At 37.0% G+C, this 72089-nt stretch overlaps 2 protein-coding genes and 1 non-coding gene across 5 annotated transcripts in view; 1 reads left to right on the plus strand and 2 right to left on the minus strand.

Moving 5' to 3' along the window:
• Positions 1–905: 905 nt before the first annotated feature.
• On the minus strand, positions 906–1011 carry LOC123232729. Its single transcript, XR_006505250.1, has one exon. It is a non-coding gene; the product is annotated as a U6 spliceosomal RNA (small nuclear RNA).
• A 6233-nt stretch (positions 1012–7244) lies between these two features.
• CHMP4C (charged multivesicular body protein 4C) lies at positions 7245–46330 on the minus strand. 2 transcript variants are annotated; one of them, XM_044657925.1, is made up of 5 exons: positions 46141–46330; positions 14581–14758; positions 12539–12653; positions 7843–7958; positions 7245–7603 (listed from the first exon to the last, which is right to left on the minus strand). In XM_044657925.1, exons 1-5 carry the CDS (start codon positions 46328–46330, stop codon positions 7552–7554), a joined length of 651 nt encoding a protein of 216 aa, XP_044513860.1. In that variant the 3' UTR covers positions 7245–7551. The 2 variants fall into 2 exon arrangements, with proteins under 2 accessions (XP_044513860.1, XP_044513859.1); XM_044657924.1 differs by having other exon boundaries at positions 7245–7613; positions 7805–7958.
• Positions 46331–63483: 17153 nt separating this feature from the next.
• Positions 63484–72089, plus strand: part of ZFAND1 (zinc finger AN1-type containing 1) — a 14521-nt gene continuing 5915 nt past the window's right edge. For both annotated transcript variants that reach the window (XM_044657926.1, XM_044657927.1), the window contains exons 1-3: positions 63484–63538; positions 70095–70137; positions 71658–71697. In XM_044657926.1, coding sequence (XP_044513861.1) covers positions 63484–63538; positions 70095–70137; positions 71658–71697 — 138 coding nt within the window. The remainder of the gene's footprint in view (positions 63539–70094; positions 70138–71657; positions 71698–72089) is intronic.

A 72089-nucleotide genomic window follows, 5' to 3' on the forward strand; every position in this document is an offset into this window, starting at 1 on the left:
TTTTTTCTTCAGTTTTCATCCTTAAAACTCCCTCAAGATGTTTTGGATTAGTTCAGTATGTGATCACGCTTTCTAAAGATTGGCTTTAACCCTCCCTTGCCTATTTATTATGCAACAATGCTCATATTCTTCCATCAGATAAATTTCTACATAAAATATTACAAATAAGTTTACATAATTCATAACTACTGGCCTTATTCTTCCAACTCACACTAAACTAGAAAGTCGGATCGCCAGAGTACAGTTATTCTTCTGCCTCAGACTTCTAGGGACAACATAGAGAAGTAAAGGGGTTTTTTCTAAAACACTTTCTATAAACCCTCATCCAATGTGTTACCCTAATATCAATTGCCAATTACTATTTCCCCAATATTATTGATTTCCAATTAATGTAAATTCCCTTTTACAAAGCAATATTGTCTTTAAAGGTATAGCAAGTGGGGCAGCTAGCCCAATGGATAGAGAGCAAGGCCTGAACACAAGAGGTCTTGGGTTCAAATCTAGCCTTAGGCACTTTCTAGCTGTGTGGCACTGAGCAAATCACTTAACCCCAATTCCCTACCTTTTACCACTATACTGCCTTAGAACCAATACTTAGTATCGACTCTAAGACAGACAATAAGGGTTTAAAAAAAAGTATAGCCAGAACTAAAGTATAACAGCCTCCCAAACTGGAAGCTGTGTCTTCATTCCATTAAATCTGGGCAAAAAAAAATTGTAATCAGCAAACATTTAATTTGCAGGTGGTATTAATAACTTAACTATATAAGGGCTTACATTTTAGAAGCATACCAAATGTTGAATTAACATATAGTTAAATCATATTTGCCATAGGGGTTTATTCTTTTCTTTCTTTCTTTCTTTTTTCTTTCTTTCTTTCTTTCTCTCTCTCCTTCTTTCTTTCTTTTTTAATGGAATGATTCACGAATTTGCATGTCATCCTTGCACAGTGGCCATGCTAATTTTCTCTGAATCATTCCAATCTTAGTAGTATATGTACTGCCAAAGCAAGAGGATTTATTCTTTTTTCAGTTGCAAAAAGGATAGATTTTTCTTCCTGAAGATCTATTCTTCTTGTGAATAATATATAACAGTGATAATAATAACAATAATAACAGCTAACATTTATATAGTGCTTACCTTGTGCTAGGCACTTTTATAAATATTATCTCACTTGAACCTCAAAGCAACTCTAGGAGGTAGGTGCAATTATTGTTCCCATTCTAAAGATAAGGGAACTGAGAAAGCAGTTAAATGGCTTGCCCAAGGTCATACAACTAGCAAGTGTCAGTGTAAATTTGAATCCAGGTCTTCCTGACTCCTTGTCCAGAGTTCTATCCACTATAACACCTAGCTGTTTCATATATATAATTTCAATATATATTTATATACATTTACATATATATGTATGTATATATTTGTGTGCATGTATTGTGTATGTATGTAGATTTGAATATGCATACACAAATAGCAGAAAGATTAATTGTTGATTTCAGAGGAGAATAGAATTTGAGCAACAGATAGGAAAATGGCCCTCAAGATCCACAGTCATTCCAAAAAAAAACGTTATTCAGTGCTCCAGTTTACTGTGAAACTGTGAATACCTTTGGCTTCTGTTTTATGCCTCATCTGCTATTTAAGATCAGAAGGGTGCCAAATAAGATTCTCTCTGTGGTTAAGTCTTTGAAGGAATCTTAAATTATTTTGATGTATGGATAGGAGTCACCATGTGGCAATACTGCATTTTCTCTATCAAATAAAATACGTTCCAGGTTAATCAATAAAAAATGAGTAGAGTGGGATCATGTATTCTCTGCATCAATGGTATCTACCTACTGTTTTCTGGGCCTAGTTTCATTCATGAATCCTTATAGTCATGGGGGGATGTGATTTTTTTTAATGACAGTAAAGTTTTTTTTATTTCATGAGAAATAATAATAATAACTAGTATTTATACAAAATTTTAAGTTTTGCAAAATGCTTTACAAACATTTCATTTTACCTCCAGAGCATCTATGGGAGGCAGGTATTATTAACCCAGTTTTATAGATGAGGAAATAGATAGAGAGTATCTTGTGATGGAGGAAACCTAGGTTACAAATATACAGGTAATGCATGCAGAACAAATGACTGAGGCTCAATGAGGTTCAAGTCCTGTGGATGGGAAGTAGCCTATCCTGCTGGATGGAATATTTACACTGGTAATATTACAGAAGAGGAAGGAAGGGAGGAAGGAAGGAAGGAAGGAAGGAAGGAAGGAAGGAAGGAAGGAAGGAAGGAAGGAAGGAAGGAAAAGGAAGGAAGACATAAGAAAAGAAGAAAGAAAAGAAAAGAAAGGAAAACTGTGCCCAAGCCAGAGTCAAAATATAGACAAGTGAGAATGAATTTGGAGACACCATTTTCTTAAGTATTGCTGTATAGAACAAAGTTGCTCTTTGAGCTAAATAAAGGGAGGAAGGGTGGTGTCAGGAGAGGAAATACTGACACTTCATCAGACACTGAATCAATTTCTTCCCCAGGGCTATGATGTACTAGAATGATGGAAGCCTGATTAGACACAGCTTTCTATGGGCTATTTTTTAAATGGCAGCCTTCTTGCAAGGACGGCTAACTCTAACACATTCATCCAATTTGTTTTAATGGAGCACATACCCTTGTCCAGTCTAAAACATTTGCCACTTTAATTTCCTATAATTAAGAGCCAAACTGTCTGAGCTCCAGCTCTTATCAGGATTACAGAACTTGTGTTTGAATGTCACCCTGACTGTCACTGGCAAGCATTTCACATTGCAAAGCACCTATTCTAAAACAAACTGACCGACAAACCACAGACTTCTTTTGTCTAGCATCATCTAGGAAGGAGCTTTTCCGCCTATGAGATGTAACTCTAAGGTAATTACATTCATATTGTTTTCTTTGAAACAAACATATTGGGATCTAGAACTAAAAATGAGCTTTTTTTTTCTCCTTCAAAGTAAATACATTTATTCCAATGATGCTTTTGCACAAAGGATTTTTAAAATTCTTTGTGAAGGCTATCATGCTGACTCTCAGGGAAATAGGATCCTAGATTTAGAGCTATAAGAGACCTTAAAGGTCATCAAGTCCAAACCCCTCATTTTACAAATGAGGAAACTGAGGCTTAGAAGTTAAGTGACTTGCCCAGCCATACAGTCGGTACTTTGCTGGATTGGCTCAGTGGACCAGTTTCTCTTTAGGACCAGCCTAGGAACTTTGCCTTTATTTCCAGGACTTTCACCTTTCATTAATTTCAAAACTTCCTTTACACTAAACTTTACTCAAGACTTCAAGCCTCTTAACATTAAGGGTCTTCAAGACCTCTGAGCCTTTGGGGCTCAGAGATCACACCTTCTCTGTTCCTAATTTCCTTCCCCATGAGCATGCCACTGTTGCTGTTCTCAAAACTGGATGACCAGTACTTTCTGCTCTCTTTTTTCCTACCTATCATCTTCTACACTTTATTCAGACCACAAGAATTTTTTTTGTCAGTCAATCAATAAATATGTATTAAGCACCAGCAATGTGCTCAGCACTGGGGATACAAATATGAAAAAGGCAAAACAGTTCCTGCCTGAAAGAAACCTGCAGTCTAATGAGGAAAGGGAAGACAGCACACGAAGGAGAAGGTTGAACCATCTCTATGACCCTAGGGAACTTTCTAGAATTGGGGAGAGGGACAAATGTGTTTTAATGAGGGCAGACAGCACAGATTTAGATGTGAGTGTAAGAAAATCTGAAAAATTTTCAGAGCTGCTCCCAGTCAATGCTCAAGGACTTTAGCTCTTTAGGAAAGATTAAACAATCCCCTTATTGGCCACTGAGCTGACTCAATGGATCTTCTCCCCCAGCCTCTTTCTAGTTTTTTATTGAAGCTTCCACATACCAGTGCCTGCTTCAGCAGCACATCTACTAAAAAAAAGTCTCCAGAGCAGAGTGTTTTGTTGTAATACATAAAGAAAAAGTTTCACTACACAGTGCCTAGTCAACAGATTTTTTTTTACTTGCAGTGCAAAGGAGCTGCTCCCAGAGATGATGTCTCTAAGTACAAACTCCACTTGATTTTCCTAGAAGACTTTAATGCAGAAAAGCAACAAAATCAAAAGTTATTCTCACTGTATTCTGATTGGCTACACTAACAAGGTATGAAAATATATAAAAACAAATTCGCAGTTCAGAAACATCTATTTTAAAAGAAATAGGTGATATACAGTACTCACAATGTGAACAGAATGCTCGATTATACATAGTATAGGGCGGTGATGGCAAACCTGTGACACACGTGTCAGCACTGACACGTGTAGCCATTTTCGAGAATACATACAGAGAAGGATGGGGCCGCATGCGGAGGATGAAACATTGGCTGTAGTGTAGTGTAGACACTGTGTGCACTATAGATGACAATTCTACCTATATCAATTTACCTATTTTGGTTTTATTAAATAGTTATATATTACAATTATACATTTTTGTTATTTAAACTATAAATATGAAATTATGTTTTTTTTTTCTAGAAGTGACATATCGCCTGAGTTATGCTCAGTTTTTTGGCTAATTTTGACACACCAAGCTCCAAAGGTTGTCCATCACTGGTATAGGGAATTGACTATAAAGGAAAACATTTGTTCTGTAACCAGGGTACATTTGCATAAGACTCTCCTCATTGGTGGAGACAATACTCCCTCCATGCTACATCAGGGCAGGACAGAGACGGTAAGAACTTGGCTTCAAAGAGAGGTCTTTTTGCTTCCAGCTTTAAGAGAGAACTTACTTGGTTCCAGGTTCTCTTCAGAGAGAATCCCCAGCTGGGAAAGCAAGGCTTTGAGAGAAAGTCGACATGTAGAGAATCCGGTGCCTCAATATGTCCCTGGTTTCCAGCTTGCCTCCCTAGACACTCTGGGGGATTTCCCATTGGATGAGATGAGGAACTCTCTCAGTCTGAGCTGCTATCCTGCTCCAAAAGGAGACCTCTTTTGCTCTGTGTATTATCTGATATCTTCTAATCCATAGAGAGTCTCTGGTTTCTGTTTGCTATGGCTGTGGATTAATGGGCTTATTCTCTATTAACAACTTGTGAAGGTCTTGGAAGAAATGGCATTTGGAGAAAAAGGAGAGGGAGCCTTCAATGCTTCCCCAGTAAGCAACAGTAACCAAGGGAGTAACGAAACTAAAAATCTTTTCTCCTAGACTAGCGATATTTCACAAAGCAGTTATATATAATTCTAGCCTCCTATCCCCTTTTTAAGGAGCAGCATTATGGCCCCAAATTCCTGCTACCCTCTAGGCAGAAATCAGTCTTCCTTAGAATTATGATGTAAGAGAACCTCTAGAAATATCTCTTCATGCATCCCTTGTAAACCACATTTAGACAACCTATGTGACCATATACATAATGTATCTAAGCAAGACACATGTAAAGTTCATAAAGTATTCATGATATAAGGATGTTTTTTGGTTTGGGGTTCTTAAGACCCTATTATACCATTGTTATTCATTTTTTCTTTCTTATCAAATTCCAGGAGTCTTGTGATTTCTTAAAACCAAGACAGAATTACTTAGATTAAAAGATAAGTAAACTTTCAGTTTCTAGAGATTATGTGTGATGGAAATGAGAATATACAAATTTAGAAACAATATTCCAAGGTAAGATAATTAGGAGTGTAAATAAAAGAAAAACCATTCATGTCCAGACTTGATTGTACTTATCTTCTCACCTATTCTATCCAGTTACCATTTTCTGGGCCTACCTTTGCCCATGTTCCCCTCCAGCCATGGTGGAGTGTGATTTTCTTATGGCCTCAAAATATAGCCTCATCTTCTACCTCAAAATGAATACACCTTTAACATTAGGTTTTCCTGCCTCATTTAGTCATTCCACAAAGCCAGACTCAGTCATTCTCCACCAAAAAGGAATGCCCTTGGTTGCATAGCCTCTAGATGGTATTGCTCAGATAACTAGAAATGTCTTTGCCCTCCACCTCAAAGAAGAGGAGCCAGAGCTATTGATGGCATATCTTTAGTTCTCATTCCCTCAAAAATAGAATGTGCCGTCACTCTGAAAGTGCACAAGGATGAGCCTGTCAGGCTATTAGAATTTCTATCGGTGCCCATGACGGTCTCCGAATAGCCTCACTGATAGCAAACTTTATTCTTCAAGGTAAGATTTTATTATTGTTGAGATTTTCTTCTGTCACCTTCCTGGTTCTGAGCGGCCACTTTTTGGCACCATATATGTACTCACTTGGATCAATGGCCTTTCCTTTATCAGTTTCTAACTACTCAGTGATTGCAAAGTCCTACATTATAGGACTTGTTAGAATTGTGTATCAAATAAGAGTAAGTAAGTGATGAATAAATACCAAAGGGATTCTTCTACATCTAAGTTTATGGGCCTCAAAAGGGCTATTTCATCAACTAGGAAGTCTTTATTTTTAAGTGGTTATATTCCAGTTGATTGAGGATTAAAGATATGCATGCATACATATGCACACATATGTATTTATGTGTGTGTAACAATGGTGTTAAAGAAACATGAGGAATTAGACAAATTCTATCAATTAAATAACTACATCTAGAATGACAGTTAGCATTTAGTATGTAATCTAGAACACTGACAGTTTTTACAAATGAAAAATTAAAAGTCTAATACATTCTTTTCATAAGTCATTTTTTATTTTTATCAGCCTTCCTTTTCATATATTTACAAGAACTATTCTGTAAACCTGAAACAAATTTACAAAAAAGAACCAAATAAGAATGAAAATCACTAACCTGAGTACAAGAACATGAATAGCGCCAAAAAGGACTACAAACATTAATGCAGCTGCCCAAGTACCTAAATCATGTCCATGAGAACCTGGCCCAGTAATATTCGTTATTAATTATCTTGGCCATTGTAAATTTATCTGTTGCCTAATTTCAAACCTAAATGGCATATTAAAAGTCAATGTAAAGAATCTTTTAAGTTTCTAAACTGAAAAACTCAAACATCACTAGGGTTTGTACGGACAATATTGGAATTACATCTAGAATGTACACATTAATGCATTTAATGATTAGCATGCTTCAAGCCTCTTTAGCAGATACTTCAAATACACACATATGTGTGTGTTGACAGTTGCACACATATATGCCCATGTACATACAAAAACAGAACAGTCGAAAATACAATAATTTACCTGGTAGCCCTTACCACATTATTATTTTTTTTTAGCCCTTACCTTCTGTCTTAGAATCAATACTAAGAATCAATTATAAGGCAGAAGAGTTAAGTGACTCACCCAGGGTCACACAGCTCAGAAGCTTAGCATATTTCTCTTAAGTCACTTGCAAACTGTGAAATGACATAACTTTTCCATTCCTAAACTGAAGTGTGTGCTGCATGTCAGAGATTCAAGAATAGAATTCTAATTAAGTATGGCCTAAAACAATGAAAGGCAAGCTTCAGTAAGATTTTCACATTAATGAACTTCAGTCAAAACACTTTACAAGTGTCCCATTGTTTTAGGTCTATAACAATTGTAATTTGGCCTTTTAAGAAGCCCAAGCTGCCAGCTGTTTTATGTCATCTTCATCTTCTTTCCTCCTGGAAGATGCTGTAGAAAAAAATATATAAATCAGTGATTGGTGAGCTGATTAAAAATCCCATATGTTCCATAAAAGTTTATTAGTCATTTAGGTAATCTCCAAGTCCTTTAGAACAGGATGTTTAATATGGAAAGGAGAGGGGGAAATTGGGATTTCTTGGAAAACCAATGAATTCCCAAGAGCTCAGCTGGAAGCTTACCTGCTCGGGATGGCCGTGAAGAAGATGGTAAACTTGGCTGCCTACCAGGATGGGCTGGCAGTGAGGTAGAGGGCACATTTGGAAGTCGGATATTTGTCATGTTCTTATTTAATTCTTCCTGCTCCAATTCTTCGAGTTCTGCCATCAACTCATCCTGAGCACAAGTGAAACAAAGAATGTGGCAGATTTAATGTCTCAAGAAGTAGGTTGGCTCCTACACAATAACAGGAACATCTGCTTTCTAAATTGATATGTGAAAATTCAATAAGATGGAATTTGTATTTTAAAACTAAACTCTTCTTACAACACTGAGCAATAATTAAAAATGAATATTTTGGGGTTTTGCAAATTTGATGCGGTTAATCTTATGATACTTCAGTAAACAGCCATTCAAATCATTCATGCTAGGGGAACACATAACCTCACTGGTTTCTGGAGAGTTTGCACCTGTCAGTTAATTCGTTCAACGGACCGTTTCTATCCTCCTGTTTAGAAACAATTCCAACAAGAGTAGTCTTGGAGGCCTGCTGTGGTGGAGGAGAAAAGTCAATCAAGTCCCTAAGGATTTATCAAGTGCCTACGATGTGCCAGGAGCTGTGCTAAGTACTAGGGATACAAAGGAAGGGAAAAAAGACAGTTTTCTGCTCTCAAGGAGCAAGCACACAACTTAAAATCATACAACTTAGGTTCAAATTCAGTCTCTCATATAGGAACACAATCAGGTTACCTCCTCTCTAAGCCTCAGTTTCTTCACCTGAAAATGGAGCTAAGGATGCCTTTCCTGCCCATCTCTGAAGGTTGCTGAAGGATTAAAGGAGATAATGTCTGAGTTCTATAAATGTTAGTTGTTATTGTCTGAAATTAATAATAGCTCTATCTGTATCACACTTCTTATTTTCCTCCTCCTTTTCTTCTTGTTTTTCTTCTCCTCCTCCTTCCTCTTCTTCCTCCTCTTCCTTGTCTTCTTCTTCCTCTTCCTTTTTCTCCTTCTATTCTTCCTCCTCCTTCTCCTTCCCATTTTCTTCTTCTTTCAGAGTTTATTTCTTCTAGTACTGGTTAGCATGATCAAAAGTTGTACCAAGACACTCTGGAGAAGCTAAGTGGTGCAATGGATAGAATACTGGTTCTGGAGTCAGGAGGATTCATCTGCCTGAGATCAAGTCTGACCTCAGACACTTCCTAGCTATATGACCCTAGGCAAGTCACTTCACTCCAACCATTTAGCCTTTATTGCTCTTCTGCCTTGGGATCAATACTTTGTATTGACTTGAAGACAAAAGATAAGGGTTTTAAAAAATAAAGTAAAATAAAATAAAATAGTAGCTACAGTTGAAAAATTCTCTCCCTTCACATCTCTACTTCCTGGCTTTTCTTGCTTCCATCAAGTCTCAGCTAAAGTCTTGCCTTCAGCAAGCAGCATTTCCCAGTCTTCCTTAATCTTAGTGCCTTCTCTCTGAGGTTACCTTCAATTTATCCTGGTCTTCTGGAACATAGATATAGATACAGATATGCATATATGCACAAATAAATAAAAAATTAGAATATATGTATATAAATAAATACATATATGCTATATAAATAAGATGAATACACATGTATGTGTATATAGACAGATATTAAACATATACCTGTGCATGTATCTTACTTGTACATAGTTGTTTATATATTGTATCACCCATTAGATTGTGAGTTCTTTGAGAGAAGAGTTTTTTTTTTCCTTTCTTTGAATTCCCAGCACTTAACAAGTGCTTAAAGCAGAATAGGCACTTAAGTGCTTCTTCACTTGACTTGACCAACCTGCTGCCAATTTGGCAATAAGCTTCTCAATGAAAGAATCACAGATTTATAAATCTGAATCATCAAAAGGAACTTCCTAGGCCATCTAATCCATCCATACCCATCCAGCCTCTATCTAAAGAACTCCAAGGAAGAGAAACTCCACATTTCTTAAAGGAATTAATTCTACTTTTAAACCTTTGGAATTGCTAGGAAGTTTCTCCTAGGAAATTTTCTCCTCTGGAGAAAAATGGAATAAGCCCAATCCTTCTTCCACATGAGGGTCCTTTAATTTTTTTTAATTTTATTTTTACATGGTAAAATGATTCTTGTTATCTCCTTCCTCTCTTCCCTCCTCCCTCCCATAGCTGACAAGCAACTCCACTGGGTTATATATATGTTATCACTCAAATCCTATTTCCATTTTATTCTTTTTGTAAGAGTAATCTTTTAAAACAAAACCCGAAATTCTATACCCATATAAACAACAGATAATTTATATGTTTTCTTCTGGATTTCTACTCCCACAGTTCTTTCTGCAGCTGTGGATATTCTTTCTCACAAGTCCCGCAGAATTGTCCTGGATCATTGCATTGCTTTTAGTAGCCAAGTCAATTACATTTGATCACCCCACAATGTTTCAGTTACTGTGTACAATGTTCTCCTGGTTCTGCTCATTTCACCTTGCAACAGTTCAATTTATAATTCCATCAGCAGTGTATTAGTGCCCTACTTTTGCCACATCCCCTCCAACATTTATTATTTTGCTTTACCGTCACATTAGCTAATTGTTAGGTGTGAAAGGTGGTACCTCAGAGTTATTTTGATTTGCATTTCTCTAATCAAGAGGGATTTAGAACATTTTTTCATATGATTATTGATAGTTTTTATTTCTTCATTTGAAAACTGCCTATTCATATCCCTTGAACATTTGTAAATTGAGGAATGATTTGATTTCTTATAAATGTGACTTAATTCTTTTCCATTAATGTTTTTAAGACAATTTTCTTGTCCTCCTGGATCTTTTTTTCCCCAATAATAAATATGCCTGGTTCTTTCAAATGGGAATTTGTAAGATAAAACTATTAGGAATAAATAAAGCAACAAGAGAACATATCATGGTCCCAAGTTGTACACGTCCCCATAGTTGGGAATGATGCTTGATTATTTATCATAGAAAATAAAAGAAATTACTATCACACTATTAATGAATGTTACTATTGAAATCTCTTCTGGTATCTTATCATGTCACAGTGACAATGGGCTCTAAAAACTATGCTAGAAAAACCCAAGATGTGGACCTAGTGATGGATATCTATATTTGTTGTCTGAAGACCAACCAAGACAGATGAAGAAGGTCGGACCTGAGATGACAAATATAGGGGTTGTGTGGAGGTTCATCAACTTACAAAGCTTGTCTCCTAAAATGTAGAGGATGTACTATATGTGTGTGTATTTATTTATATACATATAAATATATTTTATATATAATGTACATATATATCAGTGGAAGGAAGGAATAACCAGATTAATAAAATCACAGATCTCTGAACTATTAAAAATAAGAATTAAGACACACAATAGAAAAAAAATCCATAGTATCTATTAGTCTAGTGCTTTGCAAACCAACTATTAGATTACAGAATTTTTGAGTTAAAAGAAAAAACTGAAATCATGTAGTTCAACATTTCATTTTATAGATAAGGAATCAGAGACCCAGAGAGGTTAAGTCATTTGTTTGCAGTCACATAGCTAACTAGTAGCAGAACTGAAACTTGAACCCAGACATCCTGGCTCCCATTTCATTTTTCTCTACATCCAGCCACGATGACAGCGATGACAACAATAAGATGCACATTAGTCTACATAATCTATAAAAATCAATAATGTCCAAGTCTTACTCTCTAAGATTCAAAGGATATTATTTCTTGGAAATTGGATTGTACTTTTTGAATCTGACATATTATTCTCACTAATAATCATCTGAATATCATGTGGTTACAGAAGGCAAGCTGATTTTTTATGGTGGTTACACAATCAGGTTTTTTTTTAAATCTTGCACATATACTGTGATATACATGTGTACTTGGAACAGAATAACTGAAATTTCACACAGTATATATACTAGCACTTATAATTCTAGTCTACATTATTGGACTGATTAGTTTTAATGGGACATGTTTGTTAGTAATGCCATTCCACATTTATTTTGTTTCATAGTCTAAGAAATAAACACAGTCAGCTTAACCCTCTAATTTGCTATGCTCTTTAGCTCTTAAGTCTCTTCCTTGCAGAGTGACACAGTCTGCATTATGTTTTGCCCAGATGTGAAAGTACTCTTTTCCTCTTAATGGAGCTATTTAGGTTTCAATCACTAAAAGTCCTTAACTTATTTACATAATCACATCCTGATTTGTCCTTATTTTAAGAGCCAAAAGCTTAATTGGAAGGCTGTTTGCCAAAATGTATTTTTCTTTCCTTTAAGTAAAGGACTCCCTGGATTGTTTTCCTCTAACTTGAAAAAATAAATCTATAACAAATATGTTGATCGAAAGTAGTATGGACAAAGATTTCACCTCAGCATCACTAAAAGCTGGGTTCAGCGTTAACCTCTGACATATACTGACTGTGTAAGCAAACCATGTCACTTAATGTCACTGGCCATGGGCAAGCAAGTCACTTAATCTCATAGTGCACTGGGAAACTCTCAAAGATTATAACTTGCAAAGTAAAAATTCATCTGCATTGGTAAAAGGAGTTTGCTCACTGGGAATGCTTTATGTCAATGAAATTCCAGATCTAGTCCAAAAAAGAAAAAAATGTATAATGAATTGATAAATACTTTACATAAATCATTTGCAAACTCTGCATGATGAGAAAGTTTCAGATGATGGAACTTCTGAAGGCAATGACATTTACAATAGAGAGCCCTAATTTCCATTTTGTTGTGTTACTAACCTCATCAAAGTCATCACCAAATCCAACTCGCTGAGAAAATGCTTCTGAGATTTCCTGGGCGATATCTTGCTGTTCTGTGATCTCTTGCATCAGATCATCTATTTTGTTAATGTCCCTAGGGAAATAATTTTTCATTGAAATATTTTGAGTTTTCAGCTTAAAATTATGAATTTAATCATAACCCCTGAGAAAAACAAACCCATTTACTGTAAAGTCTTTGATTTTTTCACCAATCCCTTGCAATCAGAGAAAAGCTTATAAATCGTTCTGATTTTTAAAAATCAACTTCATAAATATTTGCATTAGAAAAGAAAAACCTTGTCTGCACAGGGATAAATACAGCTCAAATGGCCTTTGCATTTGGGAATAATGTTAGAAAAGGATTTAAGAAGGAAAAAAAGAAGTTTCTTATGATAACAATCAATTTATTTTGTAGTTAACACAAGGCAAAACAGCCTTTCTACAGTTCGGTTGGGAAGACAAAGGTGGGGTATGAGCCATTTATGGCAAGACATCATTTTGGTAACTCTCGATAGAATCCAGCTTTTGGTTGTATGGTTGCTATAGGCTACCAGGTACCATTCCACTTAGGTGACATCCTACGTGGTAATTCTTGGGAGTCACTACCAGAAGTGGACACTAATAGAAGCATATGGGACAATGCAAGAATGTCCTTTTTCTGATGGCTCTGGGACTTTGGCTAACTCCGTAGGTCCCTCAGAAGTCACTAATGCCACGGGCAAGTTAATTCTGGATGCCAAGGAGATCAGCTTTAGATCTGCAGCCCCAAAATCTGATATCCTCTTAGCAATTATAATAGAAGCATTCAAACACCCACAGAGCTGGGATGCAGAGTGGATCAGAACATATAAAAGGCAGTAAGGGCTTTCCGGTCCCTAGGCACTTACGTGACACTTAGCAACCTCAAGCCCAACAATTATCTGAATGCTATGGACACCAAATTAATTCTATATTATCCTTGAGGTGAATCATGCTCTTGGCAAACCTGAGCAGACCTAAGGATTTTTTTTTAAACTGACTAGTTATACATAGAAGGTAAATGATTATTTTCATACAATAGTTCTTAGTAGGCACATCATATAAATATTCTTGCACTGGGACACTACCCTGAATTCCTCATATAACAAATCAATTGCAATAGCCTCAGTTTCTGGGCATGTTATAAAAGTTTGAGAATAACTATGGGAAAGAATACGGGAAGAGGAGACAGGAAGGAGATAATGTCTGGTTCAGGAGATGAATTAAAATAGAGAGGGCAATCTGGGGCAATACTAAGTTTAGATGTCAGGGAAGGAGTGGAAGTTAGTTGTAGTCTGTAATTGCGATATTTAGCTTCTAATTACAGGATCTATTTTAGAACACAGGATGCACCAGTGTCATTAGGGGATTCTGACTTTGATAAATAAGTAGAATGTTCTCTCCATGGTTGTCAAAATGGCAAGTCAAACTGATTGTTAAGGGAGTTATGTGTGGCAGATGCCAGTCTTCCCTTTTCTCTGCCCTTCCCTGACTCTGTGGTACCAGAAATATTTTCTCTCAGGTAGCCTTGCTCTGGACTCTATCTCTAGCCTTCCTCTCCTTCAAAACATGCTCTTTAAAAATTCAGTAAATCACTTAATTACTAGTACAAATTTAAAGGAAGGTGCTACTTCTTTCAACATTTGGATTTTAAAGCTTATCTGTAATTAGGAAATGGGTATCCCCCTCATCCTCACTGGTCAAAGTAATTTCTTTCAACAAAAATGTAAAGGGGAGGCAGAGAGGAGAATATTCCTGTCCTTTGAAATCATATCATACAATAAGAGGCAACTTCTTCATCCACCTGGGCATAATGGGAGCCCTAAAAGTTGTTATTCTCCCCCCCCCATAGAGGATATATTGCTTTGAATTTATTGGAGAATATGCCAACTCTCCTCAGCACAGATAAACCCACTCTGCTTCAAGTCAGCCACTTGTTCCTTCCTAAGAATACTTTCCAGAGAAGAAATTGCTGTCTGGGAAAGAAAACCAAAACCACTCACATATTTTCATGAACTGCTTTCATAGCTTTGGCAGCATAGCCCATGTTCTTTAACACTTCTGTGTTGGTATGGGAATTTTCCAGGGCTTCTCTCTGGAACTCAATGGTGGAAAGTGTGCCATCAATCTGAGTTAACTGTTTCTCAAACCTCTTCTTTCTTTTTAGTGCCTGTAATGCCGCTAGGTAAATAAGAAGTAAAGTTTAGAAAGCCAGAGGTCGATTCATCCATTTGACAACTATTAATTGAGTGCTTACGCAGTGCTTAGCAGGGTGGATTAATCTGAACCACAATGGAAACATTTTAAAATAAAACTTATCTTTTCTACCATATCTCACATTTCAGTGGGATAGGGACTTTGGTTTTATTGGTAGAAGGGATTCTCAGATAAAGAAATTCATTCTACCAATGCGCACAGGACATTTCACGTAAAGAGTTACCTAGAACACTGAGAAGTGACATGCTCACCCAGTATCACATAGCCACCATGTCAAATGCACAATTTGAGTCATGTCTTTCTGCTTCTAAGATTGGCTCTCTATCTGCTATACCTCTCCCAGAATTTCTCCATTCATGGGATGGTAGATCTAGAGTTAGAAAAGACCTAGTCTAACTCAATAACATTACAGATGAGGAAATTGAGACACTGAGAAGTTAAATGACTTGCCCCAGATCATGCACATAGTAAGTGATATTGCTGAGATTCAAAACTGTGTCCTATGACTTCAAATCCAAGATTTTTTGCACTACACCATGATTCCCCCTTCTCCCATGTCCTCATTCATACTATTCTTTTTCTTAAGCCCTTATCTTCCTTCTTAGTATCATTTTAAAGACAGAGGGACAAGGACTAAGTATCCAGTGTTAATTGACTTCACCAAGGTCACAAAAGCTAGGAAACCCCGATCCTCCTCACTCCAAGTCTTGCCCTCTATCCACTGTGCTACCTAGCTGTCCCTCTTCCATACTATTCTTTGGGAAAAAAACTAGCAGATAAAAAAGATGAGGAAGCAGCTCTCCTTTTCCATAAAAGACATAATGGAAAGGGCAATGCAGAGCTCATAGATTTCAATATTTTAAAGATGTGTGGTCCCATCAATGTGGATTCTTCCTCCACTAATAGATATCACAGCCTTCTTTGCCTTGGAAGACCATCTTTCTTGAGTTGGCTATAATCAAAAAATGTTATGCATTCTGATTCTCTGAAATAGGCTAGGCTAGTTAGACAACAGACCTATTCATGGATTTGGAATCTATCACCAGGCCCATGGATAACAGCTTTTGGCCGGGGTAAGGGAGGGTGGGGCAGGAGCTGCCAGAACTTGTATTCTGTGGGCATAGCTTCTGAGAACCCAGGATTACTTCTACGTTATAAAGAAGCATCTTGGGAAAATTTCATGAAAGCTGATTTTATACTGAAACATTCCTTATTGTTGTCATTTCGTATAATAGTTAGAGCTAGTCAAAGGGTCTGATTTGTGGAGGAATATAAATGTGAAAACAACTAGAAACAGAATGCCAAAGATTGCTGTGAACCCTGTAAAGGATCTGAAGATGTTAAAGTGTGAAGTTTCACTGCCAACCCTGTAAGATGATTCCAATGGGGAGTTTTTGATTGACCGCTGGAGAGGAATGAATGAATGAGAATTTTTGTGACAAAAATGGATAGAGTATAGATTATGTGTGCATGCCTCTGTGTGTGTGTGTGTGCACACATGTGCATGTATGCTGGGTGAGAAAAAGAATCATCTCTGTACTATCTCCAATTAAATGATTTTTTTAAAATCCTTACTCAGATACTTCCTAGCTATGTTATCCTGGATAAGTCACTTAACCCCAATTGCCATGCCTAGCCCTTGTTCTTCTGTCTTAGAATTGATACTAAGGCAGGTGAGGGTTTAAAAGAAAACATCCCTTTAGACCTTCTCAGGTCCAAATATATGATTCACAGCCAAGGTCCTGAGAAGAATTTGGAGAAAATGTGGCCAGAACTAGAAATATAATGGTACATGTGTTGGAGAGGGAGGGAACAAAATAAAAAAGAACACAAGATTATTTCCAGATCAGTCAACAAACATTTATTAAATACTTACTTTGTATAAGCTACTAGAGATAAAAAGACAAGTCAAAATATAGATCTGACCTCAAGGAGCTTCTATTCTAAAGAGAGACCATGCAAACAACTATGTACATACAAGATATACACAACGTAAAATGAGAGGTAATTTCATAGGTATGACTGTAGGTGAAGGAGTAGGGAAGAAGGGATAGTCCTCTTGCTGAAGATAGGAAGATTTCAGGTGAGTCTTAAAGGAAGTCAGAGAAAGATATTTTCTATAATTAATCAAGAAATAGGAAGAAAGATGGCTATTGCAATCCATCTAATATTTAATAAGACTTCACAAAAGAATTAGTCTTGTCATTCTATGACGAAACTGAGTTGTTCTGACTCTGAGGTCTGTCCCTATTGACTATACTTTTAGACTTTCTGGAAATGTGTCAAATAGGTCTTTTGCTTTCATCATAGAGTGTCTCTGACACATAATAGCTATGTGATCCTGCCTCTCAAGGGCCCCAGGCAACTAGATGAAAAGTTACTGAACAGTTATCTTTGTTGAGAGGAGTTTCCTCACTAGGGCTTCCCTGAACCAAGGAAATTGATTTTTTTTAAGGAAGGTTATGTGGCTTAACTGGCTATGTCTAAGGCTCAGAACATGGAGAAGGATCAAAGGATCATAGATTTAGAGCTGGCAGGAACTTACATGGGCATGAAGTCCAGCTTCTTCAATATACACATGAGGAAACTGAGGGACAACAAGACTAAGCGTCTGTGTCTTAGGTGGAATTTGAAATTAGGCATTTTAGATTTCTGGTACAATGCTCTGTCAACTACCTCATGTGATAATAATGATAGTATATAAGGGATAACAACTGGGTGGCTCAATGGATTAAGAGTCAGGCCTAGAGATGGGAGGTCCTAGGTTTGAATCTGGCCTCAGACACTTCCTAGTTGTATGATCCTGGGCAAGTCACTTAACCCCTATTGACTAACCCTTACCATTCTGCCTTGGAACCAATACACAGTGTTGACTCTAAGATGGAAGGTAAGGGTTTTAAAAAATAAAAATAAAATGATAGCATATAATATGTATCAATAGAAGCATATAATATAACTTAATAATGGCACTTATATAACACTTTAAGGTTTACAAAATGCTTTACAAATATTGATTCATTTTATCTTCATAACAACCTAGGGAGCAAGAGGCTATTATTATTACCATTTAATAGATGAAAAAACTGGGGAAGAAAGAAGTTAGGTGACTTGTCCAGAGCCATATAGTTAGTAATGATCTGAGGCTAACTTTGAATTCAGGACTTCCTGACTCCAAATCTGGCACTCTATCCACTGTACCACCAACTGCTATCACGAGAAGGACAATAGAGAAGCACCTGACTCCCAAACTGGAACAGCAAAGAGATACAACTATAGATGATAAATTGTCCTGCAAGAGATGACGTTTATGCATCACTGCACCAAGCTCTTGCCATCCCTCCCAAATTACTATTCCATACAACAGAGCAAAGAAGGAATGCTGAGAAAGCCCAAGGGTTTTATAGAAATGTGAGGGGTCTCAGTCAGGTGACTCATCTTCTGCCCCTGATATTAGGCTCAAGGTGCCAATCAAATGAGACTGATTAAAAAATGAAAGTTGCCAACATCAAAGGTTCCAGACAAAGAAGTTTCCAACAAATTGAAAGGGTATCAGGAAGGAGAAAGGAGCATGCCTAGAGCAGAGATAGTTTGTTGCAAGAAAAATCAGGCTATCAAAATCAAAAGTTTTTAAGATTGACCTGGGTTAAAAATATCAATATTGTGTTAAAAACAAAAGGAAAAGATACACTCCTCCCCCAAAAAAATATCTTGCTAGGATGTGTTCCGGATTCCATTCAGACAAAACCCAGACCCTAGACCTTCTACATATTTATAGACAATAATACATTGAGCCTAGGGAAGAGAGAGAGCCGTTCAAAAATAATTTGTATTCTAGAATAGATACTAAAAGGAATAAAAATATAAATAAAAATCAGAAAATGCATACACAGAATCCCAAGATCTTAGCATTAGAAGGAACTTGGAAATATTTAGTACTTAGTCAAACTTTCCAACTCATGCAGAAATCTCCTCTACCGTATCTGACCAACGATTGGTCATCTATCTTGGGACTGAAACTAACAAGAATCCACAGGAATAGAGATGAAGCCAGGGACCCATGGGAAAACTTATGAAGTTGAAAAAGTTTATCTTCAAAGGTCCTCCATTTCTCTTTTCACCCTTTCTTCCTCCCACTTCCTTGAAGCCCTAATGCCAAATGCTGGCTCCTCATAGGCCCGAACTGTTCCTCTCTCTTGAGATCTGCCCTCTTTGATACTGAATGGCTTAAGCTCTGAATCTTTTCAGGCCCCCTTTGTCCTATCAAAATTTGGTTGTATTATGTTCTATTCCCCCTAGACCCAGTTTCTACTGAGGATTATCTAGTCAATTAATGTAATATTAATAGGTCAAAGTGGTTTAATACATCAAACCTCTCAAATAATCAACTAGGAAGAGAGTATTGTATAGTAGAAAGAATTCTTGATCAGCTGCCTACTTAACCTATGTATCAAGAAAGCTCAAGGTGAGCCTTTGATTTAACCTACAACAAAATGTACATACTACCTAAAGCTTCCCTGTGTAGCACAAAAAAGCCATCAATCTAAAATGTAAAGCCACTAACACAGATTAAACTGTAACTTTCAAAACTGTAATAACCTACAAAAGGATAATCTTCTGTAAATAGAAGAGTGACTGATAGTCATGAATGAATCTAGAAAACAGAAAATTGGATTGTTTAAGAGCATGTCAGTTTGTATTCACCACTCTTGGAAAATGCGAAAGAATGTATTTTGCCAATACAAATATTCTGATTCACTGAAAAGATATACTCTACTATCAGAAGCTACTGGAGCTTAAATGAGCTTAAAACCTTTTCATTTTCCTTTCTTCAAAAACATTTATCAAGGAATCTTTTGATTGTTAATTAAATTTCCATTTTCGTGCCTGTAATATTTTGTGTCATGTGACCTTAGTGCTGAGTAAGGATAGATTATAATGTAAATATAGTAGACCTTATTGATAAGCTTCCTTAAGCCTACAAAAAAAAAACACCCCAGTATGTTATTGTGTTAATTATTCAGAAAAGAAATTCAATATGTGTGTTACCCACCAGGTGATTTTGAGGTTATTGATGGTCCACAATCCCAAACCTAAAATTACAGCAACAAGATCTTGCTGACCCTGGCCTTCATGGCAAGGAAGTCGAAAATCTTAAGGGCAGCAAGAGGAAACTAGGAATTCCAAGAGGTCTAGTTGAGGATAAAGTATACATTATAAAGACATGAAAGGCAGGAAATGGAACATGGTGTGGGAAATACATCAAGTAGGCCAGTATGGCTGGACTACAGAGAGTAAGGCAGTAATAGGTTGCTAATGGATTGTTGGACCTACATTGTGAAGATCATTAAATGCCAAACAGCGAGTAAGGTGAAGAGGTCAGACCTAGGTATTAAGAAAATCACTTTGGTAGCTCTGTAGAAGATAGACTGAGCTAAACTTGAAGCAGGGAAAACAAACAAGAAGCTACTGTGATAGTCCAGGTGAGAAATGATGAGGGCCTGACTTAGAATGAGGGCTTTCTAAAGGCAACAAAGGGACATAAAGTTGAAGGACACTGTGGAAACAGAGGCATCAGATTTGGCAAGGAAGACCAGAGCAAAGATAGTAAATTTGGTTTTGTTAGTCCTTTTCTAACTTTGAAATAGCATTAATAACCCTATTTTGTGTTTATCCATCATTTTGTGAAATTAAGTCTCAAAGTCATCTGAGTTTGGAGAATACACAAAATTACTCCCAAGAGTCACTTAACTTAAAGACAGTCACGAAACAGTTCCTTTTTCCTTCTCTCTTCAGTGTTTTCTGATTGTCTCCCAGTCCCCTCAACCAAGCCTCATCCTTACCTTATTATCTCCCAATTCCTTCCTACAATAAGAAAACATGTCTTAACCCTTTCATTCTGTTTTTCATTCCTTCCAAACTGCATATTAAGTGGATAAAGACCAATATTGGGGGACTTTTGGCCAAGAGCCTTGAATCTATTTTGTTTTGAAACTGCATGCACTGCTAAATAAATCATTTGTCTAGATGATTTCCTTATTTATATTTATTATATTTATTAATTATATATTTGCATATAATAAAATATATCACTATATTTATTAGTATATAAAGAATATTTTTATTATTTTAAAGAATATAAATTTATATTACAAAAATATAAAGAATATAAGTTTATTATATAAAGAATAAAGAAACTTTCTAGATATATAATAAAATGTATTTTTCATGCTATATAATAAAATTTTATTATATTTTATTTTTATTTATTATAAAATAAAAATTTTATAATAAATAAAATAAATTTATTTTGTTTAGATATAATTATTAATAACATAATTATGATATGTTATAAATATATTAAAATATTAATTGTTATAATAATGGTGTTATAATATTGTATATTTATAATTATAATAAAATATTAAATAAATAAAATTATTTAAGTAATGGATTGAAAAATAAAATTTCATTTATAAAATAAAAATATTTTTTGTTTTATTTTATTACGTAAAATAAAAATAAAATTTTTTATTTTATATAATACAATTTTATTGTATATATCTAGAAAGTTTCTTTATTTCAGTGTAACACTTCTCATCCCCATCATTATCACCAAAAACAAATTTCTGACATATTTTGCTTTACAGAGATAAATACAAAGTCATATTTTAATGTCTAGGACTACATAGATTACCTATAACATCTTATGTGATACTATAATAAGAATTCAACTTGCTACTTCAAAGGATCTATGATCAATGTAGGCACCCCTTCCACTGGTATATCGGTATCCATGCCTTCTCATCTTGTGCAACTCTTGTCTGTAAACCCTCATACATCTTCCACTGAAGTTCTATCCAAAATTCAGGGGATCTTCATAATGTATGAAGACCATTGGAACAAGTGGGCTGCCCATAATTTATCTTCCACTCTTAATACATGACATCCCAGTCCCAATTCTGGTTACACATATTTCTGAGATGATATCTTTTATGGTGTTCTCCTATATGTCACTAATGAGAATTTTCAAAAATATTTTTCAGTCAATTCTAAGGCTCATCATTTCTATCTCCATGTATCACAATGACTGGCCATTTGAATTCACTGGAGACTATGGAATTCTATGACTTGCAGCCATATAGTATAACTGGAAAAATATTTATATCCAAAATACGGACTTTTCTTTTAGGAAGCACTTTGGAGCCATTGAAAACATTATGGAATTTCTTAATGGCACAATGGAAAGACTACTGGACTTGTAGTTGGAGGATATAGTTTCAAATCTACATTTTGCATCTTATTATCTGTCTGACTTTGGGCAAATCATTTATTGCCTCTGGTTCTCAATTTCCCCACACTAAAATAAGAAAGTTGGAAAGCTGACTTCTTGAGGTCATTTCTAGCTCTACATCTATGATCTTGTGATTGTATTCCTTTTCATGTCTAGTTCATTGTCTATCTTTAGTACTTGTTCACAAATGTGTGAGTAATATATATGCATGTATATGCATACATATAAATATAGATGCTGATAGAAAAGTGCAGAATCCATCCAAATATATATATATATATATTATTTGGACAAAAGACATTCTTAATGTACTTAATTTTTCCTGTATAAATATTATAGATGTTCATTCATTTTTCAGTTGTGTCCAAGTCTTCATGACTCCTTTTGGGATTTTCTTAACCATTTCCTTCTTAAGCTTATTTCACATATGAGGAAACAGGCAAACAGAATTTGATTTGCCCAGGGTCACACAGCTAGTATCTGAGGCAAGATTTGAACTCAGATAGCTAAGTCTTCCTGACTCCAGAGTTGGCACTCTCTCCATCATGCCATCTAGCTCTTCTTATGTAGATAATTAGGCTAAACTCCTTTGAGTAATTATACATTTCATTCATTAAACTAGATAATATCCCTGGACTTGATGCCATCAATATCCACAAAGAGAAGGCCTGGAAAATACTCTTCCTCATGGATTATGACTGCCCAGCCTCCATGACAGTGGCAAATACTTTTAATGAGTACACAATTCTTTGCTCTATGCCTTCCCTGATATTAATAACTAGAGGTCATCAAAGTTTTTCTATTGTGGTAAGATTAAAATTCTCTGGAGACTGTATCTTAATTTATAATTATTTATTAAATAAATTAAAAAAGTGGATCAGAGAAAGAAAAGGCCTCTCATCACAAGTGATTGGCCATTCCCTTACCAAACCTCCACTGGGCTCCAGAGCTATTCCCAAGAATACCATCTTGCTCCAAAAATCCTAGCCAAAGAGCCCAGGACCTTTCCTGGACCCAAACTTATATTTTCAGTGATGTCACTCTTCTGAATCCCTCTGATTTCGTGGATTCCAACTTCTGTCCAGATCAGAAGCCAGTCTTCCACAGGCCAAGAGTCATAGGACAAGAGGCAAGCATCTTCCAGGCTCCAGAGAGGCAGGAGGCCTCTGGCATCACCCCAGGATGTGCATCCCCCTCATCTTAAGTACTTTGTTGACATATAGGCATCAGTCTTTGTTCTTAATATAATCAAAAGGGAGAGGTTCAGAGAATGGACTATTTTCAAACTCAATATGAAATTTTTCTTTTAAAACCCAAGGCTTTCAAATCCGGCCTCAGACACTTCCCAGCTGTGTGACTCTGGGCAAGTCACTTGACCCCCATTGCCTACCCTTACCACTCTTCCACCTATGAGTCAATGCACAGAAGTTAAGGGTTTAAAAGAAAAAAAAGAAAAAAAAAAAAGAAAACCCAAGGCTGATCTTAGAGTACCAAGAGAAAGAAAAGGAATACAGGCTAGGGTTAAATTCTCACAATTGTTACACATAAACCTATTCCAATGAATCTTGTTTGATTTTGACATGGGAGACACCTTGTCGAAGAGCACCTAAGGTGACATTATTGGTTTAATAATGAACAAACAATAGAATCCCTAGAAGAACAACAAACAACAGAAAGGGTATTTTCTGTACCTTTCAGCCTAGTTAATGACTATAAAGATATAGCCTGTTGTAAAATATAATTTGTGATTACCTATCTATTTCCTATTCATATCATCATCATCAAAGGTCTCTCAATACGTGTTTAGATTGTTCTCATAAAGATTTTATAAAGATGAGAAAGTGGGCAGATGGGTCAGTAGTTACTGATGCTTTTCCTGTCAGCTTTCCAGGTAGTAATAACATCCATGACTTTTTTCTGAATATTTAGTAACTTTTGCTCTTTCAGAAACTTTGAAAATTGATACTTCAATTCCCTTAAAATTGTGTCACCACCAGCAAAGACTCCTTCCATGTATCCTTGGTCTACTACAGCTGTTCTTGTCTTTTTCTTTTGCATTCTGGATTCATTTATAGCAGAATGTCAAGATTAATATGACTTTAATTTCTCCAGGAGAGAAATGTCCACTCTGTCACTAGACAAGGATCTCAATTTAAAGTACAATTAGAGTACAAGTTAATGTTTTTAGATAGCCTAAAAATTGATTCTTAGAGCCTTTCCCACCTCACCCCACTCCTTTTTCTCCTCCCTTTCAATCAATTAAAAACCAGTCGCAGAATTGGAAGACGGCCAAATAGGACCGAGGGCCATTTTGTATTCTTTGTTTCGTGGATTGTCAGGACCAACGAATTCATCACCAAGAGACCAACTACTGACAAAGAGCCTCTCAGCCATTAGCTAAGTTGTCTTTCAGAAAGTAAATATAGCCTTTTACTAGAACCATATCCACAGCTTGTCCAGCATAATAGAACCTTCTTTTTTTTTTAAATTTTTTAGATTTTTTTAAAAACCCTTACCTTCTGCCTTCTGTGTATTGGTTCTAAGACATAAGAGTGGTAAGGTCTAGGCAATGGGGGTTAATTGACTTGCCCAGGGTCACACAGCTGGGAAGTGTCTGAGGCCAGATTTGAACCCAGGACCTCCCATCTCTTGACCTGGTTCTCAATCCAGCTGCCCCCAGTAGAGCCTTCTTGGGCTTACACTCTGTTTGGCATAATCTCCAAGAATCCAGGTAACCCATACATTGTGATGAGGTATCATAATATGACTTGAGAAGGAACAAAAATTTAACATTACAATGTAAACATAATGAGAACATGAATTAAATAATGCAAATATTTTGTCCACATTTCAGTTCTCCAGTTGAATGTCACCACCCAAAAATACAAGCAAATGGAATGTCCAAATCCTGCCTCCACCCAGACTTGTCAAACTAGTTAAGTGACTATAAAAGTTCTGAACCAACTGTAGTATTATAATTTCTGTTCTTTTAGTATTATTTTAAAATATATATGGTATTACCTAGGAAGGGAGCTAAAATTACTTTCAGAGTCTTAATTCTAAGTACTTTGGCAAACTATGTCACATTTAAATGTATGTATTGGGGGTGGCTCAGTGGATTGAGAGCCAGGCCTAGAGATGGGAAGTCCTAGGTTCAAATCTGGCCTCAGACACTTCCTAGTTGTGTGACCCTGGACAAGTCACTTATTCCCCTTTGTATTGATTCTAAGACAGAAGGCAAGGGTTTCAAAAAAATAAAAATAAATGTATGTATTAATAGACAACACACATCCTAAAATTTAAACCATGAATGAAAGAAATGAAAAAGTTTGCCTAAGTATAGTTCCAATTTATATCATAATTCTTGCAAAAAATAAATCATGTACATGTCATTTAAAGCAAAAGAGAAGCCGAGGCTGCTACTTAGGAAACACTGAGAAACAGGTAGACTATGCTATAGACCTATGTAGTATTATAGAGATTTGGTCTGAGAACAATATAATACTGGAATAAACAGAGCTTCTTTTCTGAGATTTAACCCTAAGTTGACGCTAGTGCTTTGTAGGTAATGGGCTAATATTAAATCACTGAATCAACAAATGACACTGGCATTCAAAGTGAGAGAAAATAAAATGCATCCTATATGAAATAAGAAAAACAGTACCACCTACAGGCAAAGGTCAAGAGGATGAAAACAGAAGATTGGGAAGATATTCCTGTGGGTAACAATGACATTTACAGCCAGATATAGGAGGGCAGTCTTAGGAAAATTTAAGTACAGTTGCTTAGAAATTAAAGGTAGAACATATATTTCCATATCTGAACCAATTCCCAAACAACTGTGGGAATTTAATATCAATCAATCCCCTTTTGGGGCACCCCAAAATAACTTTTTTGATTTTAAAGGAAAAGAAAAAGGTTGTTTTAAGACTAAAGCTAAGGGCAGCGAGGTGGCTCAGTGGATTGGAAGTCAGCTCTGGAGACAGGAGGTCCTAGATTCAAATTTGACCTCAGACACTTCCCAGCGGTGTGACCCTGGGTAAGTCACATAAGACCTATTGCCTAGCCCTTCCCACTCTTCTGTACTGATTCTAAGACAGCAAGTAAGGATTTAAAAAAAAACAAAAGACCAAAGCTATAAATTTGCTTCTTCCCTCTAGCTTAAGCAGAGTGGACACAAGCTCTTTGTTTATCTGTAAACAATCCTCTTGGGTAATGAAGCAATGAAGTAAGATAAGCAGAGCCAAGGCAGAAAGAAGTGGATATGCATGCTCTGTGGGGCCATTCTTTTTTTTTTTTTTAATTGATTAATTTAGAATATTTTTCATGGTTACATGAATCATGTTCTTTCCTTCCCCTCCCCGCAACCCCCTACCCATAGCCAATGTGTAATTCCACTGGGTTTTACTTGTGTCATTGATTAAGACCCATTTCCATATTATTAATATCTACATTAGGGTTATTGTTTAGAGTCTACGTCCCCAATCATAACCCCATAAACCCATGTGATCAAGCAGTTGTTTTTCTTCTGTGTTTCTGCTCCCTCTGTGGGGCCATTCTAAACCTCAGCTGATTCCTGGCATCCCGAGGTCCTACCTCTTGTCAGATGGAGGTCTGAGCCCTCCACTCAAAGAGGCTTGGGAAAGGAATGTCAGGAAGACCATAACTTAGAGTGGAGGGAAGAAACAGGGTCTTTTTCCTGGAAATCCTAGACCGAGAGAACATGGAGGTCTACCTAGAGGCCACCAGAGCTCAAAGGGGAGGTGACTAAGAGAGAGTCAACTCACATGTGGCTGATGCCTTTTCTTTCTCTGGCCTGCTTTTTATTATTTAATAAATAATTATAAATTAAGATACAGTCTCCAGAGAAATTAAATCATAACACAACCAACCAAAATCACTTAGTTAAGTGCTCCCTGTGTCAGGCACTGTGCTAAGTGCCAGGGTCACAAAGACAAAACCAAAGAAGTCCTTGCCCTCAAGAAGCTTACTTTAATGTAGGCAACCTGCACATATATACATGACACAGGTAAGGTGGTATTTTAGCTGAGTCTTGAAGGAATCCAAGGTTTCCATAAGGAATAGTTGAGGAGGGAGAGAGCATTACAAGTATGGAGCACAACCAGTACAAAGGCATGAAGAGAAATGGAGCTTTGTGTATGAGGAATCGTAACTAAGTCAGAATATATAGCTAGAGGCCCAGGTAAAGATCTTTACATTTCAAAAAGAATATTTTATATTTGATCCTAGAAGAAATAGGGAGACACTCGATTTTATAAATGATTATGGTAACAATAGTTAGATTATGAAAACCACTTTGGTTGCTCGGTGGAAGATGGATAGAAGTGGGAATGGATGAGGCAGGAAGAACAAACAGAAGGCTACTCTAATAGTCCAAGGTGAGAAATGATGAGGGCCTGACCCAACATGAGGGCTGTTTGGATGGCCAGAAGGAATTTTGTGGAAATAGATGCCACAGATATGGCAATTGATTGTCTCTGTGGGGTGAGTGAGAATGAGAAATAGAGGATGGACACTAAGGTCACAAGCCTGGGTGACCAGGAATATGCCTTCTCTAGGAATAAGGAAGTTTGAGAAAGAAGAAAGGGTTTTAGGGGAAAGATTATTGTTGTTATTCAATCATTTCAGGCATATCCAACTCTTTGTAATCCTTCTTGGCAAAGATTCTGGAGTGCTTGGCCATTTCCTTCTCCAGCTCATTTTACAGATGAGGAAATTGAGGCAAAAAGACTTAAGTAGCCTGCCCAGAATCACATAGGTAACAAGTGTCAGAGGTCAGATTTAAATTCAGGAAGATGAGTCTTCCTGATTCCAAAACCAGTGCTCTATCCACAATGTCACCTAACTGCCCCATGGGGGAAAGAAACTGAGTTCCATTTTGAAAAAGTTGAGTTTGAGATGCCTATAGTACTTCCAGTTAGAAAAATGTCTGATACTAATAAGTGTAGTTTTGTTGATGGATCAATCTCTCTCTGAGGGGAGGGTAATGGAATTAGGGTGTTGAATATCATTCTCTGTGTGCCACTGAATCTGCATGTACAGAACTGGCTTTATAAAGGGGCAATCTCTTGTTGGCCATTCTAGTAGATGCTGAGTATGATGTACCCCTTGGCCTGGAAGGAGTTATTTATTCCTCAGTACCTGGGGTTCCTTGGAGAGAAAAGTCAGGGATGGAAGGAAATAATTGCTGCTAGGCTACTAGGAACTCTGGAAATTTGCTACACCTCTTCAAACCTGAAAGGGTGATTTGGGACCCTAGGATAAGATTCCTTGCTGAAACAGTGACCAGCAATGGAGATTCTGTCTTATTTTCTTAAAAATTTCCCCAGTATATGAACTGGACAGTGTTCAGAACAAACAATTCAGTTAGTCCAAAAAACATTTACAAAATGTACCTTCCTGTGTGCATATCCCAGTGTTAGGTGCTATGAATACAAAGAAAAAAAAAAAAACCAGTACCTAATCTCAATGGGTTTACATTCTAATGGGGGAAAGAGGGTAAAGCATATACACAGATAATTATAATGCAAGGTGGGGTAGGATGAGAACAAAGGAGAGATTCAGAACCAGTACTCAAAAACATCTGAGGAATCAAGAAAGAAATACGAAAGAAATTCCACCTGAACTTGGCCAAGGAAGAGAAAAATGTCACCAGGTGGAGGTGTAGAAAGTGAGACCAAGCAGGCAGCCTGTATGAATGCACAGATGTGACAAAGGTAGGAGACCTGCTAATAGCAGAGCAGGGAACTACTTTAAGGGAGAACCTAGTAGTCTAATTTGGCTGGACCACAAAATGAGAGAGATTCAGATGAAAAAAAAAATACTACTCCAGTATCTGCCCCCCAAAAAAACCGAAAAACAACAACAACAACAACAACAACAACAACAAAGGAGTCACAGAGTCAGACACAAGTGAAACAACAGAACAACAATGTTAATATGTGGTTTTCTAAGTGAATATTCAATCTACAGGGATCCTTATCTACAGTTTCATAGCCACCATTTCTATTTGAATTTGACCCTACTTGGCTTGGTATACTGAGTGGATTAGAAACTTGTCCAGGATCAATAGCATGTGTATGAGGCAGAAAATGAACTTACAGACTCCAAGGTCAGCTCTCTAACCCCACTGCCATGCTGCCTTTCACCTGATACATAATAGATGTTTAAGAATAATTTACTGATCAAATTTGCTATTCCTGTGGAAGTAGCTTTCTATAGAGTCAAGACTACGAAGAATGGGAAGTGAAGCTGAAAAATGGGTAAAGGATTGATACAGGTATGGGATAAAAGGACTGAAGTTTGCAATGAGGAGCAAGAAAAAAGTTCAGGAGTGAGGCAGAAAGAAAAATAGACGAACAGAAGATTTGAAACAGAAGTAAATTTCTGAGTTATTTCAAAGTTCAGAGTCTTGGAAGATTCGAGCAATGGTTCTGTCTATAGGTGGTTAAAGAAGAGTGATGATGACAGTGGAGTTGAGGAAATTGATGAACTAGGAGTTCAGGGCATCAAAATAGTTATTGATGAAAGGACTGAAGGCATCAAAGATAAAGACAAGGGTTGGAATGGAAAGGAAGACTGTGAGCCCGATGCTGAAATCATTAACAATGACGGGAAGATCAGTAGATCTCAGAGATGGGATAGAGACAGAATAATATAATTGGATGACATGAACTTGAAAAGAATAAAGGCTGTTAAGTGATGGTGGCAGAGCAAGAATCTAGAAAGGAAACAAGGAAAATACTGACTCCTCATCCCTGTAAGTTAAGGTGGGGACATGAGACAAAGTGTAGCCAGCATTTAGAAAGAGTGGCAAGGAATGTGCATTTAATTGAATTGTTAAAGTGAATAGGATATCTTCAGCAGAAAGCCACATTTCAGTTCATAATTGCTTGTATATGAATAAATGAATGACTGAATAAGCATATGAGGATGGTGTGCTGTCTTTCATGTATGAAGCTGATATTACTGACCCATCAGCAGTATGACACATACTTTGAATTGTTTTTCCAGCAGTAATGAGAAATCAACTTTAAAAGCCTTCCTGGAGCTGTATTCATCAGAGACATCCAACCACCTAATTATGCAACTCTCTTGATGTGACGAAGAAGGAAATTTCAAAAGGGGTTGTAATTTAAGCTGTCTGCTTGGTGTATCCAATTTCCAGTCTCCCATCCAGGATATTTTCTCGAATATTATTGGTCAGAGACATGGGATTACTTGCTTCAACAAAAGGTTTACTGTATTAGCAAGAGAGCAGAGAAGGCTAGACTCCTTGTCTCGCCATGTAACAGCAGAGGTGTGTGTATATTGTTTTGGTTTTTTTTTTCCATCTCTGACAACAGCAGAGAGAACAATGCCTTTTATGTGCTGGTGCCACAAGAAACAAATGGCTCTTTATAGTGATTCACTGCAGACCATTGCTGTAACTTAAGCTACCAAACAACATTTTAGTAACAATTAAGAGTGCTATGTAAATATGGGGTATGCACACTGTTAAAGTGGCTGTAAAAGTGGTGAGGCTTAAAATGCTTTTAGTTCCATATTGTTCTAGCACGATCATGGGGCTATAATAAACACAAATCGATGTTTGTGGCAAAGAGCTTATTAAGAAGCCTGACGTTGTTTCAGGTCTTTTGCTCATATAACAAGATTTGATTTTCCTGGAACTCAAAGGACTTGCTGTCAGTTTATTTGGCATTTGTTGTTATTATGGATGTTACAAATATTAAATCCATTAGTTTTCTCATAGGCATAATATACTGGAAGCCATCACATAGCATAAGCACAGTCAAAAATATTTTTGAAATATGAAATGCAACACTTCATTACTTACTTATGACTGGGATAGCTGAATCATCTATAAAGGAAGAGGCACTTAGTGCCAGATCTGCCAGTAACTAGCTGCATGACCTCCCTGACTTTTGGTGTTGTTAGCTATAAAATGGTCCTTCTGAGCTCTCTCTGAGGCAGCTAAGTGTCCAAATTGAAGTCAGGAAGACCCAAGTTCAAATTTTGGGTCAGAAACTTACTAGTTTCATGATTTTAGACAAATTGCTTTGACCATTGCTTAGACTCAGTTCCCCAATCTGTAAAATGGAGATCAGCCATTGTAAGGATCAAATGAGATACCATTAATTTTCTTTCAAATTTATTTTTTATTTTTAATAACAAATTTCCACTTAAGTTTTCCAAAGTTATAGGATTCATGTTGTCTTCTCTCCCTTCTTACTTCCCCACCTTCCATGGCTGGCAAGCAATTCAATCTGGGTTATACATGTATTATCACCCAAAACCTGTTTCCATATTATTCATTTTTGTAAGCAAATAATCTTATAAAACCCAAACCCCCAAACATATACCCAAATTAACAAGTGATAAATCTCATACTTTCATCTGTATTCCTATTCCAACAGTTCTTTCTCTAGAAGTGGTTAACCATCTAAATCCCTCAGAATTGTTCTGGATCATTATATTGCTGTTAATAGCAAAGTCTATCACATTTGATCATTTCACAATATTTCAGTTATTGTGTGTAATGTTAAGATAACATTTATGACCAACAAGCAGTCATCAGAAGCTATTCTTCCCATGTCAACTTATTCAACTTTTAGATAGTTCTAATGTTAAATTTTTCTTGAAATTAAGTATAAATTTACTTCATGTATTTTCAACTTACTGTCCTGGTTCCACTCTTTCAAGGCCAAAGAGAATATGTCTAATTGTTCCTCAATATGTCAAACCTTCAAATACCTAAATAGCCTGTTCCTCCTAAGACTTCTCTTTTCCAATATCTCCATTTCCTTTAACCAATCTTCCAATGACAGACTCATGTCAGGATGTTTGGATGCATGTCATCCTGTTTGTCATCATTTGTTTCTTCTTGGTTTTTTTTAAATCCTTACCTTCCATCTTAGAATCAATATTGGGTGTTGGTTCCAAGGCAGAAGAGCAGTAAAGGCTAGGGAAATGGGGGTTAAGTGACTTCCCCAGAGTTACATGGGTAGGAAGTGTGTGAGACCAGATTTAAATCCAGAATCTTCCATCTCTAGACCTAGCTCTCAATCTGCAGTCACTTAGCTGCCCCTGGTTGTTTTGTTGTGTTTTTTTAACCATTACTTTCTGTTCTGGTAACAACTCTAAGACAGAGGAGCAAGGCTAGACAAATGAGGTAAATAACTTGTCTAGGATCACACAGCTAAGAAGTGTCTGAGGTCAGATTTATATACCCAGGTCCTCCAGAATCCAGGTCTAGTGCTCTATCTACTGAACTGCTCTATCTGCCATCATTTGTCCTTACCCACCATCATGTTTGTCATCCTTTTTTCTTACCCAGATTCATACTTTTATCTCCAGAGGCATATATAGAAACTAGGACTTTAAATCAGTCAAAATTGGATTAATGTCTTATTTATGACAAATACTATGAGATCATAGGAAAATCACTTACTCTCTCTCAATGCCCTCATCCAACTCTCCAAAATAATAACTTCAAAGGATATGTCAATTGCATCTCATCAATAGAGAGAGTTTCCATACTAGGAGTTCTCCAAACTGATAAACCCACAGGTATGGACTAAAAAAAATTAACTAGCTTATATTAAGCATATTAAAGTTAACTTTAATCTTAATTAAGTTCCTAATGAAACATCATTTTTATTTCATAAATTGTGAAAAATATATTTGCCCATGATGGCCTATATTATCTCAGTGATGTTGAATGCTGTAGCATTCCTAATAGTGACATCCCTTGCAAATTCTACCTTTCCATGACATTCTTTAGTTTCAAAAAAGCTTTCTTCATTTATTCAAAAGTCACTCAACAAGAATATAATGAGCCCTTCTATAGAAATAACATAGCATAGTGCCTCAAACTGAAAGTACAAAGAAATACCAGTACTTGCCAGTGGCACAGTGGACCTGGAGAAGATTTCAATTCAAATCCAGCCTCAGATACCTACTAGCTATGTGTCCCTGGACAAGCCACATAAACTTCTATCTGCCTTAGTTTCTTCAACTACAACATGAGTACAACAATAGTAACTACCTCCCAGGGTTGTTTTAAGGGCAAAAAGATAATATTTGTAAAGTGCTTTGTAAACCTTAAAGTGCTATATAATATATACTAGCTACTGCTCAAGGTCCTTGCCATCAAAGAATTTACAGTCGCACTGGAAGACAAGAGATGACATGGTTAAATCACATTCAGGGCACTTGATTCTTCTTCTTTTCTTCCATCATTCAAATTCACAAAAAGGCGATTAATGGTCTTGGTCTTATTGAGTAAACACAGTGAATTTTCCTTCTAAACTGTTTGTACTCAGTTGACAGGGAGTAAATTGTTCAAGGTACTGAAAGGTCTATTAAGAATTATTAGTAGCTAGGTTAATTCAATCAGTTTCATTTTCTTAAAAATCATTTGACATCATTTAGACTGAGCAATAGTTTATCTAATTTATCACTAGTCCACAAGCTGATCCACTTGCTCCCTCACAGTCAGCCCATTAATAAGGCAATGAGAACTCTAGAGGATATCTATCACCCTCAGGATTAAATACAAAATCCTCTGTTTAGTGTTCAAAGCCCTTTATAACTTGTCCTCCCCTGCTCCCCTTTTCAGTCTTCTTACACCTTACACTCACACTTACACCCACATACAAAACATACTATTAGATCAGTGGCACTGGCCTCTTTGCTGGTTCCACAAACAAGACACTCCATCTCTCAGCTCCAGACACTTTTTCTGGCTGTCCCTCGTGCTTACAATGCTCTTCCTTATTGCCTTCTGACTGACTGCTGAAGTTTCCTTCAAGTTCCAACTAAAATTCCACCTTCTAAAAGAAGTCTTTCCTAATCCCTCTTAATCCCACTGCTTTCTTGTTCTTTCAAAATCATCCTGTATGTGACACTTTAATATCTATTGCTTGTTGTCGCTCCCGTTAGATTGTGAGCTCCTGGAGGGCAGGGACTGTCTTCTGCCTGCATCTGTGTCCCCATTGCTCAGCACAGTGATTGGTATATAGTAGGCACCTAATAAATGCTTATAGACTGACTGACTGCCATGGCATATAAGAAAGCAACAAAAGATTCTGTTTTTCTTCCATGAGGAGCAAAGAAACATACTGATATTCCTGCAAATAAACCAACAATATCACTAATGAGTAATATCATCCTCAACTTCAAATACCTTCACATTTAAAATACTTTTCTTTCCATATATTATCATTATAAAACTATATATTGAGTAGTACAGTGGGGAAGACTTTAGATTATTAGAAGAAGACCTGGGTTTGAGTGCTAATTGTGACAAAAAATTGCTGAATGACCCTGGGCAAATCATATAACCCTTCTAAGCCTCAAGTTCTTCACCTGTAAATTGAGAGAGGTACCAGGGCAGAGGCGTAAAACATGCCATGTGAAGTCCACAATATTACCTCGTACAACCTGAACCAGGCTAAAATATAATTGAGAAATATTTAACAAAAATAAAAATAAAAATACTATAAAACATAGAAAGCATAAATATCTGTTTTTCTAACTCAATATAAGTTTTCAGGGATCCTTATGGGGGTTTAGTAGTCCTTCTTCTACTTGAATTTGATACCGTTATGCTAGATGATCTCTAAGGTTTCCATAAAATTCCATAATTGAATGATTTTAAAAATCAATCATGCAAAGCATTTTGGTCATATCACCTTGGCAACATGGAGTCTCTGCTTCCAAACAAATTTAAAAGAAATGGAGAATTATACTCTATCTGGCTTTTAGAATGTGAACTAAAAAACAAAAAGGGAAAGTCTTTAAGGCCTACATGCTAAAGAATGTTTATGACATGATAAAACTTGGGCCCCTCCCAATAAAATTTAAACTTTGCTTGAACAAATATAGCAAAACCTGTTTGTCATAGCTAACACAAGGGGAAGCATTGTTAAATTAACATCCTTTGTCAAGACTCAAAGGCATATTGACTTAAACAGATCATGTATTAAATGTACAGAAAGAGTTAAACAATAGTGCAAACTTCCCAGCCCTCTGAGAAAGGCCTGTGGAAGAACTCTGTCACACTAAAAAAGGAAACACCCACCTAGACGAGGTAGGACAGCTGAAGACATTAAAATGACTTCAAAGGTCCATTTGGAGATTTGAAAACAAGATTACCTGAATCTTTATAGTTAATTCAAGTTTTACTGGACTATACATTTTCCAAAGTACCTGCCAATGGTTTAATTGTATCACTTCACAGCTCTAATTTTATATTGAAAACTTAACTAGAAATATAAATCTTACTTCAATTGAAATGGGAAGATGATGCTGAATTTTATATTTTACATGGAGTGATTAACTTTAAAAGCAGAGGTCTTCATTCTTCTCCTAAACTGCTGTTTCTTCTTTCTTTCCTTGCTTTCCTCCTTATCTCCGCCCTTCCCTCCTTCTTTCTCTCCGTCTTTAATTTTTGTCTCTTTTCCTTTCTTCCTTTCTTCCTTCCTTCCTTCCTTCCTTCCTCTTTCTTCTTCTCTCTTTCTTTCTTTTTTCTTTTTTTCTTTCTTCCCATCCTTTCTTCTTTTCTTCTTTTCTTCCTTCCTTCCTCTTCCTTCTTTTTCTTCTCTTTTATCCCATGAGTATTACATCCTTGCATTATTCCCAGACCAACAACATATTTCAAGCCCCAAAGAGTCCTGTGGTCAAATTCATTTGGGAAACACTATTCTAAAGCACTGGATATAATTAGATATAAGTTGAGATTCTAAAATTTGTACCTGATATTTTCACCTCTCATTTGAGATGACTTTATTCTCTTAGCTGGAGCTTACTTTTATTCAAGAGAACTTCAGTTAGTAAATATTTTATGGATAAATCCACCTTGTATTGCCCCCCCCTCCTTTTGTTTACTTTAGGCAGAGCAGTAATTAAGGTAAGGTCTTTGCCTCAGGATATTAATATGTCTACTTCCATCCTTTGCCCATCTTTGGAAAATATATAGATCAGTAAAACCTGAGTTACTATGAAGACTCAGTACTCCCGCATCCCTCTACTGCCTAGGTGGAGACGACCATCCTATGGCATTCACTGCCTCTTCTAGGCCTGCCTTGCCACATGCCATTGTCACATCCTCTTTCATGCTAGCTCCTTTACCTCGGCCTCTTCCCAAGGTCTTTAGGGGTGAGGGAGTCCATTGGTAGTCAGTTATCAATTGTGCCATGGGTTAAAGGATAGACTTTCAAGGGGACAGGCTTCCCTCTAGTTCAGCATGATTACATCTGACCAAAACAGTCTACATTTAATCAATCAATCAGCAACCATTTAAAGCATCTACCAAGTGGCAGGCATTGTGATAAGCACTAGGGATGTAAAGACAAAAAGAAATAAATCTTTGCCAGAGAAGCTGATTGGGAGAGACATGTACATATATAAGTACATGGGAAATAGATAATCCATTCAATTGAATTTGCCCTAGGCACTGAAATTCCTAGTTATAGCTCTGCTTTTGAGTCATTTCACTGCTTGTTAACACCTCCAGCAGAAGCCTGTTGGGAAAAGCAGATAAAATTTAAATCACTGCTATTTGCTAAAAAGATTCGCTGAGGCAGATGTCTGAAACAGGCTATGATTGAGGGTCTTTTTAGACTTGTCTGTTTACTTCAATTATCCATGATCATTTCATCCTCCTCCTGCTGTGGTTAGTCACGCTCAGGCTCAAGCATGTCATAGGCACAAATATAGATAGTGATCATGAGAAGGTTGGCCATAGGGTGATTAATTTTTTCAGTCACAGAAACTGATGGAGATTATAGGCATAGAGAGGGTTGTGATTTATATCGATAGAGGACATACGCACATTAATGAAAACAAGGATCCTTGAAAGAGCAAAGCACAGATATGAATGAGACATCATTCAGAATGCAGTTTGTGCCCCCCTCCCCCACCAGAGAAGTGTGGAAACTAAGAAAGCACAACTCTCTTTGCTCCCTTGCCAGTCTTTTCATGGCTAGTCAAATGCTTTTCTTTACCCTTTTGTTACTATACATATTCAATTGATCTGTGAAAGTACAAGCTGGTTCTTTAAAAATAATTGAACAATAAAATAAAGAAAGAAAAAGAAACAAACAAAAAAAAATAAGGGACAGCTAGATAGAACAGTGGATGGAGTGCCAGGTCTTGAATTTGGAGGACTTGGCTTCAAATGGAGGCTCAAGATACTTCCTACTCATGTGACCCTAGGCAAGTCACTGCCTAGCCCTTGCCATTCCTGTTTTAAAATTGATACTAAGACAGAAAGGGAGATTTTTAAAATAATAATAATAACAACAATAAAACAAGGAGTCATAAAGTATTTGGAAAAGCACCAGCAATATTAAATCAGTCAATCAATTAACAAGCAAATATTTATTAAATACTAAACTAATTAGCTAAGTACTGAATACACAAAGAAAAATCAAGAACAGTCCCAGACCTCCAAGTAATGAGGGAGGGGAGAGAGAATAATAGGTATCCAAATGAGTATATATACCATTTGGAACATATTTACAATGCCTTATCCGCAGAAAGGTCATTTCATTTGTAACGCAAAGCACATAAGCTGCCTACCTCTTCTGAAATGAAATTTATACTTATATATAGCTACTAAATAGGAAAAAAATCACATAAACTTGCCACAATTATAAAGATGTATAGAAAAGAATGAGGAAAGGCAATCTATTGCATACTACTGCATACATACTAAATAACAACAAAGATGATGATGGTGATGATTGCTAATATTTATAATGCTTACTATTTGCCAGATACTATTCAAAGCACTTTATAATTATTATCTTATTTGAACCTCGCAATAACCTGGGAGGTAAACTGCTATTTTTATCCCCATTTAACAGAAGAGTTAACTGAGGCAAACAAAGGTTAAGTGACTTGCCCAGGATCACACAGCTATTGAGTATCTGCAACAAGATTTGTTCTCAAATCTTCCTGACTCCAGACCCACCACTCTATCCATTGTGGCACCTAACTACCTCTACAGCATTAATCCTGATTACTTTAAAATGTATACCAATAATCCAAACCTGTGAAGGAACATTTGACCACTATTCAAAATTAGAAAGAATGCTGAGAAGGAAGCCACAGAAATTCTGCTTCTAAAAACAGACTATTATACTGGCCTGAAAATAACACTTAAGAGAGGGAGGAGAAGGAGGAAACTCCAGAATATTACAGAATGCTCAATTTTATGAACACTTTAAAAAGAAGCAAGTGATCACTAAGAGCCAAAATCAACTGAATAAGAACAAATTAAACCAAACTAACTTCATTTCCTTTTCCGATAGTGACCTGATAGTTTGGCAATTATATTGATTGAGGAAATGTCCACACCAACAAAATCATGGAATAATTGTTATCTCTTTTTAAGTTGTCTGAGTTGCAAAGGGGTAAGAACATTACCTTTGGGTTGTCTTTTTTTCTTTTTTTGGGGGGAGGGGATCTCTCCTTTGACATTTCTTTAGTATCCTTAAAAGAGTTATCTCCTTGTATCCTTCTGTGGCAACTATTTTGCATAGGTCTGATATCTATAAGAAATGGTAATGATTGAGTCCCCATCTTTAAGATATCTATCTTCCATTTTTCTGAGTTGACAGCTTGTATAAACAAATATAGTATATTCTCATCTTTATTCTTTTTTTCTAAACTTGTATTTAATGCATCCTTTGCTCTGACTAGTCAAAGACCTGTATTTAAACAATTTTTTCTATAAATGTTTATTCATATTATTAAGCATTAATAGTTTTAAATAGGTCTAAGACATTTGTGACATCCTAACACAGCACATCAGATACTGAAGTAAGAATACCAAAATGGTAGTTCCACAACAGTTGCCCCCACAAATAGATCAAGCTAAAAACGTTAACAGATCTGTTGAATTTTGAAAATTTCAGTCTATATTTGTGCTTCATTTATGAATATTCTTGTTATGATTTGATTTTGCTAGATCTTGTGTGAAGTTTTCTATAAGCTGATTTTCTCAACTACTCTCCTTTTTTGTGAAGAAATATTACTTTTAGTCTTCAATCATTAATAATCTATTTTTTTAGAAATGGACTTATATTCTAAACTGGTGGTTCCCCCATCTATCAACCTATTGCCTAAAGATAAAATTCCTTTGCCTAACATCTGGTTAATAGTCTAGCATTGCAGTTTAAGTTCATATTATCTCCTCCAGATCCTCTTTTCATCAACCACAATGGACTGCTTTACTGCCTCCTAAATTCAATGTGTTTTCCCACTTCTGGGCCTTTGTTCACTCTTTTCTCTTCTTGAAACACTCATCTTTCCTGTTTATTTTGCTGAATTCCTATCCATCCCTTAAAGCCAAATTCGAATGCAAATTCCTTCATGATCCCTACAGTTTAAATAACCTTCCCTCTCCGACTTCATATAACATTTGGTTTCAGAATTCTCTAATGAATTTATTTACTATTTTATGTATCTCTCTGTATTAACATCACCACTACCCCCTTCCACAAAGATGGTAAAGATTTCATTTTATCTAAATTTTGTATCTTCTCCAATGCTTTTTACAGGGCCAGCAAGTCCCTTAAAAATGTTTATGGAAGGAATGAATAAGTGAAATTAAATATTTGCTAACTGAGGTACTTTCTGTGTTCTTTCAGGCATCCTTGTTGTAGCAACTATTTTGCATAGGTTTATTATCTTTTAAAAGGTTCTTTTCTGCAGGACAATTAGGCGAATCAATGCATTAAGAGCCAGGCCAAGACAGGAGGTCCTGGTTTCAAATCTGGCCTCTGAAATTTCTTAGCTCTGTGACCCTGAGCAAGTCACTTAAACCCCCATTGCCTAACACTTAAGGCTCTTCTGCCTTGGAACCATAGATAGTACTGATTCTAAGATGAAAGGCAATGGTTTAAAAATAAAATAAAATAAATCCTTTCTGCTCTAACATTCTGTGAATGTTTTTCTTGTTGCCTTCATACATATGATGAAAACATGCAAATTTTTGTATGTGTTGCTCTCTCATTTGTAGTGTGAAAAAGTCAATAAAGATGTTATGTGATTCTTCAACATGTAAAGCAATGCATTGGTCATTGCATAAAGATGGCATATTAAAATTGTCAACAGTTAAATTAATGTTCATAAAATGACCTAAGAACTATTTGGTCTTAGCAATCTCTATCCCCTTTTCTAACATCACATCAGTTTTACCGTGGAAAAAGAAGAAAGCTACATAGAACTGAGGACAATTTTAAGTTTTTCTGTCAATTTTGAGTTGTCATGGCCCAAAATAATCAACTTGTGTCACCATTAGCTTCCAGTGACAACCCTCTCGTTACTGACCTAGCTTGGCTCTAACAAATGACTAGACCTGTTTTCAAAACGTTACAATTTTGGGAACATTTGCCAAAGTATGTGTTCTGCTGGTAGAACTTTCAAGAATTTATGGTTTTCTTCAGATCTGATATATTAGGGAAAGATTTTCATGGATGATTATTATCACTTAGCTGCCAAAAATTAAAATTAGTCCTGGGACACATAAACTCTACGTCCACATCAAGGAGAATAATAATCCCATTATACTTTTTAGTTTTCAGACCTCATGTGGAATATCTTATTCAGTTCTGAGATTCATACTTTAAGAAAAAATGACCCTGAAAAAATGGCCAAGATAGAGAAAGTATGGGGCTCATTCCTATGGAGATCAATTGAAAAAACTTTTTTTCAGGAAAAGGAGTATTTGGAAAAGGGAATATTTAGGCAGATCATAAGAAAGTACTCACCATGTAGTAGAAAGTATTCTAGAGTTAGAATCAAAAGAAAAACTGAGTTCAAATTCATCTTTAAAATGGGGAACATCATACTTATAGTACCTATCTCACAAAAATGATAAATACATAGTTACTATACTATTATTAGAAATAATAATGGCTAACATTGATATAGCACTTACCATGTACAGGCACTGTGCTAAGTGCTTTAGGACTATTATTGCACTTGATCCTCACAACAATACTGGGAGGTGTGTATTATTATCCCCATTTTACAAATCTGAAGCAAACAAAGGTTAAGTAACTTGCCCAGGGTCATATAGCTAGTAAATACCCAAGGTCATATTTGAACTCAGATCTTCCTGATTCCAAATTCCATGATCTATACACTGTATCATCTATTTGCCTGCTTTCAAATATTATTATTGCCACAAAATATCATTCAATCTGGAATTATGGGGACTGGATACAAATTCCCCCTGTCAAATTTACTTGCCTTTTTTTTGCCTTTCTTTATCTTCCTAGTATCCACCACAGTGCCTGAAACTTAGTAAGCATTTAATAAATGCTTTTTGACTGACTGACTTAATACCTGGGGGCCGATGGACAAGTCATTTAATATCAGTGGCTTTTAGTTTTTCCATCTATAAAATGAGAGGGTTGAATAACCTCTGAGAGTCCTTCTAGCTCCAGCTCTATGGTCTTAGGAATACTAAATACCTGAAAAGCTGTTATGTCTAAAGAAATGTTTCGGCTCAGTCCCAGAGAGCAAAACTAGATCCAATAATGGATGGATGCTAGAAAGATTTTAGTTGTTCATAATAAAGAACTGGCTGACAAAGATGCCCAATAAGAGAATGTTTCCTGTTACTAGAAGTGTTTAAGAAGATATTGTGTGACCAAGGGAATTACTGTATGGGAAGTTGAATATTGCTGTATGACTTCAAAGAGTCTGCCTTTCCAAGTCTATCTCTAAGTACTCAAAGCTATGACATATAAGGGGGAATGTCCATACCCACTGTACAACAGTTCATTTAGCATTTTCTGCTGTCAGTAGCATGGCTCTACTTCTAAATCACAATGTTCAGAAGAAGTGGAATATTATTTAATACCAAAAGTTTGCCACTGCCACAGAACAGCTGTACTAGATGAAAGACAAGGAAGTCTTTCTGCAGCATTATCTCAGGAAACAACACAAAGGAAATCTCTGACCACTTGAAATTCTTGAAAAAGTTAATAAATCTTATTCTAACTTATTCTTTTTCACATAGGGCAATATTTTGAATATAATAGGGCACAGCATAGCACAGGGCAGCTGTTTAATGAAAATTACATGTAATTGCCCTTTTAATGATGCTGATGACCACAACTATTACTGTATATGTGCACATTTATTACTGACAAAAAAATTAGTCATGATGAACCATCATTTCTATGTTTTGGCCTTTCTTTATTTCAACAGACACTAAACTCAAGTGTATCCTCAGGTTTCAGCTTCTGGAATAAAGGGAAAGGATGAAGAATGCACTTTAGCTATTTCTGATGCTCCATTTCTTTCCTTCTCATCCCATTCTAGTAGTGTCTTGCAAAGTCATTCCCTTACTAGTCATAGTGACACATGCAGTTAAAACTCCCCCAATGTGAGGACGTTTTTATGAAAATCCTTTGCAGATGCCTTGTTAGAAGTGGATATCAGACATAGGAGGCAGTGTGGTACAATGAAATGAATGTTGTCTCTAGAATTTGGGGCCCTGGATTCAAGATCTACCTCTAATGTTTATTCTCTGTATGACCTTATTCAAATCATGTAATCTCCTTGACCCTGTTTTCTCATCCATAAAATGGAGATGGACTAGAGGAGATGGGCTCTGAGGTCTCTTCCAGCTCAAGATCTATGATCCTATGACAACTGGTAAAGAATAGAACAAATTTTCTCTCATTTTTGTCTTTAATGAGTAAGCCTACAACTTACCAGTTGAAGAAGCAAAAGAAATTTTGGTAAATATCAAATAAAAATATACACACATATACATATATTATCATATTTTGCATTTTTCTGCTCACATGTGAAATATTCTACCTAGTTCTGAGACTCACAATTTAAAAGAGAAAATGTCCAGGGGAAAATAGCCATAATAGTGACATTTCTGGAATTCATATCATATGAAAACTGTTGAAAGAAATTGTGGAATTTGGAAAAGAGAAGAGCACCTATGATGCAGTAAGCACTAGAAGCTGTTTCAAAAATCTTTGCTTTTAAAGGTCTTATAATACAAGAGAGATCCCTTGGCTCTTCAAAACAAAGAATTTTTCAATAATTTAGGTGGTCAAAGATCTCCAAAGGGATACACAAATGTAGATATGAGTCAGGGAAAGAAGAGGGTTGGGAATTTTAGGAACACATAAAAGCAATGTATATGTTAATATAGTTATTAATTACCATATGTGGGCAGCTGAGTAGCACAGTAGATAAGAGCATCTGGTCTGTGTTATAAAGAATGGGTGCCTCCTCCTAAGGTATAAAGATATTGGTGAGGATGGAGCTGTATCTCTGTATTCTCCCTAGGTGCTGGTGATGGGGGAACACCAACCCCAATCACCCTTGCTAGATGTTATAATTTCCTCTTCTAAATAACAGTGCCCAGGAAGGACCACAAATGGTCAGGTGGATGGGTAACCCGTTCAGGTCCCACCTGGGGTTAGATCAGTTATTACTATTGGGCTCTGATTAGCCTTGGATCACATTGTTCATCTGACTGCGTTTGCTCCTTCCCCAAGGGTTGTGATATAATGACCACTCAGGAAGGTATTTATTAAATACTTTATCTATGATCTTAATTAGGGAAAGGATAATCAGGATACAGATTGGGGATTGGAGACCCTGTCAATCTACTATCAATGATCAATAATCTCTCAGGACTGAAGGCTACTGATTCAGTAAAGCTGGAGCTATTGTTCTTAACAACCCCTCTGGTTCAGCTTGGCCACTGCCAAAACAGAGAGAGTAGTCTGCTCTGTTGGTGCAGCTGTATTGATGATTTCCTCTCAGCTTTCTTATTATCAGTTTGTGATATGTTAGCCTCAACAGTCTTCAGGAAGTATTCAACTCCTAACCACCCTCATCTTCTCAGACCTCCCTTCCTCCCTTTCACCACCCAGGGACCCAGAGACCTAAAGAGCTAGGATGGTTCAGATACCTAAAGATCTAGGGAGATTCAGAGAGAACCGATGACCAAAGGTCAAAGACCCAAAGATCAATGGTCAAAGACCCTCCCAGATGGCTGTTAGGAATATTTATACTCTCAGGCCAACTGACTTTTGCACCTGGCTCACGGCATCTGGGAACATTCCAATGTCTCCAACTGTCTCCCCTGTCAATCAAGGTGAGACCAACAATTCAGGAAAACTCTTCTTCCTAAGTTCAAATCTACCCTCAGACACTTGCTAGCTATGTGACTCTGAACAAGTCATTTAACCTGTTTGCCTCAGTTCCTCATCTATAAAATGATTTGGAGAAGGAAATGGCAAACCATTCCAGTATCTCTGCCAAGAAAACCCCAAATAGGGTCACAAAGGGTTAGACATGACTGAAAAATGACTAAACAATCAAAAAATATTATATCATTAGTCATATCACTGTATTATTACATACAAACAGCATGTAAGCACCAAGAGAATGCAGAGTAAAGCAGTAATCCTTCAGGTAGTCATCATCAGTTAATACCGATGTGTTTTTTTTTTCTTCAGTAAGTTAAGATAGAATTTTCCTCTTTGAATTTACTATTTTAATGCTTTTCAATAAATATTTTCATACAAAAATAAAGTAGAAGCCAACAATACAAGGTCCATCTATGTGCCATAATATTGTGACAGCTTGAGAGAGTGAAAGCAGCATATAAACTACTAGGGAAAATGAAGTTTGACCTTTGTGCACATTCTAGCTCTTATTGCTATATAGGCCTGTGTAATGGTTGCATATCTGGTGTGTTTAGCAAATTCCACTGAGAGGTACAAATGTTTACAGGTCTGGCTCTTTGGGAAATAGCCTGTGCCTTACTGCTCTTTTGCCTGGGAACCAATGCATAGTATTGATTATAAAACAGAAGGTAAGGATTAAAAAACAAAATAAAAAAGGAAATAAACTGTTCTCCTCATCCTCCCTTAAAAAGTAACATTTGTATATGACTAAGGGTTGCAAGCATGGGGATGCAAACATTAATAGTTTGATGGTGAGAACAGAATTATGTATCACCAGCTCTGTTTCTAGCCTGGCAAGTGCCAAAGAACAGGAATCCAGTAGCTATTGCTGTTTTCATATATAAAGTTATGTTAGTATATTTCTCCTGTGCTAGTTTGCCACATCTTAAGAAGAACCAAAAATTAAAGAAGTTTTAAAACCAATATTTACATAGTTATAAAAGAGTCTATTCCTATCCTCTATAACAATTTAGTTTATGTGCTTTACTACAGGTTGATTACAAAATTATATTAAAAAAAGAAAATGAATTTTTGTAAAACAATAGCATAGTTATGAGTCAAAGAGTCTCATAAAATTTTGCATTTTAAAAAATGTTCAGGATAACAGAAAACATCTTTGAGAAGAAGCATATCACTGCTGAGAAAAGGAAAAACCCCTTGCTCTCCTGAGTCTTTTTACTTAGCTCTTGCAGTGGTCTGTGGGTGTTGCTTGGCCGATTTTCTCTCCTCAAACTAAACATTTATTAAACACTCCCTTTGTGCCAGAGATTTGCTGGGTACTGGGGATACGGAGTGAGAAGTTAAACAGTCTGATGGAGGTTTGAAGAGCACAAAGAACGCAGAATGTGATAGGTATAGGAGGACATTACTGATTTGGAATTCCCCACAAACTTAATATAAAATCCTACAAGGTAGAGGCACCTGAAATCCACCTCTTCTTGGTATTGATCATAACTACAGAAAAGTCATTTAAAGGGCTCAAAGCTGAAGGTGGATGGATGAGACTCATATTGGTCTCATTAAAATATTTATAACATGGGTTCCATATTTGTATACAGTTCCATCTATGGTACAACACATATACAAGCGTACATACATTCTACATACATTCAGCTCCTTCTTTGGCAGAAAATTGTTTTTACTGCTCTGAAAGTCTGAAGAAACTTCAAGAGAGATTTAAAGGAAGTTAGGGATTGTTATGTGCAGTCCAGGAGGTAAAGGGCTGGTCAGGAATGGGGCCAGGTGCCCGCTCCGGGGGTGGAGGATGGATGGGACTTGAACCCTACCTCGCTTATCGCGCGTCCCGTACTTCTTGGCCAGGGCGAGCTCCCTCTGGATCCTGGTTTCCAAGTACTCTTGCTTCTTACCCAGCATCTCCTCAGTCTCCCGGAGCCGGGCTAGGGCCTCCTGAGCGCTGGGAGCGGCCTTGCTTTTGGAAGAGTTTCCCCCTTTGAATAACTTGCCCAACTTGCTCATGGTGCCGTACTTGGGGACCCCAAGGCCCCGAGGAAGCAAAGAGAAGAGGGAGGGAAGAAGGGAGGGAAGGAAAGACAGCCGGCAGCCCCTGCCCGGGGCCACACTTGGAGAACAGGTGAGTAAGAGAAGTCCTCTCCCGGCCAGGCAGAGCAGTCGGAGCTCCTAGAAATCAACAAGGTGTCTGGACTAGGAGTGACACACACTCCCGGGCACTTCCTGACCGTCGGGTCCTCAGCCCCGCCCCGGCCGTCCTGTTCAGGCTACCTGTACTGGGCTAGGGAGGAGAGGTTTGGAAGTCAGCGCTTGCACTTCCGTTTGTACCCCGGGAGGAAAACAGGTGGGGAAGAGTCCGAGAGAAGCAGGTGTGAAGCGACACACTGGGGACCCCGAGCATCCGCCCTTAGAGCATCCAGAACTGAGAATAATTACGTAGAAAGTGCCAAATGAGCAGTAAAGGGATACATGCTTGTACATGCAATCGGCCTGCGGGAGTGTCTGTATAGTTGTGTCTTCCTTCTGAGACGACCTCTTATTGATACTGTCTGTGATGTGTATGGACATAGTTGTTTGTATGCGTTTTCCCTCATTATACTGTGAGTTCTTTCAGAGCAGGGAACTCATTTTTATCTCCTTTACTTGTATCTCCGCTACTTAGCACTGAGTAAACTGTAGATGTTTGTTGACTGACTGACTGTCACCCCTCCCTGACTGCATAATGCAAAGATCACTGAATAAGGAGTCAGAGACCTATTTTCAAAAACATCTCTGGCAGCTGTGATGTGACCTGAGACAAGTCATTTAACTTCTCTGGGCCTCAGTTCCATTACCTGAAAAATGAGGGAGTTTGACTAGAAGGCTTCTGAGGTTGCTTCTAACTCTGGATCTCTAAGATGTGTGCAGATGCCAGTGTTTCAGTGTATTTATCAAAGCTCAGTTTCCTGCTTGTTTTCAAGAGTGTGAAAGTGTCTTATTCTGTGTATGTAGAGACAAGCTCAGTTATCATTGTGAGGATGTGTGTGTGTGTGTGTGTGTGTGTGAGAGAGAGAGAGAGAGAGAGAGAGAGAGAGAGAGAGAGAGAGAGAGAGAGAGAGAGAGAGAGAGATTCTGCTTTGTCCCAGAAGCATGAATAGGTTCTGTAAAATAACCCTCACCAATATGAATTTAAAATGAGATGGCAGTACGTTTTCCAGGTGCCAGGATTTTGGAAAATGTTTGGCTGAATTAATAAGGATTCTTGAACTTTCTACATAAACCTATCTAAAAAAGGTTGCAATGCTTTTGCCAACTAAGATTGAGTCTACTTTCTATCTATTATGAATACACAAACATTAAGAAAGGATAGAAAATTCCTGGAAGAGAGAAACATTATTTGATCTGTCTTATTTCCTTCATCAGAGCCACAATCAATGTTTTGTAACATGAAAAGCAAATAGCCAATATTCACAGACAAGAAAGTGGTCTCTGGAAAAATTAAATGACCTAATATACTAAAGTAATATATGACTTGAGATTCACAAATTCATGGATGTAACACAGCAAGGAGTTTGAGAGGCCATTTTCTACAACCTCTTCATTTTTAAAATAAGGAACATTATTAAACCTTTAAATGATTTGCCCAAGGTCACATATTTAGTAAAAGTCAGATGTGAGATTTGAACCCAAATCATCTGACTCTCAAATAAGGACTCTGTTCCCTTCACTCATTCTCCCACTGCCTCCTGAAACCCAATATTCTCTCCAATATTTTATCCAGTAAATCACGTTGACTAAGAAACACTCGCTATCAGGAATGGACGTCCTGCCAGAGTTTAAATTGCAACATTTCCCAAACTGAACTCATCACTTTCCTCTATTCCTCACCCCATTGGCCCCCAATCACTTATCTGACCCTGACCAGCATCTCCATTTCTGCTGAGAATATCCATATTCCCAGTCCCTCAAACTCAGTTCCTCGGAAGCATTTTTTATTTTTGACTCTTCACTATACCTCACTATATGTGTTAGAATGGGATCAAAACCACTCCTCCCATTTTAGCCTTGATACCTTAAATAGGGAAGAACATGCCTCAAAATCAATAGTATAGGTATAGGAAGCTTAGACTACACATGCTAAAAAAACAGCAACAACCTTCAAACCAAAATGAAGTTGCATAAGAAAGCATGTCCAAACAGACTAAGAAAACCTAGCCATATCCCAGGAACCATCTATAAATTATCAATTGAGTCAAAGAGGAATAGATTTCCAGAAATTGGAGCATTTGGCTTCCTTGGTCTGGTCTTTGGCCTGGGATGTATCTTGCAAGCCTTGAAGAGTCTGAGAGATCTAGAACTTTATATTTTGTCACTGGTGGCCTAATAGTATCCCAGATCAACTAGGACACTGGCTACAGGAGGAACTAAGGACATATGGATAAAAATTCACCATGTTTGAGGGAAACTTCTCGAACTCTCTACAATTGAGAGACAAGAACTTACAGCAACTAGGAGTTATGAGTTAACCCCTCGTGCACTCTAAGCTTGAGCCCACATTCCCCTGGACTCTGAATATATTTGTGGGAGAATGTGTCACTCACTTTGGGGGAGTATTAACCATTATTTCTATGCAACCTTGGCAAATATCCCTCTGTGAAAGGTAATTAAAGCTTGATGATTAAAATTATTCTCAGCTGATATTAAGGGGAAGCTACCAGGCTGGGTTCAAACCATTAGAGAAAGCCACCTCATTCCCTCTAGAACAGTGATGGGCAAACTTTTTAAAGAAAGGGCCAAAGGAAAGGAAATGCTCAACTGTCAGTCTGTTTCTAAGGCAACTCTTTCGAAGTCTCATTGTATTGTATCCTACTCACTGTATTAGTCAGATTAGGAATAATGTCACACAGCTGATAGAACATTTCAGGGAGCCACAGGAGGGTTTGCTTAGAACCCTGAGGAGGAGACATGTCAAACTCTAATGACCTGAATAATCAAAGGAATTTAGTGTGGGATAAATCAACAATCCAAATCAAGAAATATTTATTAATTACCTACTATGTGCTGGGCACTGTTACCTTGGAACTTTTATGAGCCATACATATATTTAATCAGTTCCCAAATTCTATTGATTTAACCACTTCGGTACTCCTTGCATCCATGTTCTTCTCTCCATTCCTACTATAACCATGTTAGGTTCTTATCTTTTCTTACCTAGACTGCTATAATAATCTACTAAGTATTCTTTCTCATTGACTATTCTCCAATTCATCTCCACATTGATATTTAAATAATATCACTAATATATTTTTTCTGAGTATATCACTCCACTAGGAAAACTTTTTCATTGATTTCTCATTGCTAGAGAATGAAATTAATTGGACAAAGTATAATCTCTAGTCTTTTTGGCTTTCTACAATTTGCCTCCAACATAACATTTATAGTTTTATTTCACACGACTTTTCTTATGTTCTATGTTTCAGTCAAATAAGCCTTTATTCCATTACTTTTTCTTGCCTTTCCTTCTCCACTAATATCCCTCCTTTAAAATTTCAGAACATTTACACTGTATCATTCTTTTAAGCTTATATTATTCTCCTTTACATTACATTTATTCATATATCTTTACCCTATTTGGACTTTTGTTGGTATCTCTCTTGAACCCCATTATCTAGTATGGGTGCTTTGTACGGGCTAGATACTTCATCAATGTTTCTATAACTAAATATGCTGTTGGATTTAAACATTTTATTTAACATTGGACATAGCAGTTAGAATCATAAGGAAACATAGCAATCAATTCTTTTGCTATAATGAGGATGAGGAAATGGATGAGGAAAACTGAAGCCCTCAAAAGTTGTCACTTCCCTACAGTCATGCAGGTAGTAAGTAAGTAAAAGTTTTGAATCCAGACCCTTTGACTCAAAATCCAGTGCTTTTTTCCTCTATACTACAATGTGAGTATGGATAGCTTCAAATACAAATATAGTCGTAGGGGGAAATAGAGTATCTTACACATAATACCTGTTTAAATAAAAACTTACAGAATTGAACGGAAAATGACCACCCAGAGAATTTATTTAATTTAGGATTTGAGTATACCTCTTTGAATTTTCTAAATATTTATGTATTTATATCTTGTCTTCTCAACTATAATGTAAGTTCCTTGAAGGTCGGGAAGATCATTTATTTCTGTTTATCTTTAGCCTTGTCCCAAACTGCTGGCTAACTAGGCACAAAGGAGGCACTTAATAAATATTTGTTGGATTAAATGTTTCAGGGATGGTTATGAGGCAGTCCTGTTAGGGGTATTACAAAAGAAATAATGGATTCCAGGACAGGCTAGATTTTAAAAGGAACTACATTAGTAATTCAAGTATACATCATTGTCGGAGACAGAGTAGGGCCAGAGTAAATGAAAGTTATGGCATTAAAAGTTTGCCAATCAAGAGCAATTGTGAATGAAGATTAAAAAGGTCTATAAAATTTAAATGAGAGAAAAAAAATTCAGCTTCAGCCTTCTCACACATAAGCTCCACCAGGCAAAAGACTATAGTTGCAGCGAACAAACCAAATGTATTTCATTGTTATTCCAGTAATGGCGGTATAGAAAAATAAACATTTTTTTTTTAAATCAAGTGATTTACAGACTGAAAATGTCCCATTAATCTTCATTCCGTAGCATAAACTACAAATTTGGTTTCATAAAGAGTTCTCAGCAGCCACTATATTTTTCAATTTCTAATCCCAATTGATCTCAGCTAATAAGAAGCCTATTGTTTAGAAGAATGATCATTCTTGGTTTGATTTAGCATAGTTAAGATGACAGGGAAATTGGAAAATTATAGATCTAATAAGAGACAACAGAAGTCAGGCTAATTGATACATTCATGCTGCCCTTTGAAATTGCATCCATTTTTAGAATGTCAAATGAACTCTAACCAAGTGAAGAAGAATCATTCTTTAAACATGCCATAGGATTATCATCTAACAGTGATTTATCAAGCAGCTAAACATGTATGGGCACATTCTTTGGGTTTGCATTTTTCAGTCTAAATCAAACATCCATGCAGTTCACATAACTGATCACCATAATGAGAGAAGAAATGATAATTTTTGAAAAATAACTTTATAGCAATAAAGTATCCCATATGCATCATGTTTTTCCTAGATACACTCTATGTTTCACAAAGGCCTAATCATAACTCAAAGAGTCTAATGTGTGTGAAAATAAAAGTAAGAACTTTTCTATATCACTACATACCCCTTTTCAATACAACTAATTTTGAAGGCTCTATTGGCTATAAATTAATTTTTTTCCTTTTCATAAGAAGTTCTCTCCTGCTCTCTTCAAGGTCTGAGGAAACTGGGATTTCATCAGTGCAAAGGAAGGTGGTTGCCACCCATAGAGGATTTGATTAGATAAGTTCCAGGGAGTTTAGCAGATAGGCCACTCCAGTGATTTGCCCAGGTATCGATACCAAAGCTAGTGTCAGATAGATATCTAGAACTGGAAGAGTCTTCAGAGGTCATTGCATCCAACCCCACCATTTTACAGATGAGAGAACTGAGTATTAGAGAAGTTAACTGATTTGCCTGAGGTCACACTAATAGTAAGCACCACAGAGGAAGTAAAGACCTTCCCTGAGGACTTCTCTCACATGACACTTAGTTCTAAAACCTTCAACTATACTTAATTCAACTAATATTCATATTAGGCAATTATTATGTGCAAGACCTTTGACAAATGTGGGATTGGAACCCATGTTTTCTTGACTCTGCGCTTCTATTTAAATAATCAGGAATGCAAAAGAAACAAAGGTAGGAAAAAAAGAAAAGAGTAGAGAGGAAGAATAAAAAAGAAGAGGACTGAACAATCTACCAGGTGGATGACCAGCATAGAGAGAAAAAGCATGGAAATGTAGCATCTCAGAAATCATCAGTCTGGTCTATATCTGAATAGAATTTCCCTTTACAATGTTCCTGGCAAGTGATCACCCCATCTTCTCTTTGGAGATTTTCAATGACTGAGCATCTTCTAAGGTAGACTACTCTGTATTTGAATATCCTAATTGTCAGCAAGCTTTTCCTCAAAGCAAGACAAACTATAACTGTGATTTCTTCACATTTGTCTCTGGGACAAAGCAAAAAAAAGTCATTTTCTTTTATGTGGTAGTCCTTTAAGTACTTGGAGATAGTTATCATGTCCCTTCTAAATATTCTTAGTTCAAGGAGGCAGGTGGGTGGTTCAGTGGATTGAGAGCCAGGCCTAGAGATGGGAAGTCCTGAGTTCAAATATGACCTCAGACACTTCCTAGCTGTGTGATCCTGGGCAAGTCACTTGACCCACATTGCCTAGCCCATACCACTCTTCTGCCTTGGAACCAATACACAGTATTGATTCCAAGATGGAAGGTAAGGGTTAAAAATAAATAAATAAATAAATAAATAAACAAACAAACAAATAAATAAATATTCTTAGCCGTAGGCTAAACTTCACCCGTTCCTCATATGACATAGAAACAGGGCTTAGCATAATATCTGATACATTTTGTTTCATCATTTTACAGTCATATCTAACTCTTCATGACCCCTTTTGGAATTTTCCTGGCAGAGATATTGGACTGGTTTGCCATTTCCTTCTCCAGGTCATTTTACAGATAAGGAACTGAGGCAAGTGACTTGCTAGGGATCACAAAGCTTGTTAAGTGTCTGAGGCCAGAAGAATCTTCCTGATTCAAGACTCAATACTTTTCCCACTGAGTCACTTAATTGCTCTCTCTGGCACATAGTATTTGCTTAATAAATGTTTGTTGATTGCTCACTTGGTGCAGTTGAATTAAGCTAGATTTTGAATTAGCAGACCTTTATTTGAATCCCGACTTTGCCCCTTAAGCTCTTAGAAAAAAGTAATTTAACCTATCAGTTCCCTCAAATGTGATTTGGGGGAAATTGGGTTAGATTATATAATCTAGACCAGTGGTTCCCAAACTTTTTTGGCCTACCGCCACCTTTCCAGAAAAAATATTACTTAGCGCCCCCTGTCACATACTATCACCGCCCTCTTACAGTCATTCACAGCTCCCAAATGCACCTGTGGCCATCACTGCTTTCCCTGGATCGCTGCAGCACCCACCAGGGGGCAGTGGCACCCACTTTGGGAATCCCTGATCTAGACTATATAATAGACTATATAATTTCTTCCAATTCTAAGTCTATGATCTCCTCCTAAATCTTCCCTGGACTAAAGTTTTATATCCTTCCTTTTAAAATACTAAGTACAATATTTCTGATGCAGTCTGACTGGCTAGTACAAGTATCTGGGTAAAAAGGCACTGAACTACAATACTGACAATAGAATGGAAAGGAGAAACATAGAAAAGATGCTTTAGATGCATTATTAAGAAAGAAAGAATAATGATGGCTTTGCCGTTTTAAGTCTGAGTGACTGCTAAGATGGTGGTGTCACCATCAGAAATAGGAAGCTGGAAGAAGAGTCGGGGAGTATTACAGGGGAAAGAGTCATGTATTAGAAGGGAAGAGAATGAAAGGAATAAGTGTTTATGTGTCTCCTACTATGTGCCAGGTATTATGATAGGCACTTTACTTATCCCATTTAATTGTTCCTTACAACAACCCTTTAAGGTAGGGGCTATTCTTATTCCCATTTTACAATTGAAGAAACTAAGGCAAACAAGTGTCAAGTGACTTATCTAGGGCCTTCTGATTCAAAACCCAGTGCTCTATCACTGTGCCTCATAGAAGTCAGAGGGCCTGAGTTCAAATCCCAACTCTGCTATTTACTATCTTTATGATATTAGGCAAGTCACTCAGGTTACTTATTTATAAAATGAAGGGGTAGGACTAGATAACCTCTAAGACTCTTCTGGCTCTACACTTATGATCCCAAGTGAAATGTGTGGCAATGTTAAGAGGTTGAGGTATCAATGGGACATAAAGGTAAAAGTGTCTATCAGGCAGTTGGAAAATTGGAACTGGATATCAGAGGAGAGACTGGGGCTAAAGTTAGAGATTTTGAAGACTCCTGCATAAAATCATACTTTAAGCAATGGGAGTAGTTATGGTTGCCATATTGTAAAGAAGAGAGAGGAGACTACCCACATTAAAAGAATAGAAAAGGCTGTAGCTTAAGACATAAATTGGAGAAGTAGGGGTAGAACACAGATGCTCAGAAAAGGTCAACAATGACAAAGACTACTGCAGAAAGATTAAGGAGAATGGGAATTTAGGAGAAGTTGTCAGATTTGAAAATCAAGCCATTAATGACCTTGAACATGGTAGTTTAATATTGATAGGAACAAAAGTCAAAAGTTGAGGAATGAATGAGTGGTGAAGAAAAAGAGGCAGATATCTAGGCTACTATAAAATTTTGATAGGATTATAGATTTAGAGCTGGAAAGAATATTACAGGTAATCTTATTACAACATTCTTTATTAATGAGGAAACTGAGGCCCAGAAAGGCTATGTAACTAGCCCAATGCAATACCATTACTAAAAATTGGCAGTACTAGAATTTGAATTGTGAGCATCTGATTTCAATTTCAGCTAATCTTTCACTTTAGGTGGGAAGGAAAGATATAGGATGTGATCTCAAGATGACAAAAGGGTGAAGAAAAAGATTATTTTCAATCAAGGGAATCCCCATATTCTAAGTATATGATTGCTTCCCAAAGCCTTCTTAAGTGTAAGATTGTCCCCCAAAATGAGTGTTTTTATTTGCCACTGTTAGGGTTCAAAATGGGTGGCCTCCAGAGGAACACACGAGACAATGCAATCAAAGCAGGAGAAAGCTTTATTGCCAGTACGCACTGGGGAAACTCATCAAAGAGAGTCCCGAGGGGGCATTCAGAATAAGGAATATATATATATATATGTTTCTGGGATATAGGTGCCTTTGTCTTAGGGTTAGCTAATAGCTAGACAGAGGGAGTAGGGGATGCTTTCAGGTGCCACAGGACATGATTCTTAATCTTCAAGGCTGTTTTGTCTAGGAATCTTCAAGGCTGTTTCATCTAGGGGCCCTGGGGCTTTCAGCCAGGAGTTGTCCCTGGGACTGTGAGTCAGAGATAACTGCCCTGCTTGAGCCGGGCATGACGTTATCCAAAAACCCCTTGCTTAATTGCCAAGTTTAGCTTTTTGGCTATAATATTCTTATAAGCTATAAGCTATAATATTTCTATGAGCTTTTTTGGCTATAACACCACTAGTGTAAAGGACTAGACTTTATTGGCTGCCCAGGGTTCAAGGGGCCTCATTTGTAGAAAATTAGAGTTGGAAGGGACCTGAGAGATCATCTAGGTTAGCTCCATTTTATAGCAAAAGAGACTGAAGTCTAAAATGGTTTAAGAATGTGCCCCAAGTCACATAGGGAATTCCATGAGAATGAGCCATATAGACTTGAAATATTCAGTCTTAAGGTAAAGAGACTGCATAGGGAGGAGATAACTTGGTCTCCATTCTTTCTCTACTAGAATGACTTCCACTCAGAATAGTATGGGAATTAAATTCTCATCAAAAAGATAAACCTTTTACTCTTTCTTGCCTAGAACACTGAGTTTAGAAATGAAAACAAGGCTTCTAGTGATAGAGATATCAACAGTGTCTTTATGGATGGAAAAAGCCCATTGAGGTGTTCCTGAAATCTTGGGATGGATATCTCTGTTATATAGTATTATCTCATCAACTTGAAATCTGGACACCCCAAGTTTACCCCTGCCCTTTGGGAAACCCCAGTACCAGGCACACCTGTTTTGGGCTGAACTATAGACATTAAAGTGTTTGGGGAATCTTAGTTTGGGTGAGATTAGTAGACATAATCAAAAGTTTTAGAAGTTTTTCCCATTGTATTACAGTCCTCTCTCAGAAAGCCCAGCTCTTAGTTTGACCCTTTCCTTTGAATTTGTTATAGTTGACCACTCCCTGATACCCTAGCTGCTGGCTGCAAACTTTTTTGCAACTTGCTTGCAGTTTGTCTATGCATACTTGCTGTACCAAGTTCTCCAGAAGGTATATAAATTCCCCAAATTCTATTGTTCCTTGGGGGGGGGTGTAATCTATTGCAGTTATCTTTTCAGAGATACTGGTGGAGACCGAATAGTGAACACTATCTCTTTCCTGATTAAAGACTTGGTTTTTCTGACTATTTTAATAGTTCTTGTTTTTTCCAAGTTAATCTTTTCCTCAATCAACCTGTGTGCTGTGCCCTTTTTAGAATACCAGAATAATTCATTAGACTTGGCACTTTTTCTTTTTAGATATACAGTTTATTCAAACAAAATATATAATTAAATCAAGGATACTTTTTGCATAGACTTTTTAATAGTAGTTTCTTGGAGTCTGGTTGATATGCAATGCCCCAGTGCCTTTAGCCCCCCCACAGACACATGCATCTTGAACCCCATTAGAATTATTTACATAAGGTGAGATTATAGCAAGACTGGTTTAATACTAGGAGATTGACAGAGGAGTCTTTTATACAATTTACATTACTTGTCTTTTAGTAAAGCAGCTGTTGTAGATAATGGAGCCAGCTGCATATTTTGAGGATAGAAACTCCATTTCCAATAGTAGCTGTATATGAAATTGAATGCCAAGAGGAAAGGGTTATATAATTGGGTTACTCAGCTGACATCACCTAGACTCTAGGTCCTAGATCTGTGGTGGCAAATCTTTGGCATATGTACCAGAGACGGCATGCAGAACCCTCTCTGAGGGCATGTAGGTTGTGGCCCAAAAGAGTTCTAGAAAGCTAGAGGGAGGCTGTGCCTGGCTACTCCCATCCTCCTCTCCATGCATGCCTGAGGACATCACCTGCCCCTCTGCTCAGCAGCCTAATGGGAGTGCTTCCTCCCTCCTTCTCCTGTTTGGAGATAAGTGTGGCACTTGATCTTTGTGCTGTGGGATACGGCATGCCATCTCTAAAAAGTTCTTCATCAGTGTCCTAAAGTAACCTGAATCTGTTTCCTCCACACCCTAGACACCCTAGTGCTCTCTTTTAAATCTTTCTGAATGTTGTAATTATTGTTCATCCTTTGTTTTCTCAGAGGAATTTTTTTAATAACTTCAAAGCTTTGGAAGTCAATAGAAACCATTAAATAATTACAACTACAAGTTCCTATGTTGCAAAATTCAAATCATGGTATGAATTTTAAAGTTTTGGAAAATTTAATCAGAAAAACATAGCATTTGTTACCTTAGTAAATGAATAATTTGTTCTAATTATCTTATGTATTAGAGAATTCTCTGTCCTTTAAAAAATATTTTCCATAAAGGTTTATTATCTTACTCTTCAATTAAAAAACAACAACAAAACTTTGAATCTCATGAGGTAGAACGGTAAACAGACTCAGCCATACAATTGGTATTTCTTGTTTTATCTGTATTTCCCAACACTTCATTTAGTACCAATTTTGAAATCAGAGAGATGTAAAGTTTGTAAATGTACTGCATATAATACCTGCCATTATCTCAATTTCACTGAAATTTCCATAATTGGTGTTGCTGAACCAATTTAGAATCTAAAAATCACAATTATGATGTTGTGCTTTAGCATTCCTGCCAAAGGTACCAAAACAAGTTAGAATATTTTTAAGCTTGACTTCAGTAAAATACATCATGATTAAGTAATCACAATCAGAACATAGAATATTTCCAGGGGATTAACTGACTGACTGGAAGATGCTCTTAGCCATATCTACTGAACACTAACTAGAAAGCTCTGCAAACATAAGAATCATAAGAATCATAAAGGAAAAGGAAAACTACAGACAACTAAAGTCTCGCAGAGATCCATTGCAACTGGGGCCTGATAAAGTGCCTTGCATGAAGTCTGGAAAGGTCACTAGATTTTACAATTATGTAGTATCAGTTGGTATCCCTCCTCTAAAATCCTATCCTATTTTTATTCTTCATTTGAAAGAGGAAATAACCCAGAATTCTTGAAAGTTTTGCCTATGGAGCACAAAATCTCTAAGATACTTTGAAGTATAGGTCTAATGATAGACTGTTGTATGTGGACCAGCCTAATTAAGTTTGGAGAAGTTCATCTCCAAAAGTAGGTTACTGTGGGGTTTTTTTTGTTTTGTTTTTTCTAAAAGTACAGATCCAATCATGTCAATTCCCAACTCAATGAAATGCAATGGCTCCCTATCACTACCAGGATCAAATACAGTTAATCTATCTAGCCCTTCATAACCTAAGCCCCCTTACCTTTCCAGTCTGCTTATGCTTTATTCCCTACCATGTACTCTTAGATTTAGTGATGGGCCTCCTTTCTGTTCCTTGAACAAGGCACTATATCTCAGTTCCAGACATTTCCTCTGGCTGTTCCTCTTGCTTGGAACACTCTCTCCCACAAATATTGGCTTCCCTGGTTTTCTTTAAGTCTTAACTAAAATTCTGTTTTGTTAGAAGTCTTCCCCAGACTTTTAAATTCTAGTACGTTCCTTTTTAATTATTTCCTATTTAACCTGCATATATTTGTTTGCATCCCCCATTAGACTGTAAGCTACTTGAGGGCAGAAACTATCTTTTGTATCCTTGTATCCCCAACACTTAGCACAGAGCTAAGCACCTAGTAGGCAATTAATAAATGTTTCTTGATTGATTAACAGAAACTCACAAAGACCATTTACTAAGGCACCAAGGGACAAAGCCAGGAATAGTCTTGCGGTACTTGGCTTTAGTCAGACCACATCTAGAGAATTATTTTCAGTTCTTCAGTTCTGGGCACCATACTTTAGAAAGAACATTGATTAGATAGCTGGTTTACCGCTTATTGCTCTTCTGCTTTGGAACTGATACTTAGTATCAATGCTAAGACAGAAGGGAAGGGTTTAGAAGAAAAAAAAATAAAACATTGATTAGTTATGGAGTGTATGGAGGAGGGGAATAAGGACGATAAAGGCCCCTCAACTCCATGACATAAGAACTGATTGTAAAGGAATTAGGGGAGAAAAACCTAGAGAACAGAGGCTTGTAAGAAAACAAGTAAATGACAACTGTCTTCAAGTATCTGAAAGCTTATTATGTGAGAGACTAGCTAGCCTCTGGAAGCAATTTTTGAAAATTGGAAAGAGAAGGGGCAGCTGGGTAGCTCAGTTGATTAAGAGCCAGACCTAGAGATGGGAGGTCCTAGGTTCAAAACTGGCCTCAGACACTTCCCAGTTGTGTGACCCTGGGCAAGTCCCTTAACCCCCATTGCCTAGCCCTTACCACTCTTCTGCCTTGGAACCAATACACAGTATTGATTCTAAGACAAAAGGTAAGGGTTTAAATTAAAAAAAAAAACTGGAAAGAGGTCATTTTAAGTTTGATGTAAGGAATGTCAACTTCCCAAATGTCTGGCCCCAAGGACTAGATTCTGAGTAAGAGAGAAACACTGAGAACCAGAGGAAGAGGTAGAGGCATTATGCTTATTATATTCTTCTTAGCAGCATGGTAGCACATGGAAATGCTTCTCCTAAGAAAAGGAACCCACTAATTACAGGGCTGACTAACTTTATTTATTTACTTATTTTAAAAAAATTCTTACATTCTTTCTTGGAACCATTACCAGTTGGTTCCAAGGCAGAAGAGTTAAGGGCTGGGCAATGGGGGTTAAGTGATTTGCTCAGGGTCACACAGCTAGAAGTATCTGAGGGCAGATTTGAACCCAGGACCTCCCATCTCTGGGTCTGACTCTCAATCTACTGAGCCACCTAGCTGTATCCCCCTTACCCCTGCTAACTTTAAAGCTTCCAAACTACCACTGCTCAGGGGACTCAGTATAACAGTAAAATTTCAGGAGTGAGCCTAGGGACTCCGAAGGAAATAGGACAATAACAGTTGTTTTACCTAGAAAAGCTCTTGGTCAAGATAATGATTGTTTCATCTGGAAAAATCACTAAGGTTGCACCAGGTCCAGGTTCGGTTTGGAACAGTCCCATCAGGGTTCAGTTGGTAGGTTTCTCAAACTCAGCTTTTAGACACAAAACATTATTGTTATGTCAAGTTTCCATAGGATGGAAGACTAAGCAAAACCATCTGGTTATTATAGTTAGTATTCTTATCATTTTCACAGGAAAAACTTCCTAACAATGAGAACTGTCCAAAAAGAGAACTTGGTATATAATTGTTTCTCCCTTACTAGAATTTTTCAAAGGCTATATGACCACTGTTTAGGTATGCTATAGTGGGGATTTTTGTTGTTGTTTTGGGTTAGACTAAATCAATCTATGAATCAACAAGTATTTTGTTACCAGAAAATAGTAATTTTTGATCATTTTACTTGGTTGACAAATCTAGCACTATCTCTACTTAATATTTCCTAAAAATCTTCTTAGATACCAGAGCTTTGTTTCTTTATGTTGTTGTTCAGTCATTCAGACATGTCCAACTCTTCATGACCACAGGAATCAGTTATCCATGAGGTTTTCTTGGCAAAAATACTAGAGTGGTTTGCCTTTTCTTTCTTCAGTTTTATGCAGGCAGGAGTTAAGTGACTTGCCCAGGGCCATACAGCTATAAGTGTCTAAAGTCAAATTTGAACTCTGGTCTTTCTGACCCTAGACCCCGTGTTCGATCTACTGTGCCACCCAGTGTTTGATCTACCGTGCCACCCAGGATTTCTTTATACCTTTGGTCTAATTGAACTAGAGACTAAAATACAGTGAAAGGCACAAATTGAGAAACATTTCCATACTTCCTACTTATCCATGACATTATAAAAAAAGTGAAATTAATAAAACATTTTTACTGATATGAATAGCATAAATTATAAAATAGATATCTGAAAATATCTCAGCAGGCTTGATCTTATGAGACAAGTTTAAGAAGATGATGAATAATTGGGATAAATGCAAAGGCCTCAAATTAGCATTAAAAAGTCAGCTATACAACTACAGAATTGAGATATAGATAGACAATAGTCATGTGAAAAGGATTAGGGGGCTTTAATGAAGGGCAAATGCATATGAATCAATTAATATCTAATGGTCAGAATGAGAGATCATAGTCCTGCTCTATACTCTGTCCTGATCAGACATCTGCTTTGGGTTTTGTGTTTAGATTCGGTTGTCACATTTTATAAAGGATGTTGATATGTTTGAGTATGTATGGAAAGATAAGGATAGTGACTGAATCTTTGATTTCAAGGAAATTTCCAAATGAGGAAATTCCCTCTACCAGTGCAGATCAGCCCCTTCTCTGCAATTTGTCTTTTTTTTTTTTTTTAAACCCTTACCTTTTGTCTTGGAATCAATACTGTGTATTGGTTCCAAGGCAGAAGAGTGGTAAGGGCTAGGCAATGGGGGTCAAGTGACTTGCCCAGGGTCACACAGCTAGGATGTGTCTGAAGTCAGGATTGAACCTAGGACCTCTTGTCTCTAATCCTGGCTCTCAATCCACTGAGCCACTCAGCAGCCCCCTACAATTTAAGTCTTAAGAGTTCTCCTGCATTAAGAGATTAAATGGCTTGTCTGGAATCACACAGACAATATGTCACAGATGAGACAATATACATAGGAAGAGGATCCTTTAGATGAGGGTACTAAATGCCATTTGAAAGAACTGAAGATGTTTAGCCCAAAGACTTGAAGAAGGCATAGGATCAGATGAATTAGTCTGAAGAGACCTTCATGATCAAATTTTTAAAACATCATAGAAGGCCTCAAATCTGAACAACCTCATTCTTCCCACTTGAACAAGCTGTGTCCTCTCTTGTCTCTGGCTCTCTCCTTTCATCCTATTCATATTCCTATTATTTGAAGTTTGATACTGAATTTGGTTAAAATTTTAATTCTTGTTGAAGAAACAGCAGATAGAAAATGTGGATAATCAAGAGGACTGGTGCCTCCTTCCTAGCAGTCTGCCCTGGAAGGGTCTATCTCCTCAAATTGCTTGGTTCTTTGCCCTCTTTATCTCATCATCCTACAGGATTCCATCAACCTTTGTACTCTTCATGACTCCCCATTATCCACGTGCCTCTGATGGTGGGGGGGGGGGGGGGAGGGGGAAGCCTTGAACTCCAAATCCTAAAGGAAGGATGAGAGCTCAGCAGCCTGGCTGCACTATTTTGGGGTTTTATGAAACTCTAAATTGATCCTTGTCCCCAGTAATCAGTCTTTAGGAAACTCCCTGACTAACCTTAGTTCCAGATTGGATAAATCCTCAAATGAGCTTGAATGATTCTAGATACGATTAGCAAATATAATCAAATCTTTAGTATCCTTAAGTCTTCTAGGCCTCTCAGGTACCTCAGCCTCTGGCTATTGCATCTGGGCCTCTCTAGGCCATTTTAGACTGTGGCTAGTGCTTTGTTCCCTAGCAGATGGCAGGGCATATGCCCTTCTCTCTCTCTAGAAATCTACAGAAGCACATAGCATTCTGTAGCTAATTGGAAGCTCCAGAACTGAAGTTCTATGTCTCCCAAATTAATCTATCTGGATTAAAGACCCTTATTAAAACTACTTTGGTAGGTCTGTGCTTTTTTCAGGTTATCAGTATCTTCCATGCTTGTCTCTCTCTCTTTTTCAGTTTCCTTTTGTGTACTGTTTCCCGACATTAAACTTCTTCAGGGTAAAATCTGTCCTAGTTATTAGCTAGGATCTTAACACACTTCTAGCTCCGTAATCTGTTTCCTAGATAGGGTGCAAACCTTTTAAGGTCAGAATCTATGCATGCACAGCAGTAGTGTAAGAAATTGCTGAAATGGCTAATCACAAATTTACAATTTAAGGATGAGACGACATTGGAATTGCCTCCAAAGCTAGTGCTTTTTCCTCCTTATTGCAGGTGATGCCTCCCACTCCTATTTGCTGTAAAGAAGGAGGGCAGAGTCCGAAGATTTCTGGAAGGAACAAGGTGTGATATCTGATAAGGTCTGATTAAATGCCAGTGCAAACCTGAGCTCCCACAAAGTCTGAGCACTAGTGAAGGGGGCGTCCTCGGGTCACGCCAAGGCATTCTGCGCATGCGCGTATCCTAGATTCAGTAACACCTGCCAGGTCCATCTACTTCCATACTAGTCCCCTCCCCACCCCCAGAATCTCAAGTCCTTTCTGCCCCATTAGAGCTGCTGTGCAAAGCCACAATCCCAGGAAGCACCGCGCGCCTCAGCATTTCCGGCCCGCTCTCCTCCCTTCCTTTCAGTTCGGACTGCTTGTTTGGCCGTGGTGGGGTAACGATGGCCGAGTTAGACATCGGACAGCATTGCCAGGTGGAGCACTGCCGGCAGAAAGGTGATCTGGGAAGGTTTTAGGAAGCAGTGGGTACCGCCCTTGGGGAACGGGAGCAGTTGGAAAAGAAGGGTAGGAAAGGGGTCAGAGAGCTAAGAAGGTAGAATTGCCCGGATGGAGGGCGGGGCTTCATCGCCTTGGGGGTGGGGCATGGCCGGAGGGGAGGGGAAGAGAGGGAAAGGGAGGAAACTTGCCTACTGGGCTTTTGAACCTCGGGATACCTATGGGGTCCATTCTTAGAAACTAATACTACTGGGTTTTGTGCTTCGAAGAGGCGTGCAGGCCTCTCTCTTGCAGGCATTTCAGATCAGATTACCCATTCTTTACCAATAGGCGTTTCTCTGTATAAGCTGACTTTGGAGGTCACGTAATCTTGCTTCAGGCAGGCAAACAAAGGCACTATGGTGTACTGGAAAGACCAGGGGCCTGAAAGTCACTGGATTTGGGTTACGTCTCCAGTTGTGATTGACTAAATGTGTGACTTTGGTTAAGTCACTTCCTTTCCCTCTCTGGGCTTCAGTTTCCACATCCCTAAAATTAAAGGTGAAACTTGGCATATCCCTTTTTGACCTGGTAAAGCCTATGGTCTTCTCAGAATCATGATTTAAGCTCATAGAACAAAATACATAAGGTACATAAGGTTACAAAGAAAATCATTTATATGGAAGTATTTCTGTCAAAATATGCATATTTTGAAAATTCACATCCCCTAGTTAAGAATCCCTGGGCTAGATGATCTCCAAAATCTAAGTCACATTTTTTTTGTGTTTATGTATGGGACCTGCTGGGCATTTGTAGGGCTTTAGTAATTGGGAATCAAGTAGGGGGAGCTTTATGAGGCTAAGGGTCAATAGGATGTGATAAGCAATTTGAATAACATACACTTTCATGGTGTGTTATATAACTTGTATTTATAACTAATGTTTCAGTAGTTAACTCTTTAAGGTTTTAAAAAGTACTTTATTATTTCACTTTTATCATCTCCATCTTACAGAAGAGGGAACTGAGGCAGACAAGGTTAAATGACTTGCCCAGGGTTACATAGCTTTATATCTTTAAAATTATCATAGCTCTAGCAACTTTTGGCCTAAGAAGAGAGAGTGATCTAAATCACTCTAATCTAAATCTCTCAAATCTATATTAAAATTTGGTCATTGTAACAATGTCTGCTTAGGGCTAGATTTCCTTGTTAGGGGAAAAGTCACATCTGACCCAGTGCTGAATTCTTCACATTGCAGTATATTGAAGAGGCTAAGTGAAGTGGTTTAATGAAAAGTTTTGCTCTAGAAATGAGACATCATATTGATCTCAAATGATGAGAGTGTAAGTTACCAATTGCTACATGCTTTTTTACCAGCCTCCTCACAGTCCTATTCAACTTCAAATATTTGTACTTTGATGTACAGGGAAATCACACTTATTAAGTGTGCACTTGATAAGCATTTAGGAGCCAGATCTTTTTCCCTCACCTGTATCACTTCTATATATACTCTTATTCTATAGATTAATCTAAAATTAAAACAGTTTGTGAGTATCCCTTTTCCTGTCTTTCCTAGGAGATTCTACAGAGAATCACAGGATGTTAAAACTGGAAGGGACCTTAGAAAACAACCGGCCTAACCCCCTCATTTTCCAGGTGGGGATTCTGAAGCTGGAGAAGTATCTAAGGTATTACAGCTAGTAAGTGGGAGAGCTGGCACTGTAAATCCAGATCTTTGGAATTTACTGTTTTCTCCCTGTTTGACATAACAATAACTATTGGCCAATAACTACAGGAAACAATAGCATTTAAATCCAATCTCCCATCCCCACTTTATATAAAAGAACTTTTTCAGCTAAGTGGGTTTTGATATTGTTGTATTGTTTATAGAAGAGTTCCTTAAAATAGACTAATTAGACTGGGGAAACATGAATATTGATCTCTTTTAACTTATTTTTTGACTAAGTGGTAACCAGTTAATATTTTACTTTCTGATTCAATTAGATACACTGAAGGATGAGGTCCTTTCAGATAAGGTATAGCTTATTCTACCTCTCTCAAAAGAAGTATAGCAGTACATTCCTTTTGTGACTATATCTGGAGTTATGTGTCCATGTACTCTTAATTAAATATGAGGCACAAGAAAGGTATTTGATGGAATTATATATTGTAGACAGAGAAACATGTCATTAATTGTCTATTGCATAATCTTGGAATAGACACCTACCTCGTATGGAATTTAAAAATTTACTGTATATCATTTCAAGTAGTTCTGAATATCAAGGAAACATGTTTTAGGATAATAAATAGTAACTGCTAATTGCATAGAAAAGATTTGTAAAATGGCTTATACTTAATTCACATAAAAACCTTGTGAGGTAGGTACCACAGGTATTCTCTCCATTTGAAAGGTAAGGAAACTGAGGCACAAAGAGATTATGAGACCTGTTCGAGGTCATAAAGCTAGCAAGAGGTAGGATTTTAATGAATATTTTCCCTCCAAGTCAGCTTTCTTTCTACTATACTATAGAATTAGAGGTGTGCATATGTGTGTGTGTGCATGCATGTGCATATGCAACTCATTGACTTGGGAAATGTTGCCCATTATTGAGGAACAGCTGGTTTATAGTAACACTTTAATTGCACCCCCTGGTAGCAAGGTTTCTAGGTGGGTGAGGTGTTTACCCCTTTTAAGAAACACAACTTTTTTTTTTAAGCATTTTGAACATAAATTATTAAAATGTATTATATGTACTTTGTTTTCAGATAAATTGACATTCTAGAAATAGCTTTAATTATGAACATTAATTTCTGTGTTTTGCTGTCATATTGTGCTGCCTGTCATACAGTATAGTTAATGAAGTTTACTGTACTTAATGGCAAAAACTCCTGTGATATGTAAGTTCTGGTTTGTGCTTTTTTTCTAGTTTTTCAGTTTTCTGCCTTGCTCAAAGCTATAACTTCTTACTCCTTTTACTGTGCCTACCTTCCTCTCCCCTTCTAATCTATTGCTTTTTTTTTTTATTTTTTATTTTTTTAATTTTAAACCCTTAACTTATGTGTATTGACTTATAGGTGGAAGAGTGGTAAGGGTAGGCAATGGGGGTCAAGTGACTTGCCCAGGGTCACACAGCTGGGAAGTGTCTGAGGCCGGATTTGAACCTAGGACCTCCCGTCTCTAGGCCTGGCTCTCAATCCACTGAGCTACCCAGCTGCCCCTAATCTATTGCTTTTGATGGGCTGTGTACTTCAGAATCAGAAAATCAATCTTGTGAATTGAGGTTGAGGCTCCAAGTGAGGGCCTTTGAATGTGGAAAAAAATGCCTATTTGGTGTGGGATTCTAATCTGTTGCTTCTGGTCCATAGGCTTTGAAATTTGAGTTTTTGAGTACTATTTTGACAACTAATGATGGCTAGTTTGTTTGCTCAGAGGTTTTTTCCCTCTCTTTTAAATCATAGCTGTGTTTCAGGTAAATAAAGTGTTAGGTTTAGCTTTTTACACATATTCTCTCTTCCAGGGTCCCTACAATTCCTTCTTCACAATTCTTAAGGAAAAAATAGATGAATACTCAAACACCATGCATTTATGGGTATGGGAGCTCCAGTCTATGGGCGCTGCCCACGTCCTGTGACTTATAAATTTTTACTTCTTCCTCTTCCAATCATCTCTGGGATTTAGAGTCACCATTGGCTAAGGCAAATCCTACCCTTCCCCTCTCTACCACTCTCTACTGTTTCATCCCTACCTCTACCTTTAGTATTCTTCCCTCTCTTTACATTGTGCCCTCTGGAACATCTATTAATTATAATATTCCTTTCATCCTAATCTCTTCACATTCTTGCCATCTACTGGCACTCTCTGAAAACTGGCTTCCTTTTGAGGACACTGCTTTCTTGGCCCATCCTTTCCAGTGCTGAATATCACTTTTTTTTTTCTATGATACTGAACCAAAAATAGGCATGCTTCTTGTTCCTCATTGCCATTTCCATGCTCTTTCCTTGCTGCCATCATGTATTATTTTTTCCCCCATTTTGTTTTCATACTTGCTCAATATTTATTTATTTTTTATTTTTAAATTTTATTTATTTATTTAACTTATTTAGAATATTTCTCCATGATTACATGATTCTTATTCTTTCCCTCCCCCCTCCTGTAGCAAATAAGCAATTTAACTGGGTTTTACACGAATCATTGATCAAGACCTATTTCCATATTATTAATATTTGTGGTAGAGTGATCATTTAGAGTCTATGTCCCCAGTCATATTCCCACTGAACCATGTGATCAAGGAAATATTTTTCTTCTGCATTTCTATTCCCACAATTCTTTCTCTGGTTGTGGATAGCATTCTTTCTCATAAATTCCTCTGGATTGTCCTAGATTGTTGCATTACTGCTAATAGAGAAGTCTGTTATATTTGATTGTGCCACAGTGTATCTGTCTCTGTGTACAGTGTTCTCCTGGTTCTGCTCCTTTCGCTCTACATCACTTTCTGGAGGTCATTCCATTTCACATGGAATTCTTCCAGTTCATTATTCCTTTCAGCACAATAGTATTCCATCACCAACAGATACCACAATTTGTTCAGCCATTCCCCAATCGATGGACATCCCCCATTTTCCAACTTTTTGCCACCACAAAGAGTGCAACTATAAATATTTTTGTACACATATTTTTCCCTATTATTTCTTTGGGATACAAACCTAGCAGTGGTATGATTAGGTCAAAGTCATTTAAAGTCATTTAAAGCCCTTTGGGCATACTTCCAAATTGCCTTTCAATAGGGTTGGATCAATTCACAACTTCACTAGCAATGTATTAGTGTCCCAGTTTTGCCACATGTCTCCAACATTTATTACTTTCCTTTGTTGTCATTTTAGCCAATTTGCTAGGTGTGAGGTGATACCTCAGAGTTGTTTTGATTTGCATTTCTCTAATTATGAAAGATTTAGAATACTTTTCCATGTGCTTATTGATAGTTTTGATTTCTTTATCTGAAAACTGCCTATTCATGTCCCCTGCCCATTTATCAGCTGGGGAATGGCTTGCTTTTTTGTACTTGCTGCCATCATTTAGCAGCTTCTCATTTAGGGTTTACTCCATCTGTCTCTGTGACACAATCAGTTTCATTGTTGTAATTTATCTAAACGCCTTCAGATTTTTTTTTTCTTTATTTAAATTGCATGCCATATAGTTTTATTTTAATTTTTTTTTTAAACCCTTAATTTCGGTGTATTGTCTCATAGGTGGAAGAGTGGTAAGGGTGGGCAGTGGGGGTCAAGTGACTTGCCCAGGGTCACACAGCTGGGAAGTGGCTGAGGCCGGGTTTGAACCTAGGACCTCCTGTCTCTAGGCCTGACTCTCACTCCACTGAGCTACCCAGCTGCACCCAGTTTTATTTTAATTTATATGATTTGTTGTTAATTTTGATCTTTGCTGCAGCAAGTTGATGATGTTTTTATCAATAACTCATTTGGAAATGACTACCAATAATTAAAACCAGTTTCCTGACAAAATTTCCATTGCTATTTTTGTAAGCTATTTGATACCTATTCTTTTCTTGAAGATATTCAATGTAACCAATCAGGACCTATTGTGTTTTGTGCACTGTGTTAGGTGATGGAGATACAGGGAAAGGAAAAATAAAGTCACCATCCTTGTATACAAAAACCTCACAGTCTCACAGGGAAGTTACATGTAAACAATTATGTCCAAAAACTACATATAGAATAATTTGGAGATCATGTCAGAGAAAAAACCCTAAGGATGTAGAGGACTAGGAAAGGCTTCTTGCAGAAGATAGGACTTTTGCTGAGATTCGTAGGAAGCCAGGAGAGGGAGATGAGAGAGAGACCTCCAAGTAAGAGGCTTCTGAGGAATACTCCAAGATTTCAGCCTCTTGTTTCTTTGTTTTGTTCTACTTTATAAAATATGCTTTAAGAGGTTTTCTATAAAAGTTAAGAATACTGGCCTGTATTTTTACCGACTCCATTCTCTTCACTTTTTCTCCTACTTGCCAGTCTTGAAAAGGTTAAAGTTTATTTGAATCTAAAGGCTATTCTCCTTGGCAGAGAGGGGAAAAAGGGAAACAAAATAAGAGTCAAGTAGTTCATCCTTGTCTCCAACTGTGCTCATCATCCCAGCCAACAAAATAGTAGTCCTAGCCCTTCACTAGATTTCTTTTCCCTAATGTAGCTCAAAACAAAACAAAAAACCTTTTTATTGTCCTTAGCACTTCTCCTTGACCTCCATTCATACTGAGCTTTAGCTTTTCTAGTGCTATTCTTCCTGGACTGTGCATGTTTTTGTATTCATTCCCTTACCTGCCTTTGCTTTAACCTTCTTTTCAGTGTTTTTCCCCTCCTTTACATCTTACTTTATCATAATATTATCTCTATGAAGAAGGCTAAAGACCCATAATTACTGTTTACATTTTATAAGTGAGGCACCTAGAGGTGTATTGACTTATTGAACCCAGATCCTTCCAACTCTATTCACTGCTACTCCTAGAAATATTAGTTTTTCATAGTTTTCTTAAGAAAATGAAATTTAAAAATTATCTTATCTTTCATTTTTAGATTTTCTTCCATTTGTATGTGATGGCTGTTCAGGAATATTCTGGTAAGACATAGTAGCAGTATTTGATATAAAATGGAGGATTAGTGTCAAGTTCTCAACCAGGCTATTTCTTACTGAGAAAGTAGAAACCATTTTTATTTTATATACTGTTTATATTCTATGGATGGTATTTAATATCCATCATGTATTTGCTGGAATAAAACTTACCCATAGATACATACTACACTTTAGAATCTCTTGTCCTCCACACCTGGCATACATAGGTTATTAACTTATATGTGGTTCAAGCACCAGTTAAATGTATGAATTGCAGTCAGAGAGAGAGTCAGTGATAATTAATGGTCTTTACATAGTACAAGACTGATGGTCAGAGATGGACAAAACTTTATCATTGACTGAATATATTAGAAAATATTTTCCTGTTAAGCTCTCACATTATGTAACATTTTACATAATGAGTAAAACCTTGAAAGAACATATTTTCAGGAAGTTCAGAAAGGATTACTAGAAGACAAAAAACAATTTGGTGGACAAACTGTTTCCTAATGAAATTTCTCTCATCTGAGATTGGCATCAATATAGAAGTAGCAGGTCTTTGTAAAAACTTAAGTAACTAATGAGTTTGACATTTTTCTATTAGTGGCCTTTGGGAAAAGACCAGAGTTAGATATTTTCTAATGTTTGTAAATCATTCTTAATTGATTAACGATATGAATGTTCTCCTCCCCTATCCATACAATTTTTTGTGACTGTGTTCTAGATTTTTAAATTAAAATATTAAAATGCAAAAGCAGAATATATGCTAGTATAACCAGCACAGAAGGATATTTACAAAATTCAAATGCCCCCAATGTAGAATACTCTAAGGCATACAAATGAAAGGTGCTGTCCAATGAGCAAGGCACTGTGCTAACTGAAACCAAGAGGATCTCTGACACTGCCTTTGGTACTCTGGACAAGCCACTTAATATCTTAGTGTTCTTGATAATTCTAAAACACCAGAAGTTGCAGAGAAGATACTGGCCTGCATTGGTCTGAGGGTGTTCCTTTTACTTGTGAAATCATATATCCAATCCCTATCCTATTAAGTTAGCATTGTTTCATTTTCCATTTTCTAAAAAATTATAGACAATATGGGAGAATTGAATCTTTAATTAACAGACATTTAATCATTTAATAAAGAACATGTTTATGTAGAAATTGTTATAAATTATACAACATGAATTATATAATAATCATAGCCTCAAGAATATTGTATATCAGAGGTATTGTATATCAGAGGTATCAAATTTCACCCTGCAAAACTCCCAATTGGGCCCCAACCCACATTAAACTATAATTTGGGAAATGTTTTAACAAAGTAAATAAAAATATAAAGCCAGCATAGTGAATGTTAATTTGTGGTTTTCTAAGTCAATATGCTGCTATATGGATATTTCATTTTGAGTTTGACATTACTACTATATATGATAAAAGAGCAAAATAAATGCAAAATATCTAAAATAATATTGTATTTAAATGGTTAAAATTTTGATTTTGTTTTGTTCTGTTTTTCTTTTAAGCCTTGAGCACAGAAGCAGGGAGTCTCATGGCTGTTCTGAGGTACTGAAAAGCATATTAACTCTTTTCCTATAATATATTTTAAAACGTTCTTTCGTATTTCGTTTTAAAGTTTGATTATCATTGTCTTTTTCTTTTATAAAGAGACTGAGTAATAAGAATTAGAAATTATAGTTTCCTTTTTTTTATCTCTAATACCAGATAAAATTTGGCCAGGTAAATCTGTGAAGGACTAGTTTTCTCTCATATTTTTGTTTTTTAATCTGAAATAAATTTTAAGAAAAGTTAATCTTTTATATGTTGGCATATAAATTTTTTTATGGTCATGGTTTTATGTATATTCAAATTTTAGAGTCCAACCTTGAAATTATAGAATCTCAAAGTTGGAAATAGCCTTAGATATTATCTAGTAAAATTCATCATTTACAGATGAG

Source organism: Gracilinanus agilis, chromosome 1 (genome assembly GCF_016433145.1).
Source record: "Gracilinanus agilis isolate LMUSP501 chromosome 1, AgileGrace, whole genome shotgun sequence".
In the NCBI taxonomy this organism is placed as follows: domain Eukaryota; kingdom Metazoa; phylum Chordata; class Mammalia; order Didelphimorphia; family Didelphidae; genus Gracilinanus; species Gracilinanus agilis.

What these genes read in the sequence shown, in the direction of transcription:
- CHMP4C (XM_044657924.1), bottom strand. Translation starts at nt 46,330, where the DNA reads ATGAGCAAGTTGGGCAAGTTATTCAAAGGGGGAAACTCTTCCAAAAGC. An exon ending in CGGGACGCGCGATAAGCGAG is followed by an intron (nt 14,759 to 46,140) that starts GTAGGGTTCAAG and finishes TTATTTACCTAG; the next exon opens with CGGCATTACAGGCACTAAAA. An exon ending in AAAGCAGTTCATGAAAATAT is followed by an intron (nt 12,654 to 14,580) that starts GTGAGTGGTTTT and finishes TTATTTCCCTAG; the next exon opens with GGACATTAACAAAATAGATG.